Raw genomic sequence first — 72,089 nt, forward strand, 5'->3', positions numbered from 1 at the left:
TAGCGGATATAGATTTAGTGCTCGATTAGTGGTTTCGTGTTCTTGAGAAGAATAGTGTTTGAGAATATAAAACGAGGAACACAAGATATTCGGGGAAGTATATATTCATATATAAATCCGTGAGGGGTGTTGCTACACACCGGTAAATAAATTAACCGGCTACAATTTAAGAACAAAAAAGTTCCTAGCTTCTACAAAGATTTACAAATCCAATCATATACAATGATCTAGCTTTTGGTTGTCTAAGGATTTAATTACCGAGTAACGATTATAATGCCCCTGTGAATATACAAGAATTAAATCGGACATTATAACGTTACTCCAGTGAGAAGAATAACGGATTTACAATATGCCCGGAGTTTCTCTGTATTTTTTTTCTACTAGTTTTATCTTCTCTCGTCAGAGAAGAAGATAAAAACTCAGAATAATAAAACTGATATCTTCTGCTTCAGATGTGTAGACTTTATATCAATTGAAATATGTGGCTCTGAATAAACCACATAAATTAATTAATAATTAATCAATAATGTTGTGGCTGAGGTTTCTGTGGCGACCAAGGTAATACAAGCTCTGTGGCGACCAAGAGTGAATTTTGCCTTAGAAAAATTCAACTTAATTTCTCTGTAGTGACTAGAGTGTATAGAGGGTAAATTTTGTCTTAGAAAAATTCGACCCATTTCTCTATGGCGACCAAGGTAAACCTAGGCTGAATTTTCCTTGGAAAAAATTCAACCCATTTCTCTATGGCGACCAAGGTGAACCTAGGGTGAATTTGCCTTAGAAAAAATTCAACCCATTTCTCTATGGCGACCAAGGTGAACCTAGGGAGAATTTGCCTTGGAAAAAATTCAACCCATTTCTCTATGGCGACCAAGGTGAACCTAGGGTGAATTTTCCTTGGAAAAAATTCAACCCATTTCTCTATGGCTATCAAGGTGAACCTAGGGTGAATTTGCCTTAGAAAAAATTTAACTCATTTCTCTATGGCGACCAGAGGGATGAAAACTGCACTTGTGAAATTATTCTTGCTCTCATTTATTCCCTAAGTATCACACTAAGTCAAGATTAGTTCCTGTACTGAAATATTGAACTGTACATCCAGGATATTGCTTCTGAAGATCACCTTGACTTAGTTTTTTTAAAGCATTGCATTCACTGAGCTGTTCAGTTGTATACCATGCGCACCTCTTCTCGTACTTTAAAAGATAAACGTTCAATCAAAATATGTTCCTCAACTTAACAATTCTTCTATAAATAATACCCAGATTCCTTTCACGAGCTGTTGACGCCTAGTGCAACTGGTCTGGTTCACAGACGACTAACCCCGATTCGGGTCTTCGTATTATATCCATGATTACATTGTTAAGCTTGCAACAACTTTATTGCTTTGAACACTGACTATCAATGAACAACTGTACTTTCACCGGAATTCTTTCTGGTACTTTAGACAACGTCTTCATTACTACTACGATCTTGAATACTTCATTCACTATTTTTCACTAACGCTTGAACATATAAATAAACTCCTTTTAGTGAGTATAACTTCAAGACTATAGATGTCTTCTTCAACCTCTGTCTATACCATGTCTTCAATTCTTCAGATTCCTATGCTTCATACACTGTCTATCTTCAACCAATGCCAATACACTGAAATCTTCTGGTAGCACTTATACACTGAATCTTCAACATTTCTGAAACCCTGAAAGTCTTTAACCTTTATTCTTCACTAAGGCATGAATATATTAATGAACTTCTTTCAGTGACTTGTAAACAGACTTCAGGCCTTCTTCTAATCCTTTGATTCTTTGTATTTGCCTTGTCTTCATTTCTTCTGATTTCTTGTGTAGATGTAGTAGTATAAACCTGTCATGTTCTAGTGTTGTTCTCGTATTGAGTTATCACGTAAATGTTCATACAGCTTTGCAATCTCACCAACAATCTCCCCCTATTTGATTGTTAATCCTAACAAACAAATTAAATATAGAGGATAACTCAACTAACAAATAGAAAAAGTAAAGTACCGGGACTTGTAAATAATGCTACTGGTTTTCTGGATCAAATACTGCATTTTCAGATTTCTTGAGCAACTGAAATGAAAGATGCTTGTTCCTCTAGCACTGAACTGATCTTCAAGTAGTTTCGTCTTCATTTCCTTAGTTCTTCAAGTCTCTGCCAGATAAAACTTCTCAGTCTTGAAGTAATCATCAGCAACTTCTTTTGTACAACCATATTTCCTGTTGAGAAGCACATATCTCTCTTGCTTCTCCCCCTATGAGAATCAACTGCTTAAAGGAGATCACCTTTGTTTACCACCTCTCCCGTATAATAGGATCCGCAGATAAAAACCAATGGTACTCCCCTTTCGGAAAACAGCTTCTCCACTTATGAAGAATAGTGATGAAACAAACCACTTCTTCTGATCACTAGGAAATCACCTTGTGTTTACCACCTCTCCCGTACAATAGGATTCGTAGCTACAAACAACAATGGTGTGGTGTAGTGTACATGTGCATTACCTTTTTTCCTCCTCCCTGTTATTTCTCCCCCTTAGTTGAGGAATCCTCCAAACTGTTACTTAAGCTTTTATCTCTGCCTAAGAGAAGGAATGTATGTTATTGTCTGAAGGAGTTCTCATATTTCACTTGGTTGGAAAAGAAATAACAAGTCAGATTCTGATCAACCATGTCCCTTTAAATGCTGCAAGAATGACTTCACTGTTGATCATCAAGTTCACCAATCTTCATAACTCCTTATACATCCCAAATATGAGATCACCAATTTTTACCAATTGTTAGCTCCCAACTTGTTAGTTCCCAAAGTATTCTAATCCAATCTGTAAATGTTAGGTCCCTAAGAGTTAGGTCCCAATCATAAACAGATTCGAGACCCAAATTATCAAGAACCAGTGTTTAGGGATATGGAATAGGATATGGTGTTTCTCTTTCTTCCTCACTGTGAGTGTATGATTCTGTTTCGTGTACCTCACATGTGTTTCACTCTTCTCTCCACTCATGTTTACACTCATTCTCACAAGTGTATCACTCCTCTCATAGCTCCAAAATCCAGTTGTACCTGCAAGGAAAATCACCTTAGTTATCCTTAAGGAGGTCACAGGTGGTGCAATGGGAGTTCAAAAATCCCCATCCTTGTTAGACTCGTCAAATGAATCTGAGTCATAATCTATAAGTTGCTAGTTTCTATATTAGGGTTCTAGATTTGAACTCTGGTAAGGTAAACAATGATCCAAAGAATTTAGCATAAAGATCAAAGTTCCCTTCTAATGTCTGTGAAGACATTTCCTTGTGACTCATCAGGTAATATATGAATCATTGTGAACAAGTTGCCGATCTGCGCCTATGTCAGATCCACTATCTGCAGATGCATCCAGGGGATTTAAGCCTGGGGAGGTAGACACTGACCACTGACATATGGCTATTGTATCAGTATACTCTCATAACACCTGTAAAGGCAATTGGTCCATTAGAGAACCTTGAACAATCGAATATGACCTTAAAATGGTCGAAACTCTTGTTTCTGTCAAATCTTCCTTTGTGTGTGTAACCTATCCCTGTGCATCAAGAATTGTTTATGTTTGAGGTGGTGACACTACATCGGATGCCTTGGCCGACAGGCGAATTTCAATAGACGCACCCTGTTGAGAGGATGAATTTAGTGACTGTTTTTGTGCCTTTTCAGTTATTACATCTTTTTGAGAAGTTTTATGGGGGCTAGCAGTTGTCTCAGTTTTAATATATCTCAACTTTATAGGAGACAGAGTTGATGGGTTGACTTCAGAACCTTCCTTATTTGGTGCACTAAGGCACTTTCTCCCTCACGCTCATTCATACTTCATTTTAATGGTAAGAGAGTGTTGGTTGGTTCTGTTTCTGTGTTTGTCTTTACAATCTGGGATAGAAGTTGTGGGTTTTCAACCTTATGACTATCAAATGAAAGAAGGCCATTGAAGGCTGAACCTATATCGCATAACATATTGCAATGTAGAGATAAAATGCATTTATGATCTATAATGAATGAAAATTATGCATTTAATCTTTTGAGAGAAATGATGTACAATAGTGATTTCAACGGATTTTAATGAAATAAGCAATCACCACTGTAGAAAGAAGTTTGACTTTCTCCTAAAACTGTTCGAGTGCACAAGTATGTTTTTATGCCTAAAAAGATAAATGATTTGATAAGATACAGACTGATGAACTAGCAGTATCAAGAAGAGAAAGAAAGATTTTGTCTTTTAATATGAATGAGTTTTTGTAAAAGCATTGATCACTTAGGGTAAAGTATAAGCAATTCTCATTCATGTCAAAACTCCATAATTTATCTTTATAAAATTATAATCAACAACATTGTTTGTTGATATATAATCTTAATAAGAATGATTATGCTACTTATTTCAAATTATAGTGAATTTGTCAGATATAGCAACTCATATAAATTCACTAGAACTTAAAATCTCACAATTATCTACAACAAAATATTAACAATATATCATTGTTTGATACTTTTCAAGTACTTTAGATACCAATAATTATGTTGTATCCTATTTTAAATATTAAAATAAGATATCAATGAATTAAATACCAATTATTTATCAAAAAGATATCAGCATTCAATTTCATATATCATACAATTTTTAACTCCTAACAACTGTAGTATCTCAAACAATACTGTTTTGATAAATAAAGCAACATTAACCAACATTGTCTTGTTTGCAATCTTAGAAAAATATTCTAAGTTCCATATACTTTGATCCATTGAGTATTGCATCTATTATCAAAGTGTTAGGAATTTTATATTAGTATAAGTGACTGAGGATAAGCATTAATTACTTAGAGGAGTTATAAGTAATGTCACAAATACTAATACTTCACAATTAGTTCATAGTTGAACTCTTAACTAAATATCATTAACTGATATAAGTCAAAAATTACACACAATTAATCATGCTACAATCATATTCTGATTTCAGTGAATTCTTGAGATATAAGCATTGCTAAATTCACTAAAATCAAAATCTCATAATTAACTTATAACACACAAGTTACAATCAATATACTAGATATCAATTATTGACAAATTTAGTTATAATCAATCATGCTACTTATTTATTATAAGTTAGTTTTAATTATGGAGCAAATAAAATCATTGAATTGCTTCAATTTCCATAATCCAAACTACCCAAAATGAATACTAAATAAGTAAATACTAAATATCTATGAGTTAGATACTAGCACTTAAATATTTTCATAATTATCCTTGAATAATCACCAATAGGATATATGACCTATATACATGGCTATCACTCTCTGGATAATTAGTAATTTTAGAAATACTTTCTAAGCATATAAAATATTAAGAGTTTTATGCACGTAACTTAGAAAATACTTCAACTTTCAGCAATAGTGATTTTATAAATAAGCATTAATTATTTAGAACAAAAATTCTAAATAATATCACTAATACTAAAAGTATCACAATTATTCGTACAAGATACAAATAACTATGCTATATTTTATTTTAATATAATTCAAATTATGAGACTGATATGGAATGGAATTGTCTACAATCATAATTAAATCAATTAAAATAATATTCAAATTTAATGTTATAATACTTAACTATCACAAATGTATATGACATTGTAATCATGATAATCAAGATAGTAGCACTAAGTACGAGGTACTGGATTACTGATTAATTCACAAGTCCTTTAAATATTGAAGATTTAATACTTGTGAACTTATATGAAGAATTCCTTATAGATGGAATTTCCAGCTAATATGCAATGAATGGTATCCCACACTTATAAACCAGTCTTGAAAAATTAACTTTATCAAGTGATTTAGTAAATGTTTCTGCAAGTGACTCTTTGACTAAAAGACATGCTCTCTAAAGAAATGATACCTGGTGTGAAGGTGCCTTGTCATAGAGTGTTCCGCAGAGTTATTGGATATGAAGTTGTTTCTTATCATAACAGGAAATCAATCTTCTTGCATGAAGTTGACAGCTTCTCAAGATGCTTCTTCTGTCACTTAAGTTGACAACTTCAGAGATGCTTCTCCTGTCTTTCTTACAACCTGCGTAATCTATATCTATATAGCCAAACATGTTAAGCACAATATCTTTAGGGTACTTTACTCCAAGAGTTGGTAGTCCCTTAAGATATCTAATAATCTTGTTAATAGCTATAAGATTGGATTCTCTAGGATCCACTTGGAACCTTGCACTTTGGCATCTTGAGAACATTATATCACTACACATATATAACACTATGTGTGTGCCTAGTGATAAGAGAGTTATTAATATGACGACTCTACTAATTTATATTTAACTATAACTTCAGTTAGAGTGCCATACCATGTCCTTGATAATTTCTTGAGTAGTATACTAGATCATACCAACCTGAAGTGAGCTTGTGAAGAAGAGATTTACATAGTCTCATAGATCTGCAACTGCAAAGTCCATGGACTGTTGTGCATTGACTTCCTCTTTTGACTCACCAACCTGGAGTACACTTATACACATTTACCAGAGTCCAATTCCAGGTCGAATGTGCAACAGGTGCCTGATATATCATAATATCCTCAAGTCTCATCACTAGTGCTTTCTGATAGATACTGCTTCCAGATAATAACCTAGCATCCAGTTTGGCCTTGTCCCTCGTAACAATTCCATTGTCATCTAGTTTGACTTCTAGTTATCCTTGTACCAATTACAATATTATCATTTGGTTTGGATACCAGCTTCCCTTCAATCTGCTTGCTGACTGATTGAGCTCATATTGCTTTGCAATCACCCAATCAATCCGAATCTATCAGAGCTTCTGTAACTTTCTTAGTATCTTCTTCAGATAGAAAACTAGAGAAATAATCATTCACACTCAGTAGCCCTGCTAATCATTACTCCACCATCTGGATCACTTAAGAACTAGACTCTAGGGATAATATTGACATCAAACCCTTTGTCTCAGCAGATATGTTTTGTAGTGTCCTCTGATTTTCAATGTGATGTTGTGTCTGACTAGTTAATCCTTCTATTGCTCCCCCTAAGCTGTTGCTGGGATTTCCTAAAAATCCTTACCCTTGCTGACTGGCCTCATTGAAGTAATGAGTTGTGTAGATACACTGTCATTTCACTATTTGGATATGAATCATCAATACCATTAATTTCACCTTTAACAGCTTGGAGCATGGAGTTGTTGAACTGTGCACTTAGACTTTCAATCATCTTTTGTTGATCAACCACAGTTGCCCTGTAGATTGTAGACTCCACTGAGTAGCCATGAAGAATATCCTTACAAGTCTTAGCTTCAAATGCTAAGATCTTCAAACAACTGAAAACATTTCATTGTTTTCTTCTATAGAACATTCTTTCCAAACACTTTCAGGTTATCCAGTGTTTGCTTATGTTGGCCATTAACTCATTAGTGGTCTTCATTTATACATCCTAATCAAGGCTTGATCTTACTTGTTGCAAACTGTATTGACTGCTTCAGCCCTTTGGTAGTTAGAAAGTCTTGATTAGCTTGACATTGCCCTTGTTGCTTTAATCAAGTTCAGGTTCTTCCTTTGTATCACTCCATTATGACACGGAGCTCCCAGTGCTGAATATGTATCGGAATATTCTTGATGTTACAGATATTAATCAGAACTGCTTCTTGAATTCAGTCCCATTATCTGACCATAAGATCATTTCTTTTATAGTTGCTTCCAGCTTTATCTTCTTTGATGTGATCAATCACCATCTATGATGTCTTGTCTTGATAACGCACGAACAACAACTTTGTTTAATAAGAGTAGTCAGCCACCATCACTAAGGTATTTCTTGACTTTGATGTGATGTTGTCTTTGACTCCTCTTTCTGACATGCCTCACATATTTCATCCTCCTGAATTTCAGATGAGGCAGTCCTCTCACTAATCCTTTTTCATAAAAGAAATCCTTGAGTTGATGTTCAAGGGTGAGAGATTCTAATGCCATAGATAAACTTTTGTCAGATGAAGCTTTACAGTAAAAACCATTGACTTCACCTTTATTGAGATCCTGTTTCCCTTACTTTTGACAAGAGCAAGCTTCTCAACCTTCCTGCTTCAGATGAGACACTGATCCTTCGTTGAATTGACATTTTGTCCTTTGATGCAGAACTGTCTGATAAGAAGATTTGTGCCTTGATTCTTCAGCAATAAAGATGCTTCAATTGTTATCAATGACTCCAATAATTAGTTGTTATCAGTGATAGCAATTGTTGAGTTCATGATGACATCCCTTTTCTGTATAGCTTGTCCCGTAATGAAAATATTTGTTATCATCTCCGAAGATTATTGACAGATTTCAATCACATCTGATTATAAGGCTCTTTCTTTGATCAAATGCATTGAGTATAAATTACCAAGAATGCATATGAATCAATTGACCTGTTATGTCCTGCACTCACAAATGGATTAACAGTTCTTGGTACCCAACTTATCAGTTTGGGTCCAAATAGATTAGAGATATTATTATAAACAGAGATAACAACAGCTACAACCTTATCATGCTAATTCTTATCTCTGACTGACCATTTACTCCATTTTAATACCCTTGACAGATTTGTCTCTAGGCTAGGGAAAAGTGGCTCCAACCTTACATAAGAAGGACTAGCAGTCTTTGCCCTATTGTAATTCTAAACATGCTTTTTCTATAATTAATGCAAGTACTAAGAGATGCAATCATGGCATGGAAATAATCAAGTATTGAAATAGGAGTACATGGCATTCATTCAGAAACATTACACATAATATTTAAGCAAGACAAGCATGATATGGAACAAACAGAATTAACAAATAAATCACTAATTCTATCTAGTCTGATCCCATTGAAGAATCTCACCTAGCTATCTCAATCCAAATATAAACTAATACATCTTAACAAACAATTTAGATTAAATGGATAAATCACATTGTATTAGGATACAGAAAATAAGCATTAGCAAAGGTCTTATATGCTAGAAAACATATATCTCACTAAAGCACTAAATCATGTTTAACAAATATTCAAATATATATTTAAGATCATCTAAAGTAACATGCACAAGTTAAATATCAATCCTAGTTAGCAGAAAAATATTCTAGTGAACTAGTTCAGCATTATCTAAGTGTGATGCTATCATGCTTGTGCGAGTGTTAAACATTTAAACACTAAGATCTTAACATGCATTGAATATTAAAAATAAAATATTGCAGTGGTTCAAGAATTTTTAAATCTGAGATATGTTAGTTGGATCATCTTCAGAGATTGTTATGAAATCAAGATATTCATGATTCTCGTCATTTGATCCATCCCAACTCTTTCCCGTGCACTATAAGTTTTGACTGGATGCTTCCCTAAGAAAATATTCCACCTTTGTCACAGCTCTTCAACTGAATCCCTACTCATCCCTGTTTGTCAAACTTCATGTTTCGTTGTAGTAAAACCCCTGATAGTTACTTGACACATATATCTTGTCATACCTGTAGCTATCAAATCTTGTTTATGTCCCAATCTCAGTCTTGTAATCACCCCTTGAACTGAATCTGTAAAAATCTCTGCTTCGGAATAGTTAGGCTTGATCCTTGGATATAGCCAGTGTTCTAAAAAGCGGGAATCAGAATTGTTCGGTGGAGGGACCTTTCAGTGATTAATCGGATAATCGGTGATTAATCGGATTGATTAATCGGAGCATTAATCGGAAGAAATTTATTTATAAATAATAAAAAATAATTCTATTTAAATGTCATTAACCTTCTATAAGATTTACAAAAATAAAATCACATATCATTAATTCAGTATTGATGTTTTAATAGTAAGATTTATAAAAAAACTACTATCACGAGTCCATAATTGATATTTAAGTAATTTATACTAATTAATTAATACCGACTACTCACTAATATTACTTGATAATTAGAAATTACTAAGTACAAATTCAAATCTTAATATTTTAAATTACTACCTACTTGATATTTAAGTGATAATTATTGAATAAATTTAGAATACCTCAAAATTGTGAATCTATCGAGCAAGTAAGTTGAGTATTGAGATTTGAGAATAATTCATTAGGGATTTGTATAGAGGATTTAGGGATATAAGAATATACGATTGTTTCTGTGTGTAAAAGAGTCAATATGTTAATATATTATTATTAATATTAATTATTAAATGTTAACTGTTAATGATTATTTTAAAAAAAACTTTATTTTTTTTAAAAAATATTTTTTTTATTAATTTCAAACTTTGACCGATTCGGCCGATTTTTGACCCGATTCGGCCAATTTTTTCCGAACTGCCCGACTTTTGACCGATTTTTCAAAAAATCATACTTTGACCCGATTTACGATTAATCGAGACGGGACCCGTCCGAACTCCGATTAATCGGCCGATTAATCGGTTAATCGGCCGATTTTTAAAACACTGGATATAGCATAAGTACTCCTTATGAATCTGATGCGACTAAACTTCCCTGACAAGTGAAATACTTTCTTGAAGTCCAATCCCTCAAGTGTTTCTACCTGAGCTTCTTCTGATTCAACTATCAGTAACTCTTACATTATGTCCTGAGGTTCCAACTTTACTACCTGTGATTGAGATGTTTGTTTGTCCCCACTATTCTCTCTGACCTCCACAATTCTTGTATGTATGATCTCATTGATTCCCGGGTAAATATAGCATTGGTACAAACCACTGTGTGACTGTATGATCTGGATTCATAGAGTTGTATTTTAATTCATACAAGAATTAAATCGGACATTATAACGTTACTCCGGTGAGAAGAATAACGGCTTTACAATGTGCCCGGAACTTCTCTGTATTTTCTTTGCTGCTAGTTTTATTTCCTCTCGTCGGAGAAGAAGATAAAAACTCAGAACAATAAAACTAATATCTTTTACTTCATATGTGTAGACTTTATATCAATTGAAATATGTGGCTCTGAATAAACCACATAAATTAATTAATAATTAATCAATAATATTGTGGCTGAGGTTTTTGTGGCGACCAAGCTAATACAAGCTCTGTGGCGACGAAGAGTGAATTTTGTGAAAGGCATATGGCATAGCCTATTTGTATATTCGAGGATTTAACTCAACTCAAATAAGAATGTAATATGTAAATAGTGGATCTATCGTCAGAGAGATCTCATATAGTAACATCTGTTAAAGGGTTAAGAAACATTATTCATCTATAGACTTGAAGACTTAATTCACTGGAAGAAGCTCAAGAAATTGATCAAGCCTCAGTGATATAAATCAGGATTGTGGATTTAATCAAATGACAGAGATCTCGTCAGGGTATCAATTAATTACAAGGATTTAGTCTGAAGAAAATCAAGAGTATCAAGGTCAAGACTTGAAGAAACGTCACGGAAGTTAGTCACTCATGAACCAGACAGTACATCGAGTGTCAACATTGAAGTGGTGGAATTGATTCATACTTGACAGTAATTTTCAGAAGATTTTCAGAAGAATGGTTGCTGCTCAAGATTAATATTAATTCTCTATTTATTAATTAAGTCATATAATTTAATTAAGAAAATAAATTATATCTGCAAAGATTAATTTATTGATTAATTGAATTAATTGATTAATTAATTCAAAATTAATATTAAGGATTTTCAGAATTATTATTAGATTAAAATCTATTAATAGTTCAGTAAGACAATTTGATTTGAACTACTATGACAATCGGTATGACAATTGATAGTCATACCGAAAGTCTTGCTAGTTCATTCTGATTGTCTTGCTAGCTATTGGGATTGTCTTGCTAGTTCAAAAGGATAGTCTCACCGAAAGTCCTACAAGTTCAAATGGATTGTCATACCAGTTCATTTGATTGTCTTGCCGAAAGTCTTGCTGAATAAACTAGATGGTTTTGTTTACTTAAACAACAAAACACAGCAGAAGACAATAATGCAACAATTCAACAAAAACACAAGTCAAGAACTCAGCAGAAAACAAAGGCTCAACATTTTATTTTTCATCTGCTTTATTCAAGATCAAAATTCTAGATTGAAAAGTTAAATCCAATCCACTAGAATTATTTATCTTGTTCTTGTGTATCAATCTAGCGGATTAAAATCCCTAGAACTTAATCTCAAATCGCATTTAGCATTTGATCTTTTAATTGCAAAAATAGAAAAAGTTCATGTCGAATTTATTCTAGATTTGTAATAATTGATTTGAGATTAATCCCTTGTAACCGATACCGTAGTTGTAACACCTTTCAAGTTTAATAAAAGTTTTATTTAACTTGAATTTTGTTTCACTTTTTTATTCCGCATTTTATTCGCTTAAACGGTATTGTTTGCATTCAACCCCCCTTCTACAAACAAATTGGGACCTAACATTTTGCCTTAGAAAAATTCAACTCAATTTCTCTGTGGTGACTAGAGTGTATAGAGGGTAAATTTTTCCTTAGAAAAATTCAACCCATTTCTCTATGGCGACCAAGGTGAATCTAGGGTGAATTTTCCTTAGAAAAAATTCAACCCATTTCTCTATGGAGACCAAGGTGAACCTAGGGTGAATTTGCCTTAGAAAAAATTCAACCCATTTCTCTATGGCGATCAAGGTGAACCTAGGGTGAATTTGCCTTAAAAAAAATTCAACCCATTTCTCTATGGTGGCCAAGGTGAACCTAGGGTGAATTTGCCTTAGAAAAAATTCAACCCATTTCTCTATGGCTACCAAGGTGAACCTAGGGTAAATTTGCCTTAGAAAAAATTCAACCCATTTCTCTATGGCGACCAGAGGGATTAAAACTGCACTTGTGAAATTATTCTTACTTTCATTTTTTCCCTGAGTATCACACTAAGTCAAGATCAGTTCATATACTGAAATATTGAACTGTACATCCAGGATATTACTTCTGAAGATCAATATACTGATCAGGGTGACTCCTACTATAAGGTAGTGATCACTTAACTTAGTTTCTTTAGAGCATTGCATTCCCTTAGCTGTTCAGCTGTATACCCTGCACACCTCTTCTCATACTTTAACAGATAAACGTTCAATCAAAATACGTTCCTCAACTTAACAATTCTTCTATAAATAATACCCAGATTCCTTTTACGAGCTGTTGACACCTAGTGCAACTGGTCTGTTTCACAGACGATTAACCCCGATTCAGGTCTTCGTATTATATCCTTGATTACATTGTTAAACTTGCAACAACTTTATCTCTTTCTACACTGACTGTCAATAAACAACTGTACTTATATTGAAATCATTTCTTGTACTTTAGACAACGTCTTCATTACTACTACAATCTTGAATACTTCATTCACTGTTCTTCACTGACGCTTGAACATATAAATGAACTCCTTTCAGTGAGTATAACTTCAAGACTTCAGATGTCTTCTTCAACCTCTGTCTATACCCTGTCTTCAGATTCCTATGCTTCATACACTGTCTATCTTCAACCAATGCCACTTATACACTGAATCTTCAACATTTCTGAAACCCTGAAAGTCTTTAATCTTTATTCTTCACTGAGGCAAGAACATATTAATGAGCGTCTTTCAGTGACCTATAAACAGACTTCAGGCCTTCTTATAATCCTTTGATTCTTTGTATTTGCCTTATCTTCATTTCTTCTGATTTCTTGTATAGATGTAGTATTATAAACCTGTCATGTTCTAGTGTTGTTCTCGTGTTGAGTTATCACGTAACTGTTCATACAGCTACGCAGTCTCACCAACAAAGATCGCCGGTGAGATCTGGGAGAAGCAGGAGCGGGCGGAGGCTAAGATGAAAGAGATGATTGAAGAGAACAAGAAGTTGAGGGAGGAGTTGGCCGGACGCCCTACACCGGAGCAGGTGCTGACTGGATTCCAAATTTACTTTTAGTTTCTAACATGTATATAGCATGTCACCTTTTAGGATGACCACCAATTAGTTTTTACCCAAATACTGCGGATTATAATTGACTAATTGTTATTGTGCCTGTTTGGCGCTTCTTTTTCTTGACTTTGGGCTAAAGCCCATTCCAACCACTCCGAGACGGTTGAGCAAATCTATAAAATGATCAAAAATTCAACTTAAAAGACAAAATGAGCCTGTTAACCATCAGATATTTTCTTGATAGCGTTCCAACTTATTTCTTTGTTTTAGTTGTAGTTGGGGTAATTTACACTTGATTAGATTTATATAATCAGTTTATAACCTAAAATATACGGTTTTTTCAACTAATTGTTTTTTTTATTATTTTAATATATTTTTAACATTTTATTATTAAATTTTTAAAATGATGGTTAGTTATCTTTTGATTTTAATGATGTTTTAACCCCTTTTAATTATATGATTTTGTTTTAACTTGTTATGCCAACCAAATTTAATAAATTAAATTATATTTAGTTTTTTTTAGCCTCAATCAATAGTAGAATTTTATTTTCGTCGAGAGGAATTGTGTATATTATATAGTTTTATCTCGGGATCATTATCCTTATTTTTAAATTTTTTCTTTTTTTATTTCATATTCATGTATTAGAATTATTCAATCAAGCAATTCGTAATTTACATTTTGATTTATGTTTTGCTTTTTTTAACTTATAAGTCATAATTTACCAAACACATTATCAACTTATAAGTAATTTATACATAAAATTATCCAAACACCTAAATAACTTATAAGTTACGATATTCATCATTTATATGACACTTTTCAATTTTAAGTTATATGTTACATTTTTTTAAAAATCTTAAACAGGCCATGAATATGATGTACTGATATGTGCTTTTACATCAATATAAGAAAAGCATATCAGCGCAAAGAAAAAATTGACGAGGATTTTAATATTTGATCAAAATTGTATTTTGATATTGTTATGTCCAAATTTTGGATATGGACTCTAAACATACCCATCTCTGATGACGCGGGATTGGGTCAAATTGAAAAGAGTTGGGGCTCCGGCCCCCCTCATAATATAAAAGACTGAGATTCAGCCTAACGAAGATTTTAAAGATGGAAGATAACCCTAACGACATAAATGAAATCAACGCAACAGGGCGGAAGTTCAAGCCCATTATGCTAGAAGGAGTTTCGGCCCACCACTATAAAGGACTCGAGTTCACCTCCATAAGGAGTCCGGGTTCACCCCTCTTAGAGATTCTAGCACACCTCTCTGGTAGAGATTCGGGGTTACCTCTCTCTAAAGGATTTGGGCTCTCCTCTCTCTCATAAGTTCGGGCTCTTCTCACTCATGGGTTCGGTCTCTTCTCCCACTCATGGTTTCGGGCTCCCCCGCTAGCAGAGATCTGGGCTCTCTACACTAGTAGAGATGTTCCCCTATCGCTTCGCTAGCAGAGAGTCGGGCTCTCCTCTCTCTTCGCTAGAAGAGATTCGGGCTCTCGCTTAAAGGATTCAGACTCTCTGCGCTCGTAGATATGATGTCCTCTCTCTTCACTAGCAAAGAGTCGGGCTCTCCCCTTTCTTAGTGAAGATTCGTGCTCTCACCACTTTAAAGAATTCAGGCTCTCTACGCTAGCAAATATGCTCTTCTCTCTCTTCGCTGGAAGAGATTCGGGCTCTCATATCTCCACACTAGCAGAGTGGTTCTCCTCTCTCTTCATTTGCAGAGATTCGAGATCTCCTCACTCTTCGCTAGTAGAGATTCATGCTCTCCCCTCTCTCATGGATACAGGCTCTCCCATCTCTTAGAGATTTGGGCTTTCATATCTCTAAGGGACTCGAGCTCTCATCTCTAGTAGAGATTCGGACTCCCCTCTCTCTCACAGACTCGGGCTCTCTTCTCTTTAAGGGATTCGGGCTTTCCTCTCTTGTAGAGGTATAGGCTCTTATCTTTAGTACATATTCAAGTTCACCTCTTTGATGAGCTCGACCTCACTTTGCTAGGAGGATCTCCGACCTCACTTCGCTAGCGGAACCTTGGGCTCTCATTATGGGTGGGATTTAGAAGATAGGTTGCGAATCCACAATACTTGGACTACTGTGAAGACTTGAAGTGTGGTGAGAAGCTAGCCAACTCACATCATAAATAAAAATACATAAAAGAAATCCACTAAAGAGAACGTAACAAGGCCACAATGGCTCACTTCATAACTTTTTTTGGGAGGTGGAATAACCCCACCACGAGATTTGGTGCGAGCCGAGGTGGTCAGGCCAGCTCGTATCACCCAATTTTGATTATGATATGGATAATGGACCATACGTGACTAGGTTATTCGTGAATCTCGGGACCGAAATGGGACATTCCCATAATTACGAGAAGAAATACGGAGATGTCGCGAGATTATATGAAAACGTGTGGGGCTGACCGAGATTTACATGATTAATTTTCTGAATGCATGACTTAGAGATGAGTTTGGGCTGCATGAACATAAAAACTCCAAACCTAATTGTGTGACTTGTTCCCCAAAAAATACGTTAGACTTGATCTCTATAAATAGGGTACGTAGGCACCTTGTATGATTATGTAAACTGACACTCGACAAAGAGTAAGAAAAAAACCCATTTTCTATTCATTTATTGAGGAGTCATCATATAAGTTCAGTCACCACCACAAACAACCTTTCTCTGCCACCAAATACCATCCTAAATCTTTATTCCAGCCACGAACATCCATCCAAGATATTGTTATACCAAATTCTTTCAACAATAGAATTGTATTGTATCAAAGTTATTCAAGCACTTTCATTATGTGCTAATAATCTATACTCATAGGTATGCGAATGAAGTGTGACTTATTTATGGACACTTTGAAATCATATCAGTTTAGGTAATTCAAGTAAGATTATTGTAAAATGACTAAGTAAATTAAACTTTTAAACCAAAATTAATAATAAAATAACCTAAACTATTGAACTTATAAATTAAAATATTTATAAAATAACCTAACCTAAACGGACAATTTTTGACTTGAAATAACCAATTAGTTATCTAAATATATAATGCCCCCGCTTGAAAATATAAATTTCATTTCAAATTCTGGATTATATTAAATCAGGTATTTGGGAAGTATCAACAATATAAATTTGGAATTTTTTCAAAGTCAACACAATTAATAAACAAGTTTAAAAATTAAAAAAGTAGCAAAATACATGTTTTTTCAAATGAAATTTTCCAAAATAGTTTTAAAAAAATTCCATTCATTTTTTTTTCAAGTAATTTTTCTTGGAAAACACATTTTTTCTCAAGAAAATTTTTCGGAAAGCTCTTTTCTGTGAAAATTTTTCGGAATTTTTTTATGGGAAATATTTAGAGAAACTTTTTTTACATGAAATTATTGGGAAAAATTCTCTCAGTAAAAAATTTCTTAGAAATTTTTTTACCAAAACAAAAATTATGTCTGAGATTTTTTCCCGGGTAATTTTTCTCAAAAAAATTTCCCCAGAAGAATTTTTCAAAATAATTTTTTTCCCGAGAAATTTTCCCCAACAAATTTTATATCCGTGAATATTTTTTCCGGTTTTTTTGTTTTGACAATTTGTCCTAAAAATATGTATTTAAAAGTTATATTTCCAGTGATAAAATTTCCTATAAAGAAAGTTCAATTTCAAATTCTAGATTAAAAATTCTAAATTTAAAATGAAATTAATATACCCAATCGCTGGCTAAAGAAAACCGGATAAAGAATGTCACCCGACTAAACAAATGAAATGACCATTTTAACCCCAACAGACAGTAGCCTCTCTTACCACTTTTGCTTCTCATCCTCGCCAATCATTCACAAAAATGGCGGCCCTCGAAGGAACTTTCACTCTCTTCTCCTCCTCCCCTTCATTTCCATCAACAAGATTTGCATACCCTTTACACCAAAAAACTTCATCTTGTAAAAATTTCCAACTTTCCACTTATACCCCTGCCCATTCTCTCAAAAGCCCAGTTTTGTCCTCTGTCAAAAAATCAAGAAAATCAAGTTTTGAATTGTTCACAGCAGTTCAAGAAGAGATTGGAGTAGAAGAAAAGGCAGAGGATGTTCAATTGTATCAGAAAAGAAAGCTTTTTGTTTACAATTTGCCTTGGTCTTTAAATGTTGCTGATATCAAGAACCTGTTTGGTGAATGTGGCACTGTCATAGATATTGAGGTACTGTTAATTGAATATTATAGACAATGTTTTACTATATTTTATGTTTAATTATGGATTTTTTTGTATATAGACTATAGAGTGAATGGTGTACATATCTAAATTAAATTTTGCATGTTTTTAGAGTGTGCAGTAGAACTTGAACTCATGTATATATGAATGTGTATGTGTGCGCGTAGATTATAAAGAAGAATGGGAAGAGTAGAGGGTTTGCATTTGTCACAATGTCTTCTGCAGAAGAGGCTCAGGCCGTTATCGAAAAGTTCGACTCTCAGGTGATTTTTAACGTGCATCATTTATATTTTTGTATTTAAACAATTAGGACTATTGTTAGCCAACTTAAAGCAAGCATGGAGTCTGGGGATTGGACTTCGTATAATTTGTGACAGCAATTAAAAATTTAGTATATGCTGTACAATCACTTTAATCCGAGAACAGAGACTTTTCTTTATTTTCTCTTTTTGGTTTAGTTTCAAATTAACTACATGGGCGTAACTTATTATATGTATTTGAAATGTGAATATGGACTAGAGAGTTTGCAATCTCTTTGCCTGCTATACGATTATTAATTTATTATAATTAAAAACAATTTTACTGTTGCTGCAACAAGTAATCCATTGCCATTGTAAATTTGAATGACTAAATTGCTAAGCATATTACAGAGACACCTTTTTACTGCCCCTTTATATGTATAGTTATCTCTCTTCCTCTCTGTGGGTAAAAGAGCATGGTCACAGTTATTCTCAAATTTTGACGGAAGAGGCTTTGCTTTTTAGGTGGCAAATAAAATACGATATATTTGCTACGAGTGAAAATTTCTTGAAATTATTTGATGAAGAAGACAGTTTGCATCATGTTGAGTCTGTCTTGATTTAGTTTGTTAACTGATACAAGGGAATGAGGGATGCTGATAAAAAAATTGAATAAAACAGAAATGTGGAGAATGATGATAAGTGCATCAAACTCTCACATTAAAACATTAACTGCAATGTTCAGAAGTTAGTTCTTTGTTCGTACGAAAATTAGTTTTTTGTTCATAGGAAAATTTTATGAAAGCTGGCTCACAGGGATTCAAAGCCCACTAGACTGTTAGGCTTTTAAGACTAAGGAAGTAAGAACGGGGGTGGAAGAATTTAATACGGTTAGTAGAATGTATAGTTGGTATTGTTTAACATGATATTATGCTTCAGGTTGCTCTGTAAATGTCCAGAAAATGAGAATCTTGTAAGTTCAGTACCAATTTTTATATTAAGCTTACCTCATCATCATATTTGCTCAATTAAATTATAGACGGTTAAGCATAATTGTGTCTCAACATTATCATTGTTTCTCAGAGAGCTTTTCAATGGGAATATGGGTTTTACTATCGAGGTTTATATATAAGCAAACATTAAGAGTAGTTTTACTGGATAGTATAATCCTGAATAGTCATATTTTCTTCCTATTACTTTTTTGGATAATGTATAAACATTTTGGTAAGAAATAATTTCGGTCATAGTTGCTGACATCTCATTTATAGTATGCAACTTATGAAATTATTTATCACTGGAGGTAATACTATGTTCTGAGAAAGAATCAGCCTATTTTTTTTGGCATCATCTCTCTTAATTCAAGATCTTTGCATCACAGGAATTGTCAGGTAGGGTTATCACTGTAGAATTTGCAAAGAGATTGAAAAAACCTTCCCCGCCTCCTCCTGATAGTGCCCCTTCTGGGAAAGCACGCTATAAACTCTATGTGTCCAATCTTGCATGGGAAGTGAGAGCTAACAATCTCAGAGAATTTTTTGCTCCCAATTTTAAGCCAATTTCGACCAGAGTTATTTTCAATAAAAATCCTTCAGGAAATTCTGCGGGTTATGGATTTGTCTCGTTTGCTACAAGGGAAGAAGCAGAGACTGCAATTTCCGATTTAAATGGAAAGGTAAGTTGGTTTGCTTCTTGTGTTGCACATGACTTCTATTCCTATTTTCTTATCTGTTCCTCAAATTAACTATCAATCATGTGATCCTTTATTTTTTGTTAATCAATTTTGCAAGGGGAGCTTTAGTTGCTATCTATCTAACCGTGCAAAGTGAATGTTCAAACTATTTGTCATAATATTCATTCTACAAGCCTTAGCAGTTAGCTTGTGAGCCTGAGCTTTCTGCCAGTTCAGCTTATATTATTGGAGATTGGACTCCTCTGATGTTAGATCATATACATTTTACTTTTAAAATTTGAATTGTACTAATAGTGTATGGATATGTATCACTTATCATGACTCTGGCTATATATGTTTTGCTACATGCAATCTTTACACATGGTTTACTTGTATGATATTTAGCTAGTACTTGTGAGCTTGAATAGGAAGATTATAAAGATGTTTTCACTTTTAATGCAGGAATTGTTGGGCAGACCAATTACTTTGAAATTTAGTGAAAAGCCCGTAAATGAATCTGCAGATAAAGAAAAAATTAGTTTTGAGGAACAGCCTGGAGAGTCATAGTTCCTAGTTCGATGTTAATTTTTTGGCTTCTTGATTGACTAATCGATGTATGAGGAGGATATAGTGCATATACGTGCAGAAGAAGTTGATGGAGAGCATTATGGTTTCAAAGGTATTGCATTTACTCCAGTCTCCACATGGACTCTGTGAGTGCCCAAATTAACTATTTATGTATCTACCTGAAATGTCAGAAACTGTCCATGCTATGCATAAGTTCTACTCATTTTTTTGTTGTTGTAAAGAACTAAAGAATATACATATAATAAAAATATTTAGTAAATTTCCCTGTTAGCCGGTATTTACAGCAGTGCTTACTAGAAGGTAAGTTACTCGTTTGGATAAAAAATTGATAACCTGCTGTTTCTCATGATCCTGCAACTTACCAATTTCATATATCACCATTCGACAACGTGTTTTCTTTATCTTGTTGCAATCTCCACAAATTGATGATGCAACATCATTGGCTGAGAAGGCATGTAATCTTACATTCGAAGCCTGTCATAAACATACGCCCAAATAGAATCCACAAATTATGTCTCAATACAAAATGCTATAAATGACAATAGCTGACTATGTGGATAGATAAATGTGCTCATACCCCTGGTTTTGTGCAAAATAATTTTGATCAGTTATGATGGGATTAGACACATTCTCCAGAATCATGTCCGGAAATGAAATGTTGCTTGCTTGCAGCACTGGCGACTCGTGAAATGTTTTTATCCGCGCACCATTTGATGTGCTCCTCAATGTCCAATTACTTACAACAACATTCTAACATCTTTCTCATCCTGACTTGTACCAATACTGCATGGGATTTCCACAGAAATTAATCCTAATGTAATTCAATATCTATATCTGTACTTCAACCAATACAGCTTCTCCTTGTCCGTAAAGAGTGCCTCCACCCATCATATTGATCCACGTGCCAGAAGGAAATGATCCAAGATCTGGTTTTGCCTCTACAGTACCCTGAACTTGATTTGTTATAGGCGCAGGATTAGTGCACGGCCCTGTAAACTCAAACATTATTGCAGTTTATATTTTGAAATGTTTCAATTGTATCATCAACTCCGACAGATAGTAGCATACATGCAAAAATATGATGTCGTGAAAAGTTTAAATGTATACGAGATGTACAAATACTCACTGCAGTCATGTCAGCATGTCCGTCTCCATTCTTTGATATATGGAAAAACAGTAGCACACCATCAGGCGTACCAGTAGCAGGTGCACCAGGACCGGGCACACTAGCAGCTAGCTCATTAGGCAAACTAGTAACAGGCGCAACAGGACCACAAGCAGCAGGTGGTTTTAAAAGTACACGAAGATCATATTATCTAAGAAAAATGACTATTTGCTACAACTGAGATCACTAAAACTGTAATAAAATAACATTCATCTTGAATATTTTCATTGTAGACCTTGTATTCATAATTCATACTGGCTTAAATAATAAAAACTGAATCGCTCAACTGTGGATGGTGCAGTTAAGTGCCAATACAATATTTAGCTATACTAAAGCCCTAAAAATACATAATTGCAATATTAACCTCTCCATCACTTTGTTATGATGTTTGATTTGGGGCGGAACACATTTTTTTTAACTTTTAACTTAGTGCGGGGTATTTGCTCTGTGACAGATTAAGTTTATTGGAACACTTAAAACAGAAAAGTAAAAAGTTATGAAGTTGAGAGATATTTATTTTTGGCTTTTGGCTTTTGTATCATAAAATGTCATTGATGATTGATCTGAATTCTGTGCATCCTTTTATCTAAACTAGCATTGTTTCACCGGTCTTTATTTAGTGATGGTAAAGTTCACATTTCATCTTCCTTTTCCCTGTCCAGTACGTACCTTTTTCCTACACTTGTCAATATCCGTGTTGCCGGGCTCGATTATAAGCGTCAGATAAAGATGCATATAAGCGTCTGATTTAAGAAGAAGATCGAATGAGACACATTTATTGTGCAAAAGGCATGCATTTTGGTCCCAACTGAAAAAAGAAGGTGTGCATTAAGGTGCGCATAAATATTATTAGTATCTATTTTTATTTGAAAACTCAAAAAAGAAATCGATACTCGACTGGTCACATGTTAAAATAGCTAATGGATTATATGACCTTAATATAGATACACATATGACAACTAGAGTAGAACGAAAAAAGCATAAGAAAATAGATTCGTATTCAGAAAGATTTATGCGAATCCTTGAGTAAATTTCATAACCGGTTGCAACTTAATTGAGTTGTTGTTTGTCGAGATTTACAAGTACGAAGTATAGAAACACAAGCATATATACATTGACTAATTAGTTATGTACAACCACACAAACACTAAAAGACAAAAAACTGCAGGACAAGCATGCATGTAAATAATAGGAGGATGCCCAGATGTACGCAAGTCGATCAGCCAATAAAAAAATGAAATGGTCGTCCCACCTATTTTACGTATCACAAACTTGTACATCACCGAATGATGCTCTAATCCTTAATCTTCCCCCCCTTTCCTCCTTATTTATACCCTTGTCTCCTCAAATTTCAATTATTGTGCGGAACTAGCCAAGATACTTGCTCTATTTTGGGATCTGATGGATTAACATTCTTCCATAGGAGTTTTCTCTTATCAGTAACTGTCAATTTGTTCAAATCAACTTGAGCACTGTCAGAGGTTGATGTATTGATAACTTGATCAAAATTTGTTGTTTCTTCTGTAGCTTGTTGTTCTTCACTCTGAACAATTTGAGCTATGTCAGAGGTTGTCTTAGATTCTTCAGTTATCTTCCTTCTTTTCATAGTTTCAACAGTTTCATCTTCAGCAGCCGTATCATCAAAAACTTGAACCATTTTGCACATTGGTTTCATTAGGAGTTGAGGAATCTCCATCTCATGTGTCTTTGTTGGTTCATCAATCTTTCTTTTCCCTTTATCCTTGGGATCAATTTCAACTTGTGATCTTGTCTTGGACTTTGAAACCTCAGAGCTTTCCTTGATCACAATGCCTTTTACCTTAGGCCTTAGAGGTTTCTTAGCATTAGAAGCTTTAAACTTGAGATTTGTCTTCTCAGCTGCAAATATAGCTTGGTCCTCCTTTAAAGCCTCTAAATCCATTCCAGGATTATGCTTGAGAAATAGTCTCAAGCATCTTGGTTATGAGCAAGTATACCTAATCTAACTTTCAATTATTTATACCTAATTTGCTCTTTTTATAGAGCAAGTATCTTGGTTAGTTTTGTACCTTCTCGATGTGGGACTAAGTGGATGTAGACTAAAAGCTATAATAGCTTTCAAGTCTAGTATGATTTTTTAAGTTTGTTGCAAGTCCCATTATATAGAGTTGAGAGAAGATATCTTGCAAAACCTTCCCGATGTGGGACAAAAAGAATTATTCAAAAGCAAAGCTACAAGTCATAGTTGGTTTATTTTGAAGTGTTGGCTTCATAGCCTTGGGTTTGATAAAGGAAGAGATGTTACATCTTTTATATCTCATCAATGTTGGACTTGGTAAAGCCTAGTTAAACCTTAAAACTCTAATTTTTACTTGATTATGAGAAATTTATCTATTTCTCTTTATATTAAAACTTTAAAACCAAATTTAATTGGCTATATTGAAGCCAAGAGAAAGTTTTAAGTTTTCTAAGTAGAAACTAAAACTAAGTTGGGTTTATATAGGCATTGGAGGAAGGTTGTTCTCATTCTCTAATCAATGTAGGATATATGCATCTTAGGTAATAAAAAGGAGATCTCACAACCCACATCGACAAGAGAAGAGAAGAAGACTGAAGATATATAGAAGAACTTGACCTTAAAATTTTAATAAGTAGAAGTAAGATTGATGAAGCTAATGGTGTGAGTTTAAAAGGGTTCTTATATGTTCTAGATATTATGTTCCTTACTTACCTTTTTTTTCCCTACCTATCTTTGTACCACATTGAAAACGAGAAGTGAAGTATATTAGAATAAATAGAAAGGTACCATTATATGTAATTGTGAAAAAGGAATAAATAGAGGAAGTCATGTGATAGTTTTTCTATATTTTTCCAACTTCCCTACTATTGTACCACATCGAGGATGTAGGAAAAATGAATCATTACTTTCCTTATTTAAGTTTGTATAGTTTCCTTAAATAGAACTATCCGCTTCGGTTGTTTCAACCAAGGAATTCGGTTAGTTTTTCTTAATCGCGAACTTAATTTCTTTATCTTATTTAGTAATTTGGTAATTATTAGTTCAGTTAGAAAATAAATAGGTTATATTAATAATAAAATTTATGTGCATTTTTGAATTATGTATTTAGGAAGAAAGATCGACAGTAAAATCAATTCGAAGTTCGGGATTCATAGAGAATAAATTATGCGGTGCACTGTAAGTATATACTGTACTGATTCATTGTTGATGTTTTAAATGATGATTTGAGTTTGAGTAAGGCTTCACTGATGAAAAATGAGTATTCTTGCATTGATATTGATGAACTGATGATGATACTTCCTAATCGAAAGTAAAGCTAAACCGATTATTTAGCTGGCCGGGATCCCAACTTGATGAATTGATGAACCTGACATGCTTGAATACTCAGTTTTAATCTTGTGAGAACTATATGATGTATTTTTGTTGATTGTAGTATATTTCATGTCTCTTTATTCGAATATTTATTTGATGAACTTTGATTTCTCGGATAAACCTCAGTTGAATTCTACTATATATGCTTACTAAGCTTTCTGAGCTCACTCGTTTATGTCACTAACTTCCGCAGGAAAGAATTTTGGAGAAGGATGTTCAGGAAAGGATAAGTATGTGATGAACTAAGGCTTAGTAGACGATGAATGCGTATAGTATCTTAATGAAAAATGCTTGTGTAATAGGCTTTTGGTTGTATCGTGAACTTTGGTTGTAATACTTGGAATACTGTAAGAATTATATATTATTATTTAAGTTTAAGGTTGTGTAAGCATATATTGAGTTGATTGGTTTGGTTTGGCGTTCCCGGGTTCGGGTTTCTGAGGTTATCCCGGGGTCCGGGGCGTCACAGGTGGCATCAGAGCTAAGGTTTAGGAATAGGATGAATATAGGATTTCGAATCGCGGTAGTCCAATTTTAGGCCTAACGTACGCTTAGAAAATGCGTAGTCGTAATTCTTGAACATGGTCAATATAAGGTGTATGACGTGTTTAGTACTCGATCGATCGTTATTATGACGTATATCATGATGTGTGCGGTACATATTCCGAATGAAGTATGATTAATATTATATGTTGAATTGTAGGAGAAGATGACTGATGGAAATTCTGATGGGATTGGATCCAGTGTACAAATTAGCCCTGAGATGTTGTTGATTTTGGGAGAAATGAAGAATATGTTTAAGAGCCTAATGGAGGGGCGAACAACTGCGGATACTCTCGAAATAAATGGGGAACGTGTTGAAAATATGGAAAAAGAAGGCGAGAATAAGCGAAGGTGTACATACAAGGCTTTTAAGGATGCAGATCCCCCGATTTTTAAAGGAGAATTGGATCCACATGTTACGAATGTATGGATTAAAGAAATGGAGAAAGTGATAGAGATATCGAAATGTTCAGAGGAGCAAAAGGTAAAATTTGCAACACACTCATTAAGGTGGGAAGCTGTATTTTGGTGGGATACGGTTAAACAGACTGAGGATTGTTCTAAAATGGCTTGGACAAGATTTAAGGAATTGTTCTTTGATAAATATTTTCCTACCTGTATGAAGAATGAGATGAAGTTTCTAGGACTAAAGCAAGAAGGAATGTCCGTGTCGGAGTATCTCTCAAGATTCTTGGAACTTTCCAGGTTTGCTCCTCATCAGGTTGATACTGAAGCCAGAAAATGTCAGAGATTTCCAGAAGGGCTGAAACCCCAAATTAGAGAAAATGTGTCCTTGTTGGAGTTGGAACAATTTGATAAGTTGGTTGGGAAGGCGAGGATTGCAGAAAGGGACTATGAAGCTCGCACTCAATTCTTCAACAATAAGAAACAAGGAAGAGAGACAGAATTGAGTGTTAACTCAGGATTTAAGAAGGACAACAAGAAACTACATATAAGGAAGAAGGAGATTTTTCGGGGAAGTGATAAGAGGATCATCGCATCTGAGTATAAGAAATGTGGACTGAAACATGGTGGTGATATTTGTTATCGAGCTGATGGGTTGTGTTACAATTGTGGAGAAAAGGGACATATAGCTTCTCAATGTCCCAAGCCTAAAGTGATTTCTTGTTACAGTTACGGACAACCAGGTCAATTATAAAGGGACTGCCCACAAAAAGAAGACAGGAAAGAAGTGGAAACTAAAGGAAATAGGACTTCTACAGCAAGACCTTTTCAACAATCAGCACCTAGGGCGGTGGCACGAACCTACACAATGACAACTCAGGATGCCGAAAAATCTCATGATGTTATGTCAGGTACGCTTCAACTTTGTGCTCAAGATGTTCATGTGTTGTTTGATTCGGAGTCAACCCATTCTTTTGTGGATACAAAATACATTGATAAGTTAAATGTACCTGTGCAAAGTCTAGATAATGGATTTCTGGTAAAACTTCCAAACGGTAGAAATTTGTTCGTAGATAAAATTTATCGAGATTGTCCCTTAATGATTGGTGAACAAACCTTCTTATTGGATTTATTACCGTTAGAACTGAGGGACTTTGGAGTGATTCTGGGAATGGATTGGTTGTCGAAGCATAGGGCGAATCTAAATTGTTATAAGAAGCGAATATGTTTAACCGGCTCGAACAAAAAGAAAGTATATTTCAAGGGAGATAGTGTAGAAAAACCCAGTGTTATGATATCAGTTTTAAAGGCTTGTAAGATGTTAAGAAAAGGTTGTGAAGGTTTTCTAGCATATGTTGTAGGGAATGAAGGAATTAAAAATAAAGTTGAGGATACACCTGTAGTCAGAGAGTTTTTAGATGTCTTTCCCGAAGAGTTACCAAATTTGCCCCCTGAAAGAGAAGTTGAGTTTGGGATTGAATTGATCTCGGATGCCCAACCAGTATCGAAAGCACCATATAGAATGGCACCGACAAAATTAGCAGAACTTAAGGTACAATTACAAGAGTTGTTGGATAAAAAGTTTATTAGACCAAGTGTTTCTTCTTGGGGAGCACCAGTGTTGTTTGTGAAAAAGAAGGATGGTTTTCTAAGATTATGTATTGATTATAGAGAGGTAAATAAGTTGACAGTAAAGAATAAATATACGTTACCACGACTAGACGATCTTTTTGATCAATTGCAAGGAGCCACTTACTTTTCGAAGATTGATTTGCGCTCAGGTTATCATCAGTTGAGAGTAAAGAAAGAAAGCATTCCATTAACGGCATTTAGGACTCGATACGGTCATTATGAATTTGTAGTGATGCCATTTGGGGTGACAAATGCACCGGCAGTATTTATGGATTTGATGAATCAAATATTTAGGAATTATCTGGATAAGTTTGTAATTATGTTTATCGATGATATTCTTATTTACTCGAGAACTGAGGAAGAACATGATGAACATTTGAGGATGGTGTTACAAACTTTGAGAAAAGAACAGTTGTATGCTAAGTTTTCAAAATGTGAGTTTTGGTTAAGAAGAGTAAGTTTTCTTGGACATGTAGTTTCGGAAGAAGGAATTTCAGTTGATCCTTCAAAGATTGAAGTAATTATAAATTGGGAGAGACCAAAGACTGTGACAGAAATTCGAAATTTCTTAGGGTTGGCCGGATATTATAGAAAGTTTGTTCAAAATTTCTCTAAGATAGCGGGACCGTTAGCGAATCTTACAAGGAAGGACGTTAAGTTTGTTTGGTCGGAATAATGTGAGCAAAGTTTTGATGAGTTAAAGAAAAGACTAACGTCTGCTCCGGTACTTGGATTACCAGATGGAACTGAAGACTTTGTGATTTATAGTGATGCATCAAGAAAAGGTTTGGGGTGTGTGCTAATGCAACGCGGTAAGGTAATTGCTTATGCATCTTGACAATTAAGAACATGAGAAGAACTACCCCACCCACGATCTGGAATTGGATGCAGTAGTTTTCGCTCTTAAGATTTGGAGACATTACTTGTATGGGGAAAAGTGCAAAATTTATACTGACCGTCAGAGCTTAAAGTATATTTTCTCACAGAAGGATTTAAATATGAGACAGAGAAGATGGTTGGAGTTGTTGAAAGATTATGGTTGTGAAATTTTATATCACCCCGGTAAGGCAAATGTTGTGGCTGATGCATTAAGTAGAAAATAAGTAGGGAATTGTTCGAGTATTGAAGGAGAACCCATAAATCATAAGGAATTGGAAACATTTAGGATTGAATTTGTTAAGAAAGGAGAGGAAGAGAGTTTAGTGTATCAAATCGAGGTTAGACCCATCTTGTTAGAAAAGATAAAGGGAAGTCAGAGACAAGATGAACGCTTAAAGGAGATTTGGAATAATTCAAATTCAGAATTAGGTAAAAAGGATTTTAGGAAAGGTAATGATGAAATCGTTAGATTTCGGGATCGAATATGTGTGCCGTCTGACGTAGAAATTAAGAAAGAAATTTTGTCTAACGCTCATTCATCACCTTTTTCGGTACATCCTGGATCTACGAAGATGTATAAGGACTTGAAAGAACATTTTTGGTGGCCTAAGATGAAGAGAGAAATTGCGGAGTATGTAGAGAGGTGTTTAATTTGTCAACAAGTAAAAGCAGAACACCAAAGGTCTGGGGGATTATTACAGTCTTTACCTGTCCCTGAGTGGAAATGGGAGCACAAAACGATGGATTTTGTACTTGGTTTGCCAAAGTCACAAAAAGGAAATGATGTCATCTGGGTTATTGTGGATAGACTGACGAAGAGTGCACATTTTCTGGCAATTTCAGAATCATCACCATTAGAGAAATTAGCAAAATTATATATACGGGAAATAGTTATGTTGCATGGAGTACCTGTTTCAATTATTTTTGACAGAGATCCTAGATTTACGTCTAGGTTTTGGAATAGTTTTCAAGAAGAGATGGGTACTAAGTTAAGTATGAGCACGGCGTTTCATCCTCAGACGGATGGGCAATCAGAACGCACAATTCAAGTTTTGGAAGACATGTTAAGAGCTTGTGTATTGGACTTTAAAGGAAGTTGGGAAGAACATTTACCTTTAGTAGAATTTGCGTACAACAACAGTTTTCAAGCAACAATTGGAATGGCTCCATACGAGGCTCTTTATGGACGTCGATGTAGAACGCCGTTATGTTGGGATGAAGTTGGAAAAAGAAAATTTTTAGGGCCTGAGTTAATTCGTGTAACTACCGAGAAAGTCAAGTTGATTCAACAAAGAATTTTAACGGCTCAAAGCAGACAAAAGAGTTATGCAGACAAGGATCGTCGAGAGGTGATGTTTAAGGAAGGAGACTTTGTATTTCTTAATATTTCTCCCTGGAAGGGCATTATGAGATTCGGGAAGAAAGGAAAGTTAAGTCCACGTTATATTGGACCATTTGAGATTCTTAGACGGGTTGGAGAAGTAGCATACGAGTTAGCATTACCACCGAGTTGAGGGCATATTCATAACGTTTTTCATGTATCATATCTGAGGAAGTATATTCCAGATCCATCGCATATTATAGATTATGAACCGATAGAAATTCGAGAAAATATGCAGTATGAAGAATTTCCTGTTGAGATAATAGATCGTCGAGAACAGAAATTAAGAACTAAGGTGATACCTCTTGTGAAAGTGATTTGGCGAAACCATGAAATAAAGGAAGCAACTTGGGAACCCGAAGAGATGATGAAATCAAAATATCCCCATTTATTCAATAAGTCAGGTACGAAATAAGTTTAAATTTCGAGGACGAAATTAGTTTAAGGGGGGAAGAATGTAATATTCAGATGAAATTATAATTAAGTAAAATAAATTTATGTGCTTATATTATTTTTACAAGTATTATGCATATTATTAAAATATTTGATTAAATTTTAAATTTTGTCTTGTGTATTGTTGGTTTGCTCGAATATGTCAAGCTCCCATAAAAAAATAAAAATTTAAAAGAGATACAGACCAAAGTGATAGGACGAGGAAGAGGAATGACGGAAAGAGGAAAGGATGATAAGAGATAAGCGCTGAATAGGAATAGAAAGATGAAACTTTTAACTAAAGCACACAAGCTAAAATAAATTAGCCCGCATCTTTTACTAGACAAAGCCTAGTAGGAAGGAACATTGCACTTGAAAGTGAAAATGTTGCCTTGGAAATAAAATTAGTAGTAGAGCTCTTTTTATAGAGCAAGTATCTTTGTTAGTTTCACACCTTCTCGATGTGGGACTAAGTGGATGTAGACTAAAAGCTATAATAGCTTTCAAGTCTAGTATGATTTTTTAATTTTGTTGCAAGTCCCATTATATAGAGTTGAGAGAAGATATCTTGCAAAACCTTCCCGATGTGGGACAAAGAGAATTATTCAAAAGCAAAGCTACAAGTCATAGTTGGTTTATTTTGAAGTGTTGGCTTCATAGCCTTGGGTTTGATAAAGGAAGAGATGTTACATCTTTTATATCTCATCAATGTTGGAATAAACTTTCTCTTTTATAGCCAATTAATATAAAGCCTAGTTAAACCTTAAAACTCTAATTTTTACTTGATTATGAGAAATTTATCTATTTCTCTTTATATTAAAACTTTAAAACCAAATTTAATTGGCTATATTGAAGCCAAGAGAAAGTTTTAAGTTTTCTAAGTAGAAACTAAAACTAAGTTGGGTTTATATAGGCATTGGAGGAAGGTTGGTCTCATTCTCTAATCAATGTAGGATATATGCATCTTAGGTAATAAAAAGGAGATCTCACAACCCACATCGACAAGAGAAGAGAAGAAGATTGAAGATATATAGAAGAACTTGACCTTAAAATTTTAATAAGTAGAAGTAAGATTGATGAAGCTAATGGTGTGAGTTTAAAAGGGTTCTTATATGTTCTAGATATTATGTTCCTTACTTACCTTTTTTTTCCCTACCTATCTTTGTACCACATTGAAAACGAGAAGTGAAGTATATTAGAATAAATAGAAAGGTACCATTATATGTAATTGTGAAAAAGGAATAAATAGAGGAAGTCATGTGATAGTTTTTCTATATTTTTCCAACTTCCCTACTATTGTACCACATCGAGGATGTAGGAAAAATGAATCATTACTTTCCTTATTTAAGTTTGTATAGTTTCCTTAAATAGAACTATCCGCTTCGGTTGTTTCAACCAAGGAATTCGGTTAGTTTTTCTTAATCACGAACTTAATTTCTTTATCTTATTTAGTAATTTGGTAATTATTAGTTCAGTTAGAAGATAAATAGGTTATATTAATAATAAAATTTATGTGCATTTTTGAATTATGTATTTAGGAAGAAAGATCGACTATAAAATCAATTCGAAGTTCGGGATTCATAGAGAATAAATTATGCGGTGCACTGTAAGTATATACTGTACTGATGGTTGATGTTTTAAATGATGATTTGAGTTTGAGTAAGGCTTCACTGATGAAAAATGAGTATTCTTGCATTGATATTGATGAACTGATGATGATACTTCCTAATCGAAAGTAAAGATAAACCGATTATTTAGCTGGCCGGGATCCCAACTTGATGAATGGATGAACCTGTCATGCTTGAATACTCAGTTTTAATCTTGTGAGAACTATATGATAAATTTTTGTTGATTGTAGTATCTTTCATATCTCTTTATTCGAATATTTGTTTGATGAACTTTGATTTCTCGGATAAACCTCAGTTGAATTCTACTATATATGCTTACTGAGCTTTCTGAGCTCACTCGTTTATGTCACTAACTTCCGCAGGAAAGAATTTTGGAGAAGGATGTTCAGGAAAGGATAAGTATGTGATGAACTAAGGCTTAGTAGACGATGAATGCGTGTAGTATCTTAATGAAAAATGCTTGTGTAATAGGCTTTTGGTTGTATCGTGAACTTTGGTTGTAATACTTGGAATACTGTAAGAATTATATATTATTATTTAAGTTTAAGGTTGTGTAAGCATATATTGAGTTGATTGGTTTGGTTTGGCGTTCCCGGGTTCGGGTTTCTGAGGTTATCCCGGGGTCCGGGGCGTCACAGGTGGCATCAGAGCTAAGGTTTAGGAATAGGATGAATATAGGATTTCGAATCGCGGTAGTCCAATTTTAGGCCTAACGTACGCTTAGAAAATGCGTAGTCGTAATTCTTGAACATGGTCAATATAAGGTGTATGACGTGTTTAGTACTCGATCGATCGTTATTATGACGTATATCATGATGTGTGCGGTACATATTCCGAATGAAGTATGATTAATATTATATGTTGAATTGTAGGAGAAGATGACTGATGGAAATTCTGATGGGATTGGATCCAGTGTACAAATTAGCCCTGAGATGTTGTTAATTTTGGGAGAAATGAAGAATATGTTTAAGAGCCTAATGGAGGGGCGAACAACTGCGGATACTCCCGAAATAAATGGGGAACGTGTTGAAAATATGGAAAAAGAAGGCGAGAATAAGCGAAGGTGTACATACAAGGCTTTTAAGGATGCAGATCCCCCGATTTTTAAAGGAGAATTGGATCCACATGTTACGAATGTATGGATTAAAGAAATGGAGAAAGTGATAGAGATATCGAAATGTTCAGAGGAGCAAAAGGTAAAATTTGCAACACACTCATTAAGGTGGGAAGCTGTATTTTGGTGGGATACGGTTAAACAGACTGAGGATTGTTCTAAAATGGCTTGGACAAGATTTAAGGAATTGTTCTTTGATAAATATTTTCCTACCTGTATGAAGAATGAGATGAAGTTTCTAGGACTAAAGCAAGAAGGAATGTCTGTGTCGGAGTATCTCTCAAGATTCTTGGAACTTTCCAGGTTTGCTCCTCATCAGGTTGATACTGAAGCCAGAAAATGTCAGAGATTTCCAGAAGGGCTGAAACCCCAAATTAGAGAAAAGGTGTCCTTGTTGGAGTTGGAACAATTTGATAAGTTGGTTGGGAAGGCGAGGATTGCAGAAAGGGACTATGAAGCTCGCACTCAATTCTTCAACAATAAGAAACAAGGAAGAGAGACAGAATTGAGTGTTAACTCAGGATTTAAGAAGGACAACAAGAAACTACATATAAGGAAGAAAGAGATATTTCGGGGAAGTGATAAGAGGATCATCGCATCTGAGTGTAAGCATATATTGAGTTGATTGGTTTGATTTGGCATTCCTGGGTTCGGGTTTCTGAGATTATCCCGGGGTCCGGAACGTCACAATATTATTATGTATACTGTTATTATGCAGAGGTTCTACTCTACTATCAAATTCCCAGCGAGATGTTTTGTATCATACTATTACTGTTATAATGCTCTTGAGAGAAAGAACAGTGTGCAAGCATGATACTTATCCCTTCTCATTTTTATTCTTATAAAGTATGAAAATATGATTCAGCAGAACAGTGTGCATGCATGATACTTATCCCTTCTCATTTTTATTCTTATAAATTACTATCTTTGTTTTTTTAATTGTAACTTTGATTTTTGCACTCATTTTAATCTGTTTTGACCCGATAATTAAATTATTATTTATAAAAGTTTCTTTTTGTAAATAAAAATACACAACGTAGCTATTTTTAATTCATGAAAAGAAAATTTTAAAGATAATATTTTTAACTAATAGGTCAAAATATATTGAAATGTAAGTAAAAATCGGCCTATTAAGTTAAGTTTCATTCAGGCCCGAGGCATATAAATATGATTCAACAGAAGACATCTGGAGCTCTTAAAATGAAGATTTAGCAGCAAATTTAAAAGAAAAAAGAAAACAGAGAGAGAAGAAATAAAGAGAAAGAGAGAGAGAGATAAAAGCTGGCCGGAAAGAGAAATGAACAGAGAGAGAGGGAGACCCGGAGACGTGCATCGAACCCACAAATTAACCTTTCTTCCTTACCAAGAAGCAGCAACATGCCACAGCTTTTTTTTCAGACCTACCAAAACCTCTGTGCATTCCAACTCATTAATGTTTATATATATTAGTATGTTGGATAGATAAAAGATTATGTTAATGTAACTCGAAACAAATATACATAAAAAGGTATCAAAACTTGTGAATAAAATATAAAATAAAAATGTGTGTTTGTAGTAATACCCGCAAATGCACGACACTTCGTTGTCAGGGTGGTAACAAATGAGGACAAATATATATGGTACCCTACGTTTCCTGGCTCTCTTGGTCTTTGCTTCTCATCATACTGTCAATAAACTTTTTGGAACTCGGGAAAAGATAACAATACAAGATATACATGTGCTCATTTTTTTGTTAATTATATAGCGATAGAATATATATATTTATGTATATTTTAAATGATTTTTATTTTCATTTAAATTAAAATATATATTTAATTGAATGTTTATTAATTAGATTTATATTTTAGTGCAGGAAGCAATAATTCTAAATTGGAAAGAACTGGAGTTAAATTAAAAAAAAATTATATCATAATATAACATGAATTTTGTAGTAATATCATCGGGAATTATAAAAATATTGTACAGTATATTCAATGCAAATGAACCATCTACAAATAACTTGTACTCGGTTCGTCCAACAAAATCTATACATGGGGAAATTAAGAAAAAATGAAATTTAGTAAGAAAATAAAAAAAATGAAATAAATGATGGATTAATCAATTCTTAATGTATATAATAAATATAGTGAAATAAAGTAGTAAATATAATAACTTATGTACAAAACTTTATCACTATTAAAATTTATAAAATTGAGAATGATATTTGAAAAACAAAAATATATAAAAATAAAGATGCCGGAGGAGGTATATTTTCTAATTGATTGATGTCACAGAACTCGGGGAGTGTAGATGTACCCACAAATCTGTAGGTTAGCCTAGCTACTCCTACTCCTTTCTGTCATAATATTACTTCATTAACGGTCTGTTTGGCACGTCAATTATAAGTTACTTCCCACTTATAAGTTCGTAACAGTTTATCAACGAGTATTTATTGAATTTATAACTTATAAGCTGATTAGTTGAATGTTAGTAATGACCTACATTTTTTCAACTTATTTTGATTTTTCGCTTATTTATTAACCTCCGTTTTAAAATATACTCTTTCCGTCCCGCTGGATAGTTTACGTACACTGTTTGCACGTATTTCGAGACTTTAATAAGGTATAGTTTCATAATTTTTTTTGTTTTTTTTTTAATAAAAGTTTAAACATGAAACTATTTTTTCAGATTTTTTTTTAAAAAAAATATTATGGAAGAATATTTTAAACGAGCATTGAAAAGTTTGCCGAAAAGTAACGTAAACAATCAAGTGGGACTCATGGAGTATATTTTTAAATGTTAACCAAACTTTGAATTCAAGAATTAAGATAATTATATTAAATAATTATTTATTTTAGTTTATTTAAGAAAAAACAAATCTGATTTATAAGTAAAATTATCTAAACACTTATTTAACTTATAAGTATTTTTCTACTTTTTACTTATAATTCACTTATTCATTTTAAGTCGTAAATTACTTATTTTAATACTCCCTCCGTCCCAAAATGATCTTCCCGTTTTGACTTTTCGTACTGTTCACGGTAAGCGATTGACTACTAATTTACGTATAATCTATAAGATCAAACATAGTCATAAATGATTTTGTTGGATTCGTATTTATAAGTACTTTAATATAATAAAATTTTTATATTTAATACTAATACGAAATTAAAGATATTAACAATTAAAAGTGTGTATTGATAAACGTGTTCAGTACAAATAAGAAATATTTTTAGGGACGGAGGGTGTATTTTCCAAATGAACACTAATAATTACCAAAAGCATCATAATAATTGTACAGATATTTATTACTCCTGGTGACATGTGCCTACATAAACGGCTATGTTATCTATTTACAGGTTTTTCTGCTGTGTGTATGAACACACTAATCACATACTTCTATCATTTAAATTTATTTTAATTGATTAATATTTATTAATCATTTACAATAAATATATCAATCATACTCCAAATTTTTTAAATTTTAATACTCAGAGTGTACACACCGGAAGAATTTGATTCTAATTTACACCAACCGGCGACTACTATGGATCGACTACCACTGATATTGTAGGATGAGATACTTGAACGTCATAAATATGTCACATATCGATGGATCCCACGCACTAATCATTTGACAACGATCTATATTTATTGCGTATTATTTGCAAATCTTGAAATGCACTGTCGAAGAGCCTAGAGCTAGCTTTCCTGGTTCTGTCTTTGATGGGATAGGTATTTATTATAACTAAGAATCTAATATGAGAATTTCAATTTAATGGGACTGTGATATGTGTTGGGATCCAGATAATTAATCAATTACTGGTAACTCAGTGTCTTGCGTAATTAAAAGAAAACATGTTCTTTCCCTTTCGGTTTAATGTAAAAAGGTGTCCTTTACCGATTGATTACAGTTACTAATACTCCCTTGATTTTTTTAAGTCCTTTACACTTTAAAAGTTTCTAAAAATAGTATAATCTTATAATATAAAAACTAACTTCATCTACTATTTTACTACATAATATTTATTTTATATATTAAATATTAATTAATTCTTTCACTTTACTTATTTTTCTTATTTTTTATCATTAATTTACATTTTTTTAATATCCGTGTCCAATACAAATTGAAAAAATTAGTTGAGACGAAAGAAATTTACGTTAACTTATTTAGAAATGTTACGGTTTAACAAGTTCTCTAAATCATTTTTAAATACTAAAGTGTCACTATATTATGGGCTATTATTTTAATAAAATGGACTTTTTATGCATTAGTATAAATTTCAAAAATAAAACAATATTACCTATATTTAGGTCAATTTTGGCATCATTTCAGGATAATATTACTATAACTTGTTTTTGGAAAAAAAAATCAAAAATAAGATAAGAATTCTTCTCACAAACTAAGATATATACCCAATATTCGGCAACTTATCACATGCTACTAGCTTACCTCTAATTATTTTGCTGAATGCAAAATTACATATGTACTCGTATATTTAGGTTAATTAGCCGATATCCGACAAATGAAAAAGAAGCTAATTAGCCGACAATAATTTCATATATATCCCCTTAAATTAGGTTAATTAGACGAATTGCAAGTCAATACTTTAGAAAATAGTACAGTTTATACATGTATACAAATAACTAACCGAGACTAAAACCATGTCCGAGGACCGAGCCTAATACTAGGTGTAGATACAAGATAGAAGCAGAAACAAGCATAATAAAAAGATTAAACGTACATAATACAAACGAAAAGGGAAGGGAAGGGGGGGGGGGGGGTGGCACTATAGAAACAATAATTCCATGACATGATTCTCTATAGGTAATGGGCAGGTAGCTAAAAATATGATAGAAGCTACGATCCTTAGGGTAAATGTTGAGCATAGGGTAAGCCTATATCTTCTTCTTCTTCCTCTCCTTCAATTATTATGAGCATTTGGTGTACTGCACCTGCTATCTCCTCCGATGATTTCAGGTGACATCCTTCTTCCACCTGCAGATATATATATACATGTTCTTAAAATTTAATTAAAAATTATCATAATTGCAACTTCATCAATTTCTCATCATGTTTGTTTAGTACATATATGTGATTGATACAATATACTAGTTTTTTTAATTTTAAGTTTGAAATTACTTAAAAAATATGAGTTTTAAGTCTTTCTAATATATAGCTCAATTTATTTAATGTCGTCCTAAATCAGGATTCCACTATTTCTCTTTCCGGATTTTATTTGAAACATGTATTCTTAGTTGTAAGACTACACAAAAACAAAAAAAAAAGGACATGCATTTTGACTTGAGAGTCCTCTACATAGCTAGCTATCTCAACAACTACACATATATGTACAAAAGTAAACTGCAGTACACTTTCGTCTCATTTTTATCAACCCCCCAATAATTTTAAGTACGGGCCCTTGAAGTTACCGAAGCATTCTTGTTATTTTCTTTTGTAGTTTTGTGTTAACATTTATATTCACATATATTGGTACCACCCTAAACTCCCAGTCCTCCCCCCCCCGCACTCAAATATGGTCCTTGCTTTGTACAGTAATTAGACCTATCTCTACTTCTCTAGCCAAACAAAGTCTACTTCATTTACACAATTACGGCATCTAACGATCATTCGGTGAAATTAGTCATTTTACAATTATTTTGTGACTGTACAGAACTTTTTGCACAATAATTCATACAAAAAGTTGAGCCGTACCAGATGAATAAAGTAGATTCTTGCATTCTTAAGAGTCATTTTCATCTGTAAAAAAATGCATGAAATTACTGTACGCATGCATACCTTGCTACTGATTGAGTATAGAACCATTGGTTCCAAGCTGGTGACATTGAGGTGAAGTATGGTCAAATACAGTGCCTGAAATCCACCAATTAATCTTGAGAGCTGCCTGAGCCTTCGTCGCGATAGAACCCTAATGTTTGCGTGAGTTTCAACCAAAGTAACTTCAATGTCTGCTATTGCACCATTCGTCGTGCTACATGTAGAGTGTTTGTTAGGGGTTTGAGAGCATGTGAATTGAGGAAATGCAAAGAATTGTGCAAATGGATTTGTCTCGGCTGGCTCTTTTTCACCAGATGCTTGCAGTTGTTGGAATTTTTTGGTTTCAAGGCTTTGTAGAGTATGCTCAAGTTCTTTTACGAAGTCAATAGCACCACCAACTATAGATGCTTGATCTCCCTGCAAATTAGGTTGTAAAATTTAGATTTAGGTTAATGAAAAAAACACTAAACTATGTTGTTTTGGTTTTACTTTCCTTTTCACTTTTGAAATGATTGTGAGAAGGAAAGGGGGAGTGGGTTCATGGAGAGAGTCAACGAAACAGTACTGATGATATCCTCATTTAAAGATTAAAATATATACAGTTATATTAAGTACATAGCATGTAATTTAAGCTTCGAAAAAGTTGGTAAATTACAGCTTTCTTTTTGCTAGAAATTCAAAACTTTATTTCCCTCACACTCAAATAAGGGGAAACTTAGAAGAGCTATAGCAGTTATATATATGTATTTAAATGCAAGATTAAATCATAGCACAATGAGTTGACTAATATACAATATATCATAGATAATTAATTAAGAATCCATGAAAATTGGTACAATTTTAAGTCAAATTCTTGTAAGTTGGTCAACTTGTATTTATTAGCAAAAATTACCATTTCCTTATAACCTAGCTGCATCTGAAAGAATTAACTTCAAGTGTAATTAGGTAACATAATTATACCATATATAGTGGAACACTAACCTAAAAGGTACTGATGATATTCCAATTCACAAAAGTAGACCTATATGTTTGGTTTAAATTAGTTTAAGATTATAATTCTTGTGTTAAATTATCAAAATGAAGAAAAGTGACAAAAACTAACCCTTTGAACATAAGACTCAGGCATGAGACATCGCAGCACGGAAAGATGTTCATTCATCTGTTTCCTTCGATTTCTTTCAACAGTAATGTGAGTCATTCTCTGAGTCTCGGCTTCTTCTTTGTTCTTGCATACTTTGGGTCTTCGCCGCCTCTTCTTCCGGGCTTGGACACCCAAGCTCCGCTGCTCTGCGGTGCTTTCGGGCTTAACGGAGAGATTCATTGAAGAAGAGATATTAATGAGAGACTGCTGAGCAGCTGTAAATTGTTGTTGATAGTTTTGAGAATTTTTATCATGGAGGTGGAAATTGCAAGAATCAGAAGTGGCATTGCAGGAGGTGTATGGATTAACAGAGAATGTGTCATAGATTATAAAGTCTAATAGTTCACTTGAAGAAAGTGTTTCCATGGCCATTTCTCTTTTGTTATCTTCTAATGCACAACTTCGTTTGTCTCTCTGTCACTTTGCCTACTTTTTATAACCCCCCAGTTTTGGTTTGCTCTGGATATCATCCCCCTTTTTCTTTTACCTTTTACTGTTTCATGAAGTTTAAAATTAGCTAGTGTATATGGACTAATGTAAAATCTTATATTTAACATTTAATAAATACACAAATAATTTAAAATAAAAACAAGGTTAAGCTCCTATTATTCACCCTCTTGTTCATTAATTTAATTCCAGCATCCTCGCCCATAATTACAAGTTGGTTTATGGATTGCGAGAGTATGAATAGATGTACGTTAAATCAAGAGTGTCTTCTTCCTCGTTCCCTGCATTCCTGCAAGCCCCTTGGTATATATGCCATGTAAATTAAGCGACTTGATTAAGACCAGGTTAAAAGTAAATGATTGAATTAGTTCGGATAATTTATCTATTCAACACAAAATTAATATGTTTACATAAAAAAATACGCATCAAATATGAAACTGTCACTTTTCACTCGTGTTTAAAACAATTTTCAAACCTGAAGTGTTCACTCATATTTAAAACAATTTTCAATTAATATAACCTACACTAATTAATTAAAACATGTGTTTTTTAAAATAATTTTAGGAGTTAATTTGATACATATAAGACAGTAGTCTTTTTTAAATAGTGGTACATGTCCTCCATTTCACTTAAATGCCACTATAAGCAAATTATTTCACTTAACTAAAAGAGATTATTTTTCCCGAAAACTACAATATCATTCTCATTTTAAAAATGCAAAATTCTTTGCTACCGAGTAAAAAATCCAATTGACAGAACTATTACTCCTTGCTTCCGTTTCATCCGAATCATTACGAGTATGTGCACACCAACACCTGCTAAATAAAATAGAAATTATATTTTCGAAATGAATGTAGTAGTAGCTGTTACTTAATCTCGCACTTTATGCATGAAACGGAAAAAGGCACAATGTCTTTTTACTGTCCTCTCACGTGCACCATTTTAAACTACAGTCTTTCCAAACCCCCCTTTGAATTTGTTTACAGCCCCTCTCTCTGTCCCTCACTTTCTTTTCACTGTGTTCTGGGGTTATGTTTTCCTACACCAGTTTTTCGTAGTAGATGCTATCAACCACACTGCCATTGTGTCTGTGAAGGAGAGCTGCAAAGGACCCACCGTTGTTTGGGCTTATATGTACACATGCATATACAAACAACATCTCAGGCTGTGCAAAAAGCTACTCCCTTCACGTTCAGACTTGAGCAGCTTGGAGTTTGTAATTTGTAAATATTATGTAAGTTAATAATAATACGACTGCCTTACCTTTCACCCATGTTATCATTTTGTGATTTTTTATTCAACGCTTCATGAAAATCACTAGTTTAGAATTTGCCATTCCTATGCTTTGTTCATCTGACGGTGCTGATTGTGCCAAGCGTACGGTCGGCAACTTGCAGATGGGTTGTCCTGTTCCATCTTGCAAAGGAGCTGCTATATATACAGTGCTTGAAAATCCCATTTTCAGTACATCGAAGTTGATGATTTACATTTAGCAAAAAAAAAAAATTTGAAGATCTACATCATGCGCCGTATTTGATAGGCTCAATTATTCTTTTAACTCATAATAAATTATTTTTTTTTCAATATTGTCAGAATTTTAATGTTATGCTTTTTTTTATTGAAATTAAAAATGTTAAAAAACTCAGCTTAATAATCGGTTGTAAAAAACATCTCGGACAAACAAAAATTTAGCTTGTTCACTGCTGCAACGCACTAGCACGGCTAAAAATATGTACTGGCTCAAATTTCGCATTTAAGTCATAACTTACGGTTAAAATCACAACCAATAAAACTATAATAAAAGGGTCGAAGGACGAAAAATAACAATTAGTATTCATAGCTAGCGGATTATTGTTTTTATGCTGTAGTTCATCAGCTTAGACTCTATTATTATTATATATTTTTTCAAAAAAAAAGGTCCAAAAATCAAGTAATTCTCGTAACAATTTTTTCTTAATCTTATAATCTGCGGAGATGAGATCGAGGGTCAGACTTCATCACTTGCGATGAACTCCCGTTTGGTTGAAAAGTGATAAAAGCGAAATTAATAAAATTTATCCTATTATTTTGAGAAAAAACTAATATAACTTTGACTAATTTTACTTATTTCATTTCTCTGGACTGAACGTATATTAATGGAGAGAGTACGGGAGTTAGTTTCTGTGTGATGATCCATCTGAATGGTACCTGATGAGATATTTTAATGATTAGATAGCGTTTGAAACAGTAACTACTAATAAGGAACTAGTACAAATAGTTACAAGGGGTCTCCTTGACTTTAGAGGAAACAAGCTTTAGTTTTACTTGGCTTATCTTTTTAGTAAAGGCCAGCAGCAACAAGTGCACATGCATCGCATGGACCATACCAGACTGCATTGCTAAACAACAAGGTACGGTCGACTATGGAGAATGGAAAATATCATAGTATCACTAATGACTCTTAATCTAGCTGTACAGATACACAAACTAAAGAGTTAAATTATACACAAACTAAAGAGTTAAATTATAATCAAAAGACAAGATGGATATGTCAATGCGTTCGATTAACAGAGGAAAAAATCATCATATACACTGGCATGTCATCAATCTGTGTCAAAATTATACAAGAACAAGCCGAACGTTACAGAGATATTCAAACATGTAAATTTTATTGATAAATATATTTCATTATATAGTAAAAAGAACATATATACTTGTAAGTTCTAATATGGATTAGGATACGGAGATAAAACATTGGATTAGCCTAGTTCTCTTTGCGTGTCAACTTCAATACAGGGCCATATAGATCTGATACTAATATACAATATTAATCAAAAAAAAGTTTTAATGATAGTTATAAAAATATATTAAAATAAATAAAACTATACCAAAATAAATGCTCCCAAGGGAAAATAAGATTATTGTGGGCTACTTTCCCTGTTTCAATCTCTCAACTAAGCAAGTAAGTTGAAAAGATTCTTTCAGTGAAAGTGGACAAGACAACTCCAAGAAAAGAACCAAGAACAATTTGAGGCAAAATCACCAAGGATAAAAATGGTTGCAAGGAAGATAAAGGTTCTGTGTGATCACATCCTACATTTTAAAACTACAATTATTGATTGTGTTTCTAGTAAGCTTACAAGATACAAGCTATATGTATAATACTATCATATAAAAAAAACAGACATATATATGCACAAAAAAAAGTTTGTAGGAAATAAATATATTAACATAAGGGAAATGTTGCTTATCTGGTGATGAGGACTGATGAGAGCTATGGTGCTGGGGTATTGGACCATGGTCCAAGCTGTCAGAACTTAGCAGTCTCTTCAAGCCAGATCCATGTGACAACCAAGCTTCAATATGAATCTTGATCAAGTACATAATAGCAGTCATCCACATTTGCAATCAAAATCTTGTTTTCACACATTTGTCAATATTTTGGCTCCTCGCCTCACTAGCTTAATGGTTCATCACCCTTTTATATTTGTGTACTAATATGCTATGACTAATAGATAGAAACACTACCACGCAACCTATGCACCGAATGTATCTACAATTGGTATGTGAACAAGAGGGAACTGGGAATCCACATAAACCCAAACAAATGCATGTGCAAAAGCTTGTACCTATTGACATTGCGAGATAGATTTAGAAAACTGAATTTCTTCTGTAGGACAACTCAATTGCTTTCAATTAGTACACAAAATGACGCACGCCTATCTTAACTGCACAATTAGATTTTCTTTACCAACTAATGCTACAAGGCAACTGACTATATCGATAATAGTTGACCATAAAAGATTTGATCAAATTTCGTGTACATCGGATCTATGATAGGGTTCACCAAAACTTTAGCTTAAATCCATAAAAATCTGCAATTACAACGGCAACAGATAAAATCGATGAATAGATACTTAAAATAATTAGTGCAGGCACGGGAGAGACGTATATGGTATCTATAGACAAATTCACCAACCCTGTCATGAAATTTGCCTGCATGAGTTACACGTGCAAACATTATTAGTACCTTAAGTCTTGAGATTAAAAAAGGAAGAAAGTTATCTTTTTGTAAGATATTTTAAAGGCCCTCACCAAAAGGAATGTCCCCAGTAAGTTTTTGCTGAATGCTTCTTCAAGTATGGAAATTTTGGGTCCAGGAATATAATCAGCAAGCATTGCCATTGCCAGAAACTAAAATATAGTATGTATTATGCTTCTTAATTCATAAAATAATGAAATTTAAAGTACTTTAAAAATGAACGGTCTATCCTGATATAAAATAAATAGAATAAGAAAAACAACAAGTAGACAATGGTTCAATATATCAAATGAGACAGTAACAATACAATCTAAGCAAAGACAAAATTATGACGACTATTCATTTGCAAGGTACCCTTCTTGGCACACCTCAAAATAAGAGGACTTCACAGATAGTTATGGGATGATCTAAGAGTAAACATAATAGATGCTACTGAAACCCTCTGAATGTTTTGATGAAAATCAATACCATTTACCTTCCCTGCCACCACTGATATAGTAATGATTTCCGGTGCTTTTATTTAACCAAAGGGTCTTTCATATTTACTAAAAGTTTCTGAAACACTTTTTCTCTTTGTCCTTATTTGTTCTTCAATTTCTTTAAACAAGACCTCTGGAGTTCTTATTTTTTTTCTTCCTGTATTTCTCTTTTATAATCTCAAGAACACAAAACAAGATAATTTCAGCATTCCTCAACTACACTTCGGACTCAATCAATAGCCCATCCTTCCAGCCATCAGTCAATTTTTTTTTAAAAAGACAAAAATGCCATCTGGTTTACTATTACAATGGATAAACACACAGAAAAGTATTTCTTCATTTAATCATGCACTGTTAAAAGGTAAAATACTATCAATTGCCTCTATGATTCAGCATTCAGTGTATCTTGGTCAACAACATATCAGTACCTTACTCCCTCCCGCACAAAACTGAAACAGACAACATTTAGAGTTTCCTCCATTCCAGAACAAGGTCCTATGTCTTAAGTCCGATCATTAAGAGTATCATGAACCAAACTTTTTTTATCCTGAATCCAAGCACATACATGCAACAACATATCCTCACACAAAAACCGGAGATGATTAAGTCAAAGTAAAATTGCTATAAAATTGCTATGTTACAGCTGACAACCGCGTATGGGGTCAATAGAAGTCACAACTAGTAGACTTAGTCACAACTCACCCTCACAATAAGAACCAACACATATACAAAAAACAGATATGAGATAAAGATAAGAGCAGAACCTGTAGGTTCACCGCCAGTACATAGGTAACATACGCCAGGTTACACTGCAAAAGAATTTAAACAAAAAATACTAGTGACAATTTATTTTGACATTTTAGAAGCATTTGTCACTAAAAGGAACCATATTCAAAAACCATGTACCATTCTGCGGGAAGGCTTTTCAACGTACTGGTCGAGGAATAATGTGAAAAGCCTGCAAAATCCAGAAAAATAAATAAGTTGCACTTCAATTTTGTGACAGAAAAAAAAATGAAATCTTTAAATATAACTTATATCAGAACAGAAAAGCAAGAATAATGGAGGGGAACTTTGATTTTGTAATTAAGAAAGAAAGCAAGAAATATAGAAATATTCAGATAAAAAATATACCAGAACAGAATTGCAAGAATCCAAACCCTGACTCTAGACCGATAATTTGCACTTGTTGCAGAGAAATGATTTCCGAAAAAGAGATAATTTCCCAACTGGACACCAACAAGATACAGGCCCCAGTATCCTGAGAAAAAAGAGGAAGAAAGGTATGAACATTGTGACCTTAGTTTATTATCCAGCACTAACTGTGAATTGCTTTGACAAATGCAGATGGACCTGTATTGGGTGCAAAACTGAACACTTACATATTGATAGAGATATACCTATCAGTTTCTGTTGAATACATTTAAAACATACAAAGTAATTAATCTGTTTTTATCTTTAACAATTGAAAATTTGATTTCCTGCTTTTTTTTCTTGCTAAATAATTTTCAGCCTTTTAATACCAAATAAGTACATTTACAGATCTGAAGCAATGTGATATGCCAATCATATGAAAAAAGAAAGGCATAAGGTTCTTCCACAAAATCTGATACACGGTCGAACAAAGATATACATGTTCCACAAAACTTTAGCCTAATATACAGATAAAAACAAAAAATATTTAACAATAACCTGGTGACGTGTATATCAAAAGATATCATTTTGTAAGTCCAAAGCCCATTAAAAGATACTTGCTAAAGCTAATTTATGGAAGGTGAAAACAAAAGGAAGCCATAACACCACTCTAGCTCCTATATGATCATGAATCTCTCAAGTGAGTTAATAAAATGAATGTCTTCACAGCTAGATGCTAAATGGGTACGCAATTTAAGTAAACCCAATATTGTAACAACTGATAGAATGACCTTGAATTCTTCTCACCAAATATACTATAGATCCCTTCTTTGTTTTGGCTAATGATGTCTGCTCCCCTTTCTTCAGAAAGCAGATATAAATTTAGTCCACGCACCAAGAAAACTTGATAACCTAAAGCACAAAAGAAAATGAATATCTCAGAGTTATTGATTGGATATCGTTCTGTATAAAAACATAATTTAACCAATTTAGCAAAAGCAAGGGGATACCTATCAGTATTGATGAACCTAGAATCCCACAATAATTTGGGGGAATGTTAACTACTGATGTTAGTATAGATACAGCAGCAAGTGTGAAGAAAAAGTTCCAATGTATTCCATATTCCCCGACGTGAACCTACGAAACAACGTGACGGACATTCTGTAAAAACTGCATTTAAAAAAGTATAAAAGTAGCCAATCTCCATAGAACATTTATAAACCCTAATTACTATTATATTATATATACTTGATAGTCGACTCCTGACGTGAAAGCAATGCGAGCAAACCCTAAGAAAAGAAGTGGACTAGCTGACTGCAGTGCATTTCTCAAACTCCTGAAATGGACAAAAAGACAATTACTAAGTACGTTTTCAATGAATATATTATACAAAAAATGTATGCAATAACTGTGAAGTTTATGTCAAGACAAATGAATATATGAAATGAACTGATAATAAGTATATAAACATATAATATCAAATTGTAGTATATGTTCCAAGTTCCAACTCGGATATGAAAATACAAAAGCTTCTACCAGAATGAATCTATATAAGAGACACGAATGTGAGATAAGGTATATATAACATTAAAACACTCACTCATTTTATGTCAACGCACACTACATAATTATTTATATATCAAATGGAAAGAAATTTTGACCCCATAGGGCAGATTCGCAATTATATAAAACAAATATAATTAAAACTGTAGAAGATGATTGACAATACATAAGAATACTGACGTTTTCATGATGCCTCGTGCTTGTCGTGAAACCAGCGAATTTGCCAATACATATGCACCTACCCCCAGGTCCATCTGATGTATTAAAAATGCAGAAAAGCAAAAAGAATTTAGTTATTTGACAAGTTTGTGACACGGAAAGTTAAATTATGAAGCATTCATCTATTGGCAATGTCAAACTTATCAATTAGTATTTCTCACTTTATCCAATCTCTTTATTACAAGTGAATTCTGATGGACATCTCAGTGTATCCAAATTCCAAACTCACTGGAGGCAAATGAATTATATTGGACATATGATGAAAATCAGAAAAGGAAAAACAGACCATCTGAACTAAACACACTGATGCTAACTTGTGAACATCTATTACATCCCTTGTAGGTTTCAAGATGTCATTAACTTCACCTGTACTATGATAAGAGATTCCCTTCGAAAATAAAATTTCACGTATGTCAGCTGTTTTCTTGGTACTTCATTTTGAAACGCATGTCAGCTGTTTTCTTGGTTCTTCATCTTTTCAAAATGAAGTACCGGTATATTAATTGACAAACTGAATAAATCTTACCACACTAGTTCCATAAGTCTCAGTTTTAGCATAACGCCGAGGAAATATATTGAAGTCAACAGCCAAAATGCAGAAGCATGTAACAAGCATCTGCAGCATTTAACCAAAACTACATATATTAATAATTAACAATGAAAATAAGATCTATGGTTATGTTTGACGCATTTAAGAAGAAAGTATGAATAGAAATAACAAGTGGGACAACATACCATTGTAACCCTGTATGAGGAGATATATATCCTAACAGGCTGGACCCTTTCCCGTGAAACAGAAGAAACAAATCTGCATAATAATGTGTGCTTAAATATACTTGGGGCCAGGAAGGTGATTTCGAAAGAAATGTTAAGAGAAAGAGAATTTAGTTGTATATGCAGCTGTGCTTTACCTTCTATATGTAAAACAGAAAAGTAACACTGTCAACAACAAGATCGCATTAATATAAGTCCAATCTGCCAGGACCTGTCACCACGTAATAGCACACCAAAATATAAACATCTTAATTAGAACAATAATCTAATTACCAAATTATATTCTATTTTTTAGTGATCAAACATGCTGGCAGTAGAACGGCATGCACTCTTGTAATAATTATGAACCTGAAGACCACAGATTAAGAATTTGAGACCCACATACTACAAGTTTGATGAGAGCTGCTGACACTTACAGTTGGAAATATAATAAGAGGAATTACAACGAATATAAAATCCACTGCAGTTGTCACCATGTATGCACTCCACTTCTTGGTAGAAACAATTGCATCATCACTTTTTTTGAGTGAAGCATCCTTGTTATCATGATCTACGGAAAGAGACCATCATGTCTAAACAAAATAATTCACAATATTCATTTGCTATTAAAGTGATGAATAACGCCAACAATGTTGAAAACAATCCTTCAACAAGTACTATAAATTAAAAATTATATCCGTGTTTCCATATTTACAAAAAAATTGCCACAATTATAATGTTGTTCCTCATTTCAGTTTACTGGATATTTAAAAAAAATTACATATGCTTAGATAACTGAAAACTTAAAATTGTTATTAGGCTGAAAGGTGAAAGCTAATATTGTATGTAATTAAGTTTGCAATTGCTGAAGTGAGTCTGCAACAAACTCTGTTAAAAACAATGGTATAATCTCGTACAGTCATTCGATATTCTAATAATAAACCTAAATGCTTAAGCCTGCCAACAATTTCATATACTCGTAAATAGAAAGAAAGCGGGAGCAAGCAAAATGTTGTGTAGTTCATTAAAAGTATTGTATCATACCAGTTGTTCCATGGAAACCAATGCAGCGACGTATGAGTATCGCAACCTAATCGGACAATTTTATTAGCTAACAACAAATCGAACTGTTAAAATATATATCACTAAACTAGAAAAATAAATTGACAAGAGGAAACAATTTAAGATTAACTAAACACTGATAAAAAAAGATATGAAATTAAGAAATTGTACCGAAAGCATTGACGTTAATACGAAGATTTCAAACATTGAGCATCCATTTAAGTTACTAACAAACCTGCAAACACCGTTTTCAGAGTAGCAAAATTCAAATACAAGGCAATAAAAGCAGTCGATAATATATAATTAAATAAATGTATACGTATATATACAGAAAAATAAAATAAAAAGGGGAGTGAGAAGATCGTGACTGTTCTTTCAAATGCTTGTTTGGATTGAGAGATGAAGGCTTTATTACAAGATTCTCCATGAATTCAAATGTGAAGGGGGTTTTGCGAGTTGAAAAAACAGCGACTCCAGTTGCCCCGGTACAATTCGCACGCTCATATATAGGATGATTCAGCCCAAATTTGACATATTGGCCCAAAATATTCAGCAATAGGCCCAATTGACTTTTTCCTTTTAACTTCGAATGTATATTTGAGGGTTTTATTCAGACAAGAAAAAAAGTTTGTGATTTTATGAGCGACGAGCGAGTATCTCGAGTGGTATGGGCTTCGTTTTTGTTGTCAAAGGCAGGGATTTCAATTTCGCTGAACTCCGAAATTTGTTAGAACAAATATGTATTTTTTGTATAAGGTACCGATTCGATTCTCTCTATCTTACGAGATTTGTTAAAATAAATACTTATTTTGTAAGTAATATAAGTCTAATTATTCAGAAGAAAAAAAAAAGTAATTTAATAATTTTGGTAGACAAGAACACTAACTTTGTTAAAAAATAATCCCTCCCTTTTATTTGGCCATAGTTGAATGTCAAAAATTGTGTCAAAGTGATTAATACCTCTTTTTGTAATGGTATCTAACTCTGATTGTTGTGTGATTAGAAAAAATAAAAATAAATAAAGAGACCTCAAACTCTTTAAGGGGTCGTTTGGTTCAAGATGTAGTATCGGGTTGAAATCGGTAATCAGATTAAGGTGGTATGGGGTAAGATATCATATATAACATCATGTGTTTGATTGAGTGCTGGAATAAACATCTTTAATTTAAAATATTTTAAGTCAATAATTTAATTTAATTAACTATATAATTTTATTATTATTTTAATATATTTTTGATTCATATATTTATTTTGTTATTAAATAATTACATTTAAATGCTTAAATAAAAATTAAAATAGTATTTAAAAAGTAAATTCTCATACCGCTTTCTCATACCCGCCTCCCCACCATGCCTTGGGGGTTTGAGAATGGGTATTAAACTTTATTTTTTTATACCCAACATCAGGTATGAGGTTGGAATGACTGAAACTCATGCCTGATTCCAAAATTTGGCGTACCAACCGACCCCTAAGATAGAAGCATCCAATTGATTTACGACCTTTTTGTAGACCGAGAAGTAATTGATAACTTCATTATATGTAGACTAACTACTCGACATAAGTACCATAACAGATTTACTTATAATGAGCTAAATATGAAGGTTCAAAGCCTTTATATAGCTGTAGCAGCCGGAAAACAAAATTCCTAACAAGCTTTCTTGCAAAACAGAAGTAAATTAAGCAATTTTTCATCAATTCATCGAACATCGGACTGTTGCTACTCTTTTTACTACTATGAAACATCCCAACAATGGGTTCGTATGATATTTCTTAAAAAATGTAACTGATGGTTTTAATTCTTGTTTATATTCTGGTCCATAAGGATTGGTTTTTGTTTTTTGTTGGGCTAATTCTGTGTGTGTTACAAGTCAGTGAGACACGTGGAGGACAGAGAAAGGGAAAAGAATGAGATGATGGCTAGGTGAGTGATATATATAAAAGAAAAGGTTAAAGGATAAGATCGTGGGGAGGCCAACGACTTTTGAAGGCCAGGCCTACAGAGGCTGGGCCTACGGCCTCCGAGGGCATGGATTGCTTTCTTTAGGAAGCGGCAAAAATTGAAAAGGAATTATTTTGATAACTTAAAGAGATTTTCTTTATTCAAAAAAAAGGGCATATGAAACGGTTGTAAAGGTGGTTTTAGGGGGTATGATGGGAGAGCGACATGTCTTAAAGGTAGGCCTAAAAAAGGGCACGGGAATTGAGAAGAAGTGGGTTTCACGCGCCCGCTTTTTGCTTTCGTGGGTCCCAAAAATATGCATAAATCATTTGTTCTTAAAAGATTTGACGGTTTACTTCCTTGGAAAATGAGGGAAGTTACCTAATTGCAAACATAAACTCATTTGTCTGCCATCCCATTCTCATTTCTAATTCTCATATATTTTTAAATAGGAGAGACGAAGGAGGGGAGATAAGGGGAAAAAGTCAATTTCGTCTATCAAATCCTCATTCTTGAACATGCATTGCTTTAATTTCAGTGTGAATCTACTTTATGTGTTATCCTTTCTTTTTAGTTTATTTTTTTAGTAGAGTAATGTACTTCATGTATATGTGCGATGTTTGGGAATGGTTCATGGGTTAGAACGAAGATGGAATGAAGGTTGAAATTGATTTGGGGGAGACTGAGAAATTTCACAGTGATAAACAGCAAATAAGAGTCGGGAGTTTAAACTATTGAGGGTAGTACTCTTATTCTGTGAGAGGGTTGATGATGGGTATTACGGTGCGAGTTCTGGGTGTGGGTGGAAAGGAGGTTTCTTTTCTTCTTTTTGTTCATTGTTATTTTTATGTCCTTGTGATGTGGCTATTTTTCTAATAAGGACATTTTTTCCTTTGTAGAAGATTTCAGGATGGGGAAACGCGGGAGATTCGTGGTGAAGGAGAGTGACAGCGAGAGCGTAACAGACTTAGAGAATGAAGCTTTTTCTTCATTTGTTAGATATATTTGAGATGTCATGTCTAATGAGATTCATGTTTAGTTTTCAGATCTTAACAAACAGGACATATCAGGACTTACGGAAATCAGGACTAACTGGAAGTCAGAACTTAATATCAGAACTTAAGGTCATATCAGAACTTAAGTGCGGGAAGACTTTCATATAAGGAAGGAAGCTGATTTACAGTAGAAGATCGAGACTAAATGTAACACCCCCAAATCCGGGGTCGGGGATCCGGGTTGTCACGAGTTCCATTTCCCTTAATAACACCCAATCTTAATAAATAATCAACTACTCTGTACTGTGACCCCACAATAAACACACACACCACAAGTTATAGTCTCAGAGATGAATATCCAAAAATAATCACAAGTCATTTTATTCCACAATTATATGTCAATGCACCTTAAACAGGTTTCTGAATAAATTTACATTTCTTTGCCATTATTACAATTCATGATAAACATAAGTCTGGTACATTATTAGTTGAAAACTTAGCCTATTGGTAATTTCTACCTCAGCTACAGCGGCCTCAACGCTTCCAGAAAGCTGCGGTACATTTCCTATCCGCTTGCGAATTGGGAGCTTGGTCATGTTCATCTTATCTATCTAATGTTGTGTGATGAAAGAAGAAGCAAGGGTGAGCAGCAAGCCCACCAAAATAATATGTATAATGATTAACAATATATGAGCCTTCTCATAGTACTCATGAAAGTCTTGGTCAAAAGAAATGAACCAAGTTGATATCTTAATGCGATGAAGTCGCAAAATATTCAGTATATATATACACATATACTTTTCAAAATATGGGAAGTCCTCTTCCATGCATAATACACACAGAGTTCCAGTGTATAACTGTATAAAAATATCGTTGCAAGGTGATCTCATATATCTAACCTTGTCTCAACGTTTTTCTGAAAATCTTTGTCATGCATAAGATAATCATTTACTAGATATAAGTTTAAAAGATGAAGTTACAAGATACTCCAATATACTTATATCTTTTCCAAATACTACTTGAACTACCACCGTTCAAGTTATAATTAGTTTCAAAAGTTCATCACACTGATGAGACTACAAGATAAGACTTGTATAGATTCAATCTTTGAAATATTTTGAAGGAAATGAAGTTATGATATACTTCATTAAGTCCCGATATATATACACCTATATATATATATACATACGTTTCCTGAAAACCTCTGTCATGTAAAGTATGAACAGAATTGCAATATCCAATAAATTTGGAAAGGAAAGAATTTTGGCATAAACCTGATATCTTGCTAATCAGGCAAAGATACCAATAAGTAACCTTTTCTACTAGTAGATGGACGAATTCCCCACTGGTCATCACCCTGGTTGCAATAGGACCTTATGCTGGACTGCCACTCAGCCACTTACGCATTTGATGGACTCCCACTGAGCCACTTACACTTTCATGGACACCCACTGAGCCCATGTTGCTTATGCCGACTTAATAGATGGACTTACTTCCCGAACCTTGGGTAAGTAATCAATTCATTTATCAAAACAGCAACCTCGTTGCGAATATAAAATACACCACAGAGCCGGATCCCTCAGGTTTTGAGCGAGTATTTAAATCCCCTTTAAAAGGAAGATCTTAAATATAAAAATGAGTTTTGGGATCCGCTCTAACCTTTAAAAATCATTTTGAAGACTCGAAAACACTTTAAAGAGTGTTTGGAGTAATGCTGATTTAATGAAGTAAATCAGTCCCAATATATTTAGAAAATGTCTGAATATTATTATTTAAATAATATTCTCATAAAGATAATCCTTATAAAAATAATCGAAGTAGAAGTATTAAAACTTATACTTGAAATGGATATTAAATAACCAAAGATATACTTATATAAAAGTACTATCTTTATTTGAATAATCGAAAATAAGTTTGATTATTGACACCTTATTCTTTAATGAAATAAAGAATATATTTCAGTAATAAGCGGAGTCGTAATACCTCGAATGAATATTATAAATAATATTTATAAAATAAAGGAGTCATACATCCTCGAATGAATATCCAATTAATATTCAATAATAATATAAAGGAGTCATAAGCCCTCGAATAATATTCGAAATAATATTCAATAAATAATATAAAGTTATCGAATAACCCTTATTTGATTAATAGTTTTGAAAACTATAACCATATATATATATAAATATATATATATATACATATATACAAAATCTACTCGGGATCCTCGACTCCCGGTTTTTTAGAAAATGTTTTCACCTTTTGGGTCCCTATAATAAGGGTATATGCAAATTACCGCTATCCTCTAGCATAGGTATTATCAACTGAACCGACAGGTATATATATGGAAAGAATACGAAATAGGCATGCATATGTACCATATAACATGCTACAATCTATCGCAACATTTGCTAATTAACCAACATGCATCTACTGCAAGATAATGCATATACACATATACATCACAACAACAGTATAACGGATAGAAAACTTGCCTGAGCGACTGGGGGTTACAAATGGCTCGGGACGAGTCTGGTAACCTATAAGCAACAAGTAAGTTGGAATTAAACCAAAGTCACTTGTAAATCTATACTTTAACTAACTTAGACTCTAACGCTTGTTTTGCGCTTACTGATTCTCTTAAGTCACTCGGGTACCCTCGGCTCCACCATTTTTAATAATTTAACCTTTACGAGTTTTAAGGCGATTCCTTCGCGAGTGTCTTACCAACTGCCTAACACACTTACCATAAATGTTTCATACATTAATTAACCCTTTTTGGTCTTTAACCTATGTTTCAAAGTAAGGCGAGGGGAAAAGTTTCGTTCGCGAAACGCCGTTACTTAAAACGGTCGTTTCTCCTAAACCGTGCATCGGAATCAAACGAACTACATATCAAAATGAAGCTCGTAACACGAGCTATCTAGACATGGCAATGGTCATAATCTAGCAGGGGGTTCTCGGGTCCTAATGTTATGCACAAAAACAGTCTAAAGAAAATCAGACGTTACGACGGCTATATTTACGCGATTTCCCAAATTTAAACCAATTCAAACAACCACAATTTCAACTCCAATTCACAACCCAATCAACCTCCATCTAAACTACATTACAACGGCCCCAAATCAACTCAATTTTAACATTCATACTTATGCCTAAGCTTGAATTTAACTATACTACATTCTTTTAACCAAAACAACAAGATTTACCATTCCATTTCAATACCACTTCAACCCAAACTCTAAACCACAAACATTAAGCTACAATATCACCATAATAATCAAAATCATCTTATTAAACATAGGAATCTAGGGTTTGGAGATGATATACCTTCCTTGAAGTGGTGGGAGTAGCTAGGAAGCCTTAAGAAGCTTTGAGAAGTCTTAGGGATGCTTGGATCTTAAAGGAAAACAAGAAAAATTTCAAGTTAAAAACTTGAAAACACTATTCATTGTCTTCTTCATTGATTTAATGAAGAAGATTGAGAAAGAATTGATGGCTTAAACTCATGATATAGCCCTAACTATGCATAAGGATGATTAGGGAATTAACTCACCAATTTAGGAAGCTTGGATCTTGAATTTTTTGAAATTTCTTGCCTTTAAAGATGAAAAAGCCGAGAGCAAATGAAGAACAATGCCTTGGTTTCTTTTTTGTTTTGATGAAGAATGAATTATTTGGCTTGGTTGATTTGGTTTTGTTTTGTTTTTGGTTAATTACCAATTTAACCTTGATTTTGTGTGGTTAATAATCCACCACATCTCCTTCCTTCCCATGTCATGCCTATGTCATGTTGTGATGTCATCTTTCCCTCCTTGTACTCTTCTCATTGGTTGGGTGACATCACTCTCTCTAATCCCTTTGATTAACTTCCTAATTATTTGCCTAATGACCGCTGATCTCTTATACGGTTCGCTTAACTTTCGTTTTCGTTTATCGTTTGAGGGATCATACCCGGGATCTTATTACTTGGGTTCCCTTAACCTTTCTCAATACATTATATTCCTTTTTATGATCCTCTCTTATAATCCTTTAATTTAAATCCTTCGTATCCTGTTACCTTATATTCAATTCTTTTCGTATCTAGTGGATTTCCGGGAAAAATCAAAGTGTTTGAATTTGGATTCTGACGATCTTTACATACACTTATATTCCATATAAAGTACTAATAAAATCTCAGAATATCCATATCAGAACCCCTACATAGTGTGGCATGAAAAGTTTTCTCATTCATCAAAAACACTATTCATAAGGGTTTCAAAAATTTCCAAAAATTGGGGTTATTACAGTCTCCCCTCCTTAAAAGGATTCCGTCCCGGAATCAGATAGAAAATGAATAGGGATACTCTCTTAGCATTACACTTTCTAATTCTCAAGTAAATTTTCCCACATTGTGGTTCTTCCATCAAACTCTGAATAGTTTGATAATCCTTCTCCTAAACACTTGTTCCTTTTTCAATCTATAACCCTTCCTGGTTACTCCATATAGGTTACGTCGGGTTACATGTTTATGTGCTCATATGCCCCTATTTGTCTGGCATCCGAATTACACTTCCTTAAGATTGATACGCGAAACACGTTATGACTTTCTACAGGTTCGGGGGTAGGGCTAGCTCGTAAGCTAACTTTCCAATCCGTCTTAATATCTCAAAGGTCCAATGTATCTTGGGCTTAGTTTTCCTTTCTTTCCGAATCTCACTAACCCCTTCCAAGGGAATACCTATAACAACACTAGGTCCCCTACTTCCCATTCCTTGTCCTTTTTTTGTCAAATCAACATACCTCTTATGTCCATCTTGGGTTACTACCAGCCGTCCTCTGATTAGATCTATTATATCCCAGGTCCTTTGGACTACTGCGGGTCCGAGCATCTTGCGCTCTACAACTTCATCCTAACATAAGGGAGATCGACATTGTCTTCCCTCAAAAATCTCATATGGCGATATCTCAATACTGACATATGATTTATTGTCATGAGAAAACTCAATCCGCGTTATGTGATCATTCCAATTTCTTTCAAGTCTATTGCACAGACTCTCATTATAGCTTTTGCTTCTCACTACCCATTCTTTTCCAGTTCGTAGTCGCTACTACCTTCCGTTTCTAATATTATACTGGTTATAATTCTGCTCGTTAGCGTTCTATAACCTTTTAATAACCACGTCAACCTTAGTATCACGAATGTGTTTCCATTCCGCATACTGCCACCACTTTATTACTCTTTTTTTTCAGTTGTTTCTATTTTCCAAAATTTGATCAATCATATAGAAGTAAAGGAATTTGTTGAGAGATCACTATGATCATGAACACTTGTTACATTGCATAGTTAGTACAGAAGGTGGCCAGCCTTTAGTACTTGACAAGCAATTAAACAATAGCTGGTATCCTACTCGGCTTCTATCACACAGATAGATAGTCATTCGGCAATACCTCCCATTCTGGAAGGGTTGTTCTTCTTAGTTATATGAAATGAAAAGAAGAGAAAAGAAAGAACTGAAGAGAATTGTATATATGAAAAAATATTGCCATAAAATATCTGGCTTGGAACTTACCTCTGAATTATAGAGGTTTGTCATAGGAGAACAAAACATATATGTATTTATATCAACATCAAGTATTATAGCATCGTATTTCACATGCCTAAATATTTATTATTCCACCCATCATTCTACGGACCCATGCTCTTCCTCGAGCTTATACTCAATCACCTATGAAACTCACTCGACATCGAAAATCGAATCTGGAATCTCATTTTATACATCATCGTTAATAGAATTCTATGCTTGCACCGCAACCTTCCTCGTATAGTAATACGACTCTCTATTGATAAGAAAAAATAATATTCAATAGGTAGATACTCTACTTAATTAGTCTATCAATGATAACTTATACACTATCACGACCCGATTAGTGGTACTCAATCTCAACACCCATTCCAATACAACTCTCACGGTTGTAATCAGCTCATTACTCGCAGAATCATTGCTGCCTTACTATGGTCCACCACTGACCTACTGTAGTCATTCATTCCAATCACAATTCATGAAGAACACTCCAAACTCTGACGTACTTTCATGACATGAAGTAGATAAAATTGCAGAAGAGTTTCAATCAAAGTAACGATAGCAGGTTAATACCATTCTTAATCATATGCCTTCGATAGAAGACTTAACTCAAAGGTTCGTTTAGTCCTTTTGAAATATGGTCCAGGCTCGTTCTCAAGATAGTACCTTATAAGATAGATAGCCCGCTCATGGCGATTACACGAATTAAACCTTTACCAACTACTATTACGGCTGGGTATTGCACAGTCATCAGAAGGAATGTCAATCTTCCAAACCATAATACAACCTTCATAGCTTCAACCATCATCACTGTATTCCTTTGGCACAAGCGCCTATAATTATCCTCTTACCTTTAAAGTGTCGGCCACCTCTTTGGCCTTTCCTGATAGTAAAATTTCCTTACAGTCAATGTCATTCTAACCACCTCCAAATAAATTTTCTACCTCATTTCAATCACAGCTTATGTGAAGATGTTTTCCTTAAAATCTGATGAGTAAAAAAAAATCACCATTTTTCCATAAGTTATTGCGTCAGTCTTTAGAGGTTAATCACTGTCATGACTGACTCTCAATCATAATTAGAACATCTTTTCTCTTAAGTACTAATTGCCCTGAACAATTTCGACCATTACTGGTTCGATCCATACCTTCTCGTGGTTTAACACGTGCCCCACTTGGCATCATTATAATTACGTCATATTTCCTTTATCAACATTTCTATTCTCGAGAATTTTGAATATTACCTTTCTCCTTGTAAAACTCTTAAGGTTATCCTTAAATCCTTCATCAGGTACACCCTAGGCACAGGGCATATCAAGATACCATTTATTAATACCAGAATCATAGTCTATATACTTCTGAAAAATTTCTCCACTGATCCTTAAAGGTCGTTATTACCTTAATCCTTTCCTAATTCATACTGTCAAAACTCATGATGTCCCTATTAAGGGTGAAATGCCATCCTTTATGCATTCCCCTTGGATTCGTTTTAAGTTACCGATGTTCTATCCTTAATTCCACCTTAAAAAAAATAATACATGCATCCTTCCATGGATAAATCAAGTCATATATCCCTGATAAGGGTGTCTTATTCAATCATTCCCACCTCGATAGTATATGCCTAATTTTCACAATAACATCTGTATTCAAGATGAGGTCAATCAATATGGCCTCCAAAAGATAACAACGGTTATCCGCTTTTCTTGCCTAATTTGGTAACGATAACAAGGATGTTCTGGAAGATATTGGTCGTGTTCAACGCAAACTTCTTCTTAATAATTCCTTATTTACCTTTGTTGTTTACCTCAACAGTCATCTCAATGTTGGGATATCTTTCATACCTGGCGTCTCCCTTTCTGGGTATCATGCCACCGGTCTTGCACTTTACATTCTTGAAGGTCCTTCCTTCATCCAATTTTCCTAATCTCTTACTTTCTTGTCTCTTTAGTCTATCCGCGTCTCATTATTTATCCTTCGAATTATCTCAAGGTTTTCTCGAATCCTCCCAACTTACAGGGGATAAAATATATGTATCTCTTATGCCCTCAACCATCAATTTTAACTCATGGTGAATCACCCTCATCCTGACAATTACATACTTTTCTATTTCTATTGCTACGAGTCTTTGGGGTTTCCTCATACCCAACTCCCTTATCATTCCTCAAAGTCTATTGCCTTTGTATTCCTTTCCACTTCAGTTTCTTTTTTTTTAATTATTTTTTTTATTTTCCTTTCTCTTATCATTATTTCATGAACCAACCCAACATAAGCATTGATTTCAAACATCCCGTCATTCTGGATTCGTGTCCTCAGAACGAATCTTGACAACTTTTACAACTTAGATTCATAATTCATCATACTCGTCTGCCTTTGTTCTGGCTCTAAAGCTTTTACTCTATCTTTATAACCTTGGGAAGTACTTTCCTGAAAATAATTGACTGAACTTAAATCAGTTTATTATAATCTCTTGCTCCGTGCCTTCCTTGGTCTTTCACCAGCGGGTGGTCTCTCTCTTAGGAGGGTAAGTGATAAAAACAGTCTTTTGTGATTCGTCAATCATTTAGAATCTCAAATGATTCCTATATTTCCTTTAGCCAGGCTCTTGCCTCGACTGGGTCAGCTTGTTCCTTGGAACTCTGAGAGCTTAGCGACTTAGAGGTCCTGAAAGAATTTCACACCACATTGTTTCCTCAAGGTGGTGGTTGGGAATAAAATATAAGTTCTGTTTAGACAGGTCCATGAATTTCCGTATAGGAGTATCATCTCGGGTCTCCTTATCTCGCTCGACTTTTGCTTTCTTAGTCTAGATATTTCTTCCTACTCCCCATAATTGGGGTCATCTTTTAATTTAAAATCTTCATTTTCCACTTTATTATATTCCGGGTTCTTTATATCTTAATTGCGACCTCCCTGATTATCACATTCAAGGTTTGCCCCTAATCTTATTCCTTGTGGGGGCATATTACTTGGAAAATTTTGAGAATCTCCGGATATTTGTCTTACTTACTTTGCTTAAGTCTTCCCCTCGTTTAGTCCTTGCACGATTGCAAATTATGAATTCTCAAGTTCGATAAACTTCATGACACTCTCTTAAGTGTTAATAGAGCAATTAACAATGTGATTTTATCACAAACAAACTGACCTGAACTGAAATTAACGAATATATACATAACCATTTGTTCGAGGGTACAACAACTGAACATATTAAAGAGGATTACATCATTTGAACTTATCGCTCCTATCCCAAAAGTACTACCATAGATAGTCATCTCATCATTAAAACTAATCATTCATAACTTAGGCTAATCATCCAAAAGCGGTGCTGCATGAAATTCTTGTCTGATTGCTCTGGCTCTGCACACTACCATGGATCAAGAAATGCGAGCACGCACGACATCCCTAACCTGCTCCATTAAAGCGGTGATGAGGTCTAGGATAGTTGCAAGTAGAGCTGGATCAATCTAACCCTCAAGATGGCCTCTAGCTATAACACGGGTGGTAGCCTCAATCCTTTCCATGCTATGAGCTAATCCTGCCGGAAGTACCCCACCCTCAATCCTCGGTGTAGTAAGTCGATCCAACAGATCACTCCTAACATTACGGGCCTCAGATAGGCCACCTAAAGTCATATGATAATTGGCAATAAGAGAAGCCTGAGTGGTAACATCTAGCAGTCCATGGGGTGCAGGTGGCGCAGACCCAGGAGATCCAAACGGATAACCAAGCACGGTATCAGGTGACAATGGTGCAGGAGATAAAGGTGGCATTTCCTCAGTATGTGCTGGGCTCTGTACAGGGGAGGGAACAGGAATTGGTGGAACCTCATGGATGTCTACAGAAACCTCTGGAAGAGGGTCTGATACTGGTATAATTGCAGTCGTGGAAGGCCCCACTCCTTCTACCCTCATTAACCTTTGTGCCCTTGGTAACTCTTCATCCTCTAGTGCCACCCTCGCGGCCATTCTTGCTCTGGTAGTCGCCCTGACTACGGTCATTAATTCCTCAGCGGTCCTCTCTTCATTCTCATCAGGATCCTCCATGAGATCCTCCTCAGCCACAATCCTTTCCGGAATAACATCCTCAACCGCAACATTCTCAATATGAATCTCATCCGGTCCCTCATTAGGGTACTCCATCGGATTCACAATTTGATCTCCAGCTTTTAATAAAACATCCTCATGCTGATGCTCCTGAACCTCAGGGTTCGGTGCCCTGCTGCCCTATACGAGAACGAACTATGTTACTATCACGATATTTATAAGGGTTCCCGTAAGGGTTTTAACTGTCAGTACTACATTAGGTAGCCCGACTATGAACTTGGCAAGAGTTCTTATTTATCTTAGTGTACTTATTATCTTAACGTCACTTCATCTCTGAGGTTTATAACGCTTAGCTCTGATACCACTTCTGTAACACCCCCAAATCCGGGGTCGGGGATCCGGGTTGTCACGAGTTTCATTTCCCTTAATAACACCCAATTCTAATAAATAATCAACTACTCTGTACTGTGACCCCACAATAAACACACACACCACAAGTTATAGTCTCAGAGATGAATATCCAAAAATAATCACAAGTCGTTTTATTCCACAATTATATGACAATGCACCTTAAACAGGTTTCTGAATAAATTTACATTTCTTTGCCATTATTACAATTCATGATATACATAAGTCTGGTACATTATTAGTTGAACACTTAGCCTATTGGTAATTTCTACCTCAGCTACAGCGGCCTCAACGCTTCCAGAAAGCTGCGGTACGTTTCCTATCCGCTTGCGAATTGGGAGCTTGGTCATGTTCATCTTATCTATCTGATGTTGTGTGATGAAAGAAGAAGCAAGGGTGAGCAGCAAGCCCACCAAAATAATATGTATAATGATTAACAATATATGAGCCTTCTCATAGTACTCATGAAAGTCTTGGTCAAAAGAAATGAACCAAGTTGATATCTTAATGCGATGAAGTCACAAAATATTCAGTATATATATACACATATACTTTTCAAAATATGGGAAGTCCTCTTCCATGCATAATACACACAGAGTTCCAGTGTATAACTGTATAAAAATATCGTTGCAAGGTGATCTCATATATCTAACCTTGTCTCAACGTTTTTCTGAAAATCTTTGTCATGCATAAGATAATCATTTACTAGATATAAGTTTAAAAGATGAAGTTACAAGATACTCCAATATACTTATATCTTTTCCAAATACTACTTGAACTACCACCGTTCAAGTTATAATTAGTTTCAAAAGTTCATCACACTGATGAGACTACAAGATAAGACTTGTATAGATTCAATCTTTGAAATATTTTGAAGGAAATGAAGTTATGATATACTTCATTAAGTCCCGATATATATATACACCTATATATATACATACGTTTCCTGAAAACCTCTGTCATGTAAAGTATGAACAGAATTGCAATATCCAATAAATTTGGAAAGGAAAGAATTTTGGCATAAACCTGATATCTTGCTGATCAGGCAAAGATACCAATAAGTAGTAGATGGACGAATTCCCCACTAGTCATCACCCTGGTCGCAATAGGACCTTATGCTGGACTGCCACTCAGCCACTTACGCATTTGATGGACTCCCACTGAGCCACTTACACTTTCATGGACACCCACTGAGCCCATGTTGCTTATGCCGACTTAATAGATGGACTTACTTCCCGAACCTTGGGTAAGTAATCAATTCATTTATTAAAACAGCAACCTCGTTGCGAATATAAAATACACCACAGAGCCGGATCCCTCAGGTTTTGAGCGAGTATTTAAATCCCCTTTAAAAGGAAGATCTTAAATATAAAAATGAGTTTTGGGATCCGCTCTAACCTTTAAAAATCATTTTGAAGACTCGAAAACACTTTAAAGAGTGTTTGGAGTAATGCTGATTTAATGAAGTAAATCAGTCCCAATATATTTAGAAAATGTTTGAATATTATTATTTAAATAATATTCTCATAAAGATAATCCTTATAAAAATAATCGAAGTAGAAGTATTAAAACTTATACTTGAAATGGATATTAAATAACCAAAGATATACTTATATAAAAGTACTATCTTTATTTGAATAATCGAAAATAAGTTTGATTATTGACACCTTATTCTTTAATGAAATAAAGAATATATTTCAGTAATAAGCGGAGTCGTAATACCTCGAATGAATATTATAAATAATATTCATAAAATAAAGGAGTCATACATCCTCGAATGAATATCCAATTAATATTCAATAATAATATAAAGGAGTCATAAGCCCTCGAATAATATTCGAAATAATATTCAATAAATAATATAAAGTTATCGAATAACCCTTATTCGATTAATAGTTTTGAAAACTATAACCATATATATATATAAATATATATATATATATACATATATACAAAATCTACTCGGGATCCTCGACTCCCGGTTTTTTAGAAAATGTTTTCACCTTTTGGGTCCCTATAATAAGGGTATATGCAAATTACCGCTATCCTCTAGCATAGGTATTATCAACTGAACCGACAGGTATATATATGGCAAGAATACGAAACAGGCATGCATATGTACCATATAACATGCTACAATCTATCACAACATTTGCTAATTAACCAACATGCATCTACTGCAAGATAATGCATATACACATATACATCACAACAACAGTATAACGGATAGAAAACTTGCCTGAGCGACTGGGGGTTACAAATGGCTCGGGACGAGTCTGGTAACCTATAAGCAACAAGTAAGTTGGAATTAAACCAAAGTCACTTGTAAATCTATACTTTAACTAACTTAGACTCTAACGCTTGTTTTGCGCTTACTGATTCTCTTAAGTCACTCGGGTACCCTCGGCTCCACCATTTTTAATAATTTAACCTTTACGAGTTTTAAGGCGATTCCTTCGCGAGTGTCTTACCAACTGCCTAACACACTTACCATAAATGTTTCATACATTAATTAACCCTTTTTGGTCTTTAACCTATGTTTCAAAGTAAGGCGAGGGGAAAAGTTTTGTTCGCGAAACGCCGTTACTTAAAACGGTCGTTTCTCCTAAACCGTGCATCGGAATCAAACGAACTACATATCAAAACGAAGCTCGTAACACGAGATATCTAGACATGGCAATGGTCATAATCTAGCAGGGGGTTCTCGGGTCCTAATGTTATGCACAAAAACAGTCTAAAGAAAATCAGACGTTACGACGGCTATGTTTACGCGATTTCCCAAATTTAAACCAATTCAAACAACCACAATTTCAACTCCAATTCACAACCCAATCAACCTCCATCTAAACTACATTACAACGGCCCCAAATCAACTCAATTTTAACATTCATACTTATGCCTAAGCTTGAATTTAACTATACTACATTCTTTTAACCAAAACAACAAGATTTACCATTCCATTTCAATACCACTTCAACCCAAACTCTAAACCACAAACATTAAGCTACAATATCACCATAATAATCAAAATCATCTTATTAAACATAGGAATCTAGGGTTTGGAGATGATATACCTTTCTTGAAGTGGTGGGAGTAGCTAGGAAGCCTTAAGAAGCTTTGAGAAGTCTTAGGGATGCTTGGATCTTAAAGGAAAACAAGAAAAATTTCAAGTTAAAAACTTGAAAACACTATTCATTGTCTTCTTCATTGATTTAATGAAGAAGATTGAGAAAGAATTGATGGCTTAAACTCATGATATAGCCCTAACTATGCATAAGGATGATTAGGGAATTAACTCACCAATTTAGGAAGCTTGGATCTTGAATTTTTTGAAATTTCTTGCCTTTAAAGATGAAAAAGCCGAGAGCAAATGAAGAACAATGCCTTGGTTTCTTTTTTGTTTTGATGAAGAATGAATTATTTGGCTTGGTTGATTTGGTTTTGTTTTGTTTTTGGTTAATTACCAATTTAACCTTGATTTTGTGTGGTTAATAATCCACCACATCTCCTTCCTTCCCATGTCATGCCTATGTCATGTTGTGATGTCATCTTTCCCTCCTTGTCCTCTTCTCATTGGTTGGGTGACATCACTCTCTCTAATCCCTTTGATTAACTTCCTAATTGTTTGCCTAATGACCGCTGATCTCTTATACGGTTCGCTTAACTTTCGTTTTCGTTTATCGTTTGAGGGATCATACCCGGGATCTTATTACTTGGGTTCCCTTAACCTTTCTCAATACATTATATTCCTTTTTATGACCCTCTCTTATAATCCTTTAATTTAAATCCTTCGTATCCTGTTACCTTATATTCAATTCTTTTCGTATCTAGTGGATTTCCGGGAAAAATCAAAGTGTTTGAATTTGGATTCTGACGATCTTTACATACACTTATATTCCATATAAAGTACTAATAAAATCTCAGAATATCCATATCAGAACCCCTACATAGTGTGGCATGAAAAGTTTTCTCATTCAGCAAAAACACTATTCATAAGGGTTTCAAAAATTTCCAAAAATTGGGGTTATTACAGTCTCCCCTCCTTAAAAGGATTCCGTCCCGGAATCAGATAGAAAATGAATAGGGATACTCTCTTAGCATTACACTTTCTAATTCTCAAGTAAATTTTCCCACATTGTGGTTCTTCCATCAAACTCTGAATAGTTTGATAATCCTTCTCCTAAGCACTTGTTCCTTTTTCAATCTATAACCCTTCCTGGTTACTCCATATAGGTTACGTCGGGTTACATGTTTATGTGCTCATATGCCCCTATTTGTCTGGCATCCGAATTACACTTCCTTAAGATTGATACGCGAAACACGTTATGACTTGCTACAGGTTCGGGGGTAGGGCTAGCTCGTAAGCTAACTTTCCAATCCGTCTTAATATCTCAAAGGTCCAATGTATCTTGGGCTTAGTTTTCCTTTCTTTCCGAATCTCATTAACCCCTTCCAAGGGAATACCTATAACAACACTAGGTCCCCTACTTCCCATTCCTTGTCCTTTTTTTGTCAAATCAACATACCTCTTATGTCCATCTTGGGTTACTACCAGCCGTCCTCTGATTAGATCTATTATATCCCTGGTCCTTTGGACTACTGCGGGTCCGAGCATCTTGCGCTCTACAACTTCATCCTAACATAAGGGAGATCGACATTGTCTTCCCTCAAAAATCTCATATGGCGATATCTCAATACTGACATATGATTTATTGTCATGAGAAAACTCAATCCGCGTTATGTGATCATTCCAATTTCTTTCAAGTCTATTGCACAGACTCTCATTATAGCTTTTGCTTCTCACTACCCATTCTTTTCCAGTTCGTAGTCGCTACTACCTTCCGTTTCTAATATTATACTGGTTATAATTCTGCTCGTTAGCGTTCTATAACCTTTTAATAACCACGTCAACCTTAGTATCACGAATGTGTTTCCATTCCGCATACTGCCACCACTTTATTACTCTTTTTTTCAGTTGTTTCTATTTTCCAAAATTTGATCAATCATATAGAAGTAAAGGAATTTGTTGAGAGATCACTATGATCATGAACACTTGTTACATTGCATAGTTAGTACAGAAGGTGGCCAGCCTTTAGTACTTGACAAGCAATTAAACAATAGCTGGTATCCTACTCGGCTTCTATCACACAGATAGATAGTCATTCGGCAATACCTCCCATTCTGGAAGGGTTGTTCTTCTTAGTTATATGAAATGAAAAGAAGAGAAAAGAAAGAACTGAAGAGAATTGTATATATGAAAAAATATTGCCATAAAATATCTGGCTTGGAACCTACCTCTGAATTATAGAGGTTTGTCATAGGAGAACAAAACATATATGTATTTATATCAACATCAAGTATTATAGCATCGTATTTCACATGCCTAAATATTTATTATTCCACCCATCATTCTACGGACCCATGCTCTTCCTCGAGCTTGTACTCAATCACCTATGAAACACACTCGACATCGAAAATCAAATCTGGAATCTCATTTTATACATCATCGTTAATAGAATTCTATGCTTGCACCGCAACCTTCCTCGTATAGTAATACGACTCTCTATTGATAAGAAAAAATAATATTCAATAGGTAGATACTCTATTTAATTAGTCTATCAATGATAACTTATACACTATCACGACCCGATTAGTGGTACTCAATCTCAACACCCATTCCAATACAACTCTCACGGTTGTAATCAGCTCATTACTCGCAGAATCATTGCTGCCTTACTATGGTCCACCACTGACCTACTGTAGTCATTCATTCCAATCACAATTCATGAAGAACACTCTAAACTCTGACGTACTTTCATGACATGAAGTAGATAAAATTGCAGAAAAGTTTCAATCAAAGTAACGATAGCAGGTTAATACCATTCTTAATCATATGCCTTCGATAGAAGACTTAACTCAAAGGTTCGTTTAGTCCTTTTGAAACATGGTCCAGGCTCGTTCTCAAGATAGTACCTTCTAAGATAGATAGCCCGCTCATGGCGATTACACGAATTAAACCTTTACCAACTACTATTACGGCTGGGTATTGCACAGTCATCAGAAGGAATGTCAATCTTCCAAACCATAATACAACCTTCATAGCTTCAACCATCATCACTGTATTCCTTTGGCACAAGCACCTATAATTATCCTCTTACCTTTAAAGTGTCGGCCACCTCTTTGGCCTTTCCTGATAGTAAAATTTCCTTACAGTCAATGTCATTTTAACCACCTCCAAATAAATTTTCTACCTCATTTCAATCACAGCTTATGTGAAGATGTTTTCCTTAAAATCTGATGAGTAAAAAAAAATCACCATTTTTCCATAAGTTATTGCATCAGTCTTTAGAGGTTAATCACTGTCATGACTGACTCTCAATCATAATTAGAACATCTTTTCTCTTAAGTACTAATTGCCCTGAACAATTTCGACCATTACTGGTTCGATCCATACCTTCTCGTGGTTTAACACGTGCCCCACTTGGCATCATTATAATTACGTCATATTTCCTTTATCAACATTTCTATTCTCGAGAATTTTGAATATTACCTTTCTCCTTGTAAAACTCTTAAGGTTATCCTTAAATCCTTCATCAGGTACACCCTAGGCACAGGGCATATCAAGATACCATTTATTAATACCAGAATCATAGTCTATATACTTCTGAAAAATTTCTCCACTGATCCTTAAAGGTCGTTATTACCTTAATCCTTTCCTAATTCATACTGTTAAAACTCATGATGTCCCTATTAAGGGTGAAATGCCATCCTTTATGCATTCCCCTAGGATTCGTTTTAAGTTACAGATGTTCTATCCTTAATTCCACCTTAAAAAAAATAATACATGCATCCTTCCATGGATAAATCAAGTCATATATCCCTGATAAGGGTGTCTTATTCAATCATTCCCACCTCGATAGTATATGCCTAATTTTCACAATAATATCTGTATTCAAGATGAGGTCAATCAATATGGCCTCCAAAAGATAACAACGGTTATCCACTTTTCTTGCCTAATTTGGTAACGATAACAAGGATGTTCTGGAAGATATTGGTCGTGTTCAACGTGAACTTCTTCTTAATAATTCCTTATTTACCTTTGTTGTTTACCTCAACAGTCATCTCAATATTGGGATATCTTTCATACCTGGCGTCTCCCTTTCTGGGTATCATGCCACCGGTCTTGCACTTTACATTCTTGAAGGTCCTTCCTTCATCCAATTTTCCTAATCTCTTACTTTCTTGTCTCTTTAGTCTATCCGCGTCTCATTATTTATCCTTCGAATTATCTCAGGGTTTTCTCGAATCCTCCCAACTTACAGGGGATAAAATATATGTATCTCTTATGCCCTCAACCATCAATTTTAACTCATGGTGAATCACCCTCATCCTGACGATTACATACTTTTCTATTTCTATTGCTACGAGTCTTTGGGGTTTCCTCATACCCAACTTCCTTATCATTCCTCAAACTCTATTGCCTTTGTATTCCTTTCCACTTCAGTTTCTTTTTTTTTTATTTTTTTTATTTTCCTTTCTCTTATCATTATTTCATGAACCAACCCAACATAAGCATCGATTTCAAACATCCCGTCATTCTGGATTCGTGTCCTCAGAACGAATCTTGACAACTTTTACAACTTAGATTCATAATTCATCATACTCGTCTGCCTTTGTTCTGGCTCTAAAGCTTTTACTCTATCTCTATAACCTTGGGAAGTACTTTCCTGAAAATAATTGACTGAACTTAAATCAGTTTATTATAATCTCTTGCTCCGTGCCTTCCTTGGTCTTTCACCAGCGGGTGGTCTCTCTCTTAGGAGGGTAAGTGATAAAAACAGTCTTTTGTGATTCGTCAATCATTTAGAATCTCAAATGATTCCTATATTTCCTTTAGCCAGGCTCTTGCCTCGACTGGGTCAGCTTGTTCCTTGGAACTCTGAGAGCTTAGCGACTTAGAGGTCCTGAAAGAATTTCACACCACATTGTTTCCTCAAGGTGGTGGTTGGGAATAAAATATAAGTTCTGTTTAGACAGGTCCATGAATTTCCGTATAGGAGTATCGTCTCGGGTCTCCTTATCTCGCTCGACTTTTGCTTTCTTAGTCTAGATATTTCTTCCTACTCCCCATAATTGGGGTCATCTTTTAATTTAAAATCTTCATTTTCCACTTTATTATATTCCGGGTTCTTTATATCTTAATTGCGACCTCCCTGATTATCACATTCAAGGTTTGCCCCTAATCTTATTCCTTGTGGGGGCATATTACTTGGAAAATTTTGAGAATCTCCGGATATTTGTCTTACTTACTTTGCTTAAGTCTTCCCCTCGTTTAGTCCTTGCACGATTGCAAATTATGAATTCTCAAGTTCGATAAACTTCATGACACTCTCTTAAGTGTTAATAGAGCAATTAACAATGTGATTTTATCACAAACAAACTGATCTGAACTGAAATTAACGAATATATACATAACCATTTGTTCGAGGGTACAACAACTGAACATATTAAAGAGGATTACATCATTTGAACTTATCGCTCCTATCCCAAAAGTACCACCATAGATAGTCATCTCGTCATTAAAACTAATCATTCATAACTTAGGCTAATCCTCCAAAAGCGGTGCTGCATAAAATTCTTGTCTGATTGCTCTGGCTCTGCACACTACCATGGATCAAGAAATGCGAGCACGCACGACATCCCTAACCTGCTCCATTAAAGCGGTGATGAGGTCTAGGATAGTTGCAAGTAGAGCTGGATCAATCTGACCCTCAAGATGGCCTCTAGCTATAACACGGGTGGTAGCCTCAATCCTTTCCATGCTATGAGCTAATCCTGCCGGAAGTACCCCACCCTCAATCCTCGGTATAGTAAGTCGATCCAACAGATCACTCCTAACATTACGGGCCTCAGATAGGCCACCCAAAGTCATATGATAATTGGCAATAAGAGAAGCCTGAGTGGTAGCATCTAGCAGTCCATGGGGTGCAGGTGGCGCAGACCCAGGAGATCCAAACGGATAACCAAGCACGGTATCAGGTGATAATGGTGCAGGAGATAAAGGTGGCATTTCCTCAGTATGTGCTGGGCTCTGTACAGGGGAGGGAACAGGAATTGGTGGAACCTCATGGATGTCTACAGAAACCTCTGGAAGAGGGTCTGATACTGGTATAATTGGGGTCATGGAAGGCCCCACTCCTTCTGCCCTCATTAACCTTTGTGCCCTTGGTAACTCTTCATCCTCTAGTGCCACCCTCGCGGCCATTCTTGCTCTGGTAGTCGCCCTGACTACGGTCATCAATTCCTCAACGGTCCTCTCTTCATTCTCATCAGGATCCTCCATGAGATCCTCCTCAGCCACAATCCTTTCCGGAATAACATCCTCAACCGCAACATTCTCAATATGAATCTCATCCGGTCCCTCATTAGGGTA

The 72,089-nt window shown here is 34.5% G+C and overlaps 4 protein-coding genes across 7 annotated transcripts; 2 read left to right on the forward strand and 2 right to left on the reverse strand.

The window, feature by feature from the left end:
• The first annotated feature begins 17,646 nt into the window (after positions 1-17,646).
• On the forward strand, positions 17,647-20,852 carry LOC141668694 (28 kDa ribonucleoprotein, chloroplastic-like). 2 transcript variants are annotated; one of them, XM_074475677.1, is made up of 4 exons: positions 17,647-18,074; positions 18,254-18,349; positions 19,704-19,997; positions 20,113-20,548. In XM_074475677.1, the coding sequence occupies exons 1-4, from the start codon at positions 17,721-17,723 to the stop codon at positions 20,149-20,151; spliced, it is 783 nt and encodes a 260-aa protein (XP_074331778.1). In that variant the 5' UTR covers positions 17,647-17,720; the 3' UTR covers positions 20,152-20,548. The 2 variants fall into 2 exon arrangements, with proteins under 2 accessions (XP_074331778.1, XP_074331777.1); XM_074475676.1 differs by having other exon boundaries at positions 17,651-18,074; positions 20,457-20,852.
• A 4,974-nt stretch (positions 20,853-25,826) lies between these two features.
• Positions 25,827-26,819, forward strand: LOC141664853 (uncharacterized). The gene has a single exon (XM_074470808.1). The coding sequence runs from the start codon at positions 25,827-25,829 to the stop codon at positions 26,817-26,819; it is 993 nt and encodes a 330-aa protein (XP_074326909.1).
• Positions 26,820-37,837: 11,018 nt separating this feature from the next.
• LOC141668800 (transcription factor bHLH94-like) lies at positions 37,838-40,455 on the reverse strand. Its single transcript, XM_074475814.1, has 3 exons — positions 39,992-40,455; positions 38,911-39,306; positions 37,838-38,109 (listed from the first exon to the last, which is right to left on the reverse strand). Exons 1-3 carry the CDS (start codon positions 40,400-40,402, stop codon positions 37,981-37,983), a joined length of 936 nt encoding a protein of 311 aa, XP_074331915.1. The 5' UTR covers positions 40,403-40,455; the 3' UTR covers positions 37,838-37,980.
• Positions 40,456-44,214: 3,759 nt separating this feature from the next.
• LOC141668025 (uncharacterized protein At4g17910-like) lies at positions 44,215-50,219 on the reverse strand. 3 transcript variants are annotated; one of them, XM_074474698.1, is made up of 16 exons: positions 50,077-50,219; positions 49,880-49,943; positions 49,691-49,736; positions 49,084-49,217; positions 48,805-48,878; positions 48,629-48,701; positions 48,420-48,509; positions 47,855-47,928; positions 47,360-47,447; positions 47,122-47,248; positions 46,919-47,023; positions 46,112-46,238; positions 45,884-45,935; positions 45,742-45,786; positions 44,552-44,650; positions 44,215-44,452 (listed from the first exon to the last, which is right to left on the reverse strand). In XM_074474698.1, the coding sequence occupies exons 1-16, from the start codon at positions 50,133-50,135 to the stop codon at positions 44,300-44,302; spliced, it is 1,410 nt and encodes a 469-aa protein (XP_074330799.1). In that variant the 5' UTR covers positions 50,136-50,219; the 3' UTR covers positions 44,215-44,299. The 3 variants fall into 3 exon arrangements, with proteins under 3 accessions (XP_074330799.1, XP_074330800.1, XP_074330801.1); XM_074474699.1 differs by having other exon boundaries at positions 49,880-49,942; positions 50,081-50,143; XM_074474700.1 differs by having other exon boundaries at positions 49,084-49,239; positions 49,880-50,188.
• Positions 50,220-72,089: the final 21,870 nt, after the last annotated feature.

The sequence above is a fragment of the Apium graveolens genome, chromosome 6 (assembly GCF_009905375.1).
Source record: "Apium graveolens cultivar Ventura chromosome 6, ASM990537v1, whole genome shotgun sequence".
Classification (NCBI taxonomy): domain Eukaryota; kingdom Viridiplantae; phylum Streptophyta; class Magnoliopsida; order Apiales; family Apiaceae; genus Apium; species Apium graveolens.

Excerpts from the sequence above, each read along its gene's own strand:
- LOC141668694 (XM_074475676.1), top strand. The coding sequence starts at position 17,721 with ATGGCGGCCCTCGAAGGAACTTTCACTCTCTTCTCCTCCTCCCCTTCA. Across the intron at positions 18,350-19,703 it reads TCGAAAAGTTCGACTCTCAG|GAATTGTCAGGTAGGGTTAT; the intron begins GTGATTTTTAAC and ends TTTGCATCACAG. Across the intron at positions 19,998-20,456 it reads TTTCCGATTTAAATGGAAAG|GAATTGTTGGGCAGACCAAT; the intron begins GTAAGTTGGTTT and ends CTTTTAATGCAG.
- LOC141664853 (XM_074470808.1), top strand. The coding sequence starts at position 25,827 with ATGACTGATGGAAATTCTGATGGGATTGGATCCAGTGTACAAATTAGC.
- LOC141668800 (XM_074475814.1), bottom strand. The coding sequence starts at position 40,402 with ATGGCCATGGAAACACTTTCTTCAAGTGAACTATTAGACTTTATAATC. Across the intron at positions 39,307-39,991 it reads CTGAGTCTTATGTTCAAAGG|GGAGATCAAGCATCTATAGT; the intron begins GTTAGTTTTTGT and ends CCTAATTTGCAG. Across the intron at positions 38,110-38,910 it reads TATACTCAATCAGTAGCAAG|GTGGAAGAAGGATGTCACCT; the intron begins GTATGCATGCGT and ends ATATATCTGCAG.
- LOC141668025 (XM_074474698.1), bottom strand. The coding sequence starts at position 50,135 with ATGGAGAATCTTGTAATAAAGCCTTCATCTCTCAATCCAAACAAGCAT. Across the intron at positions 47,249-47,359 it reads CGTCAGGAGTCGACTATCAA|GTTCACGTCGGGGAATATGG; the intron begins GTATATATAATA and ends GTTGTTTCGTAG. Across the intron at positions 44,453-44,551 it reads TACTGGGGACATTCCTTTTG|GCAAATTTCATGACAGGGTT; the intron begins GTGAGGGCCTTT and ends TAACTCATGCAG.